This window comes from Micromys minutus (assembly GCF_963924665.1).
Source record: "Micromys minutus genome assembly, chromosome: 3".
In the NCBI taxonomy this organism is placed as follows: domain Eukaryota; kingdom Metazoa; phylum Chordata; class Mammalia; order Rodentia; family Muridae; genus Micromys; species Micromys minutus.
In genome coordinates this window covers 15797132-15869220 of record NC_137972.1, presented here as the reverse complement: position 1 = coordinate 15869220, position 72089 = coordinate 15797132, and the positions used below count along the sequence as shown (strand labels likewise).

Here is a 72089-nt window from a genome sequence, read left to right as displayed (position 1 = left end):
AAGAAAAGCAAGAAACAAAAGGAAGAAAACCACACAAACATAATTCTACCTTTAACAACAAAAAAACAGGAAACATCAATGACTGTTCCTCATTATCTTTCAATACAGTGGGCTCATTTCCACATTAAGAGCCACAGACTATCAGACTAGATAAATAAGCAGCACCCAGCAATTGCCTGCATACAGGAAACTCATCTCAGTGACAATGAAGTACACTACCTCACAGTAAAAAACTGAGAACAAATCTCTAACAAATGGTCATAAGAATAAAACCAGAATAGCCATCAGATATCAAATCAAATAAATTTCCAACCAATAGTTATAAAGAAAGATAAGAAAGCATACTTTTTACTCATAACAGAAAAAAATTTATCAAGGTAATGTGTGCACAGGATTAAACGAGTGATTGGAGTATCTCTGGATGAATGACTTTGCCTTCAGTCTCTGCTCCTTATGGTCTGTGTATTTCCTCCTCTGAATATTTTCTTCCCACTTCTAAGAAGGACTCAATCATCTACTCTTTGGTCTTCCAACTTGTTGAGCTTCCTATTTTCACTCTATCATTAAAAAAGCAGAGGGAGTGTCATGCCCCCCTGTGAGTGTGTATGTATCATCTTGAGGAAAAGTCATCCTTTCCCTATGTAAGCTCTTCATCATATCTATCTTCTTGTACCTTTTGCCTGACCTTCTTCAATTCCATAAAAGTGTGAAAGATATTAATACTTCATAAAAATATTATCACAGACATATGTGATCGAAGACCTACTAGCAAATATTAGTATTCATTGTAGTGGCTCACTGACATTCTTACAAAGCAGATGTTCAAAAAATCTGATTAATGGTAAATGCACTTGTACTCCAGCTTTATTCAGGGTAATAAATATGGATCCATGAGGCTTCTTCTATATGAAAATCACAACTTAAACCTATATCATTTATTCAAGATAGCTTTCACCCCATTGTGTGTTGTTGGCTCTTTTGTCAGAGATTAAGTGTACATAAGTGTGTGTGACAATAGACACCAAGCCACCAACCAAAGAGCATGGATAGGCCAGTCTTAGGTCAGTTTCACATATCAAGCAAAGGACAGATTGCCTTGCTGAGCCATAGTGAATCATGAGCATAGTCCTTTAAAAAAGGAAAAACCCTGAGAAAAAGATGCCAGAGGGTGGGTGATTCACCCTCTCCTTGTATAGAAGGGGTGGAATGGGAAACACTGGGAGAGAGATCAGCATCCACACATAAATTTGTAAAACAATTATAAAAATGCATGATCATAGCCAAGAAGTACTGGCTCTTAAATAGACATTGTTATAACACTCTAAAAATGCTGTCTCTAAACATATCACAACTGTTTAAAACATAAGGATCACTCTGTGTGGTATGTGGATGTTCACTAAAATGTGATCCATTTTATGGAAGTATGGAAAAGAAGTTTTAAAAACAATTCCTCTCATTTTGAGGTAAATATTAGACCATTTATTATTTCTCTTTACTTCATTAAAACTGACCAATCTCGTGTAACAATTTGTATCTTATTCTTTGTTGTAGCATTCACATGTAACCCTATGTGTATGGTGTAAGTATATGTATATGAATATGTATATCAATATATATGTGTGTATTGGTAATATATGTATATGTTTATCAGATTTGTGTTAATTTTGTCATTCAGCTTAATATTAACAGAGACATTATTTTTGCATAGTCATTGTTATGGATATCTCTTTAAAATCCACTTTCTACTTCCATATTAAAAGCATATTTATGCTTTCTATTAAAAACTAGTATTTTCTCTAATTTCTATAATAATGGTGACATAGTAATAAGAATTAACAATGTTTTATAAAAAATAAAATTTATAATTTTAAAACTTACTCTTCTGTACAGATACAAAATGGTTAAATACCAGAATAAAATTGAGCCTCTCTTAATGATAAAAGAGAGTAATAGTATTTGATAAGGAATTTTTTTTTACATCCTACTACTAATAGTAGTCCTCATGTGAGGTTTTGACCTTATGTGTTCAACATAGGACAGCCAGATTAAGAGGAATATTACTGTCCTGAAAAAATGTCACAAAGCATTAACTGGTAAGGACATCCATTTTCATTTACAACTTAAAGTTGAGAACTTATTTTAGACTATGATGTACTTCAAAAGTTGCCTCATAATCCATATAATTAAAAATTTTAGGCATGTGCACCCTCATTCCTACTTTTGAAATGTTCACAGCAGAATCCCCTAGGATCAACATTTATCTCTCTCCTCTAAGCAGTATCTCTCCCCAGGATTATAGCAACCTCCAAATGGGCATTATAACATGCATGCTTTCAAACAAATCTTTATACATTTTTTAGACTAGTTAGAGTTTCATTCACGATTTAATGTTGAATATTCTTTCTAAAATTCCACTAATGATTTCAGTAAAAGGGATCTTTGTTTCTTGAAAAACATGTAGAAATCATAAAAGAATATGATTTTAATTTTAATTTTCATACCATGTGTGGTAGATGAGACTGCTCCAGATTGTTGACAGCCAATGACTATGTTTTTTCTAATTTTCTAACAGAGGTATGAAATTTACAACTGCAGATGACTTCTTGAAGTGAGTATCAATTTTGGAATTCTGTGGAATCTCCAAAGAATATACAAATGCTAGAGCTCCAGTAGTGGTCAGGTGTTTGTCAGGTTGTGGGTTTGATCCTGATGGTGAATTTTTATCAAACAATCATTTGTAATGAGACTAGAATAATAAATTACATATACTGACATCTAAGATAAAACTTTCCTCATGTAACTTAAATCAAACTACCAGTAATCTAAGAATATTATTGACCCCTTTTAAAAACCACACTTTATTCAGGGATCAAGTGGCATGAACAAGAATGGAAAGAAAAGGAACATTCAACCTTTCCAAATGTTTGATTATAGTTAATTCATAACTAACTGTGAATTTTATATGTCTCTCCCTAAAGAAACAGATTTCCCTCAAATCCCCAATCTAATCACTTTCTCAGTATCAAATGTTGTCATTTTTCCCTGTTTTTATTTTTACTTATTTATATGAAAGCAAATTTTCCCCACATATATCACTATAATTATTTTTGTAATCTCTGTATGTAACTTTTACAATTTATAAAAAATAATTTGCAATTACTAATCAAAAGAAGAGTGGATGACACTGGCAAGTGTGTAGATCCTGAGACTTGCAGCTTCTGCTACCATTGCGAACCCTTTTGAAAACTTTATTCCAAGACTGAGAGATATTATGGAGGAGCAAGAGATATAGCATTAACAGCATTATGATCCAGAGCATCATGTGATAACACTCATACAAATGTGAGAATGAAGAAGAAATGCCTCAAGATTATTTGTTATATATGTTTTTTTGTCTACCAGAATAATAAAAGATATGTGTTTGTACATGATTGTCTGTGTGTATATGTGTGTATATGTGTACATATCAGATGTACATATGTATATGCATTATAGATATGCTTTATATTGTATACGTATAAAATACATATTTCTAAAAGTTATATAAAGAGTGTATACAATAATGAATATATATATATATATATATATATATATATATATATATACACACACACACTTTAGGACATACAGTGAGCAGTGAGTTATTATTTATGGAAAAATGCACTATGAAATGTAAATTTATTTGTAAATACTAACTAAATTTTAACTATTAAGAATTAATTTATATTTCCTTATCTAGGACTTGAAATGCTTAACTGAATGAAGGATATAATTCTATATCTCAATCTAGTCAAAATTATTTCCTGCAATGCTGATCCACACATGATTACTCATTTTGATAGTTACAGTAACTTTACAGACCAAGGGAAAGCAGAATTTTGTAACGTGAAATTGGGCTGTTTACTGAGTAAATTAATAGACTAAATTTAATGAGAGAGCTCTAAACTATATAGAATTGAAGGTGTTAAAGGGTTCCATTCATTCCATTTTTGTCTCAACGTAGACAATAGGCAGTAAGACATCACATCCAGCAGGAGACATCAATGTCCAGGAACTTGATAATAAATACAAGAGAAACAGACAGAAGAGAACAACATGATTGGGAGATATATAAATATATGCCATCTGGGCTGGGCAGCATATCTTCTTTTAGTTGTTTTTTACCCAGAAATGAAGTCAATCTGGATCAGGCTGTCATTCACCAATGGTATTTTAGATAACTTTAATCTAAGTTAGTAGCCCATTAAAATTCTACTTCTGTCAGGATTTGGCTCCTAAAAATAACATTAGAAATTACATTATTCTTCTAGAGAGTTTCACATAGTTCCATATTAAAGAAAGGAAAACTGCATGGCTTTGTCTAAGGTCCTGTCCATTTTGAAGGGGGCTGCCCCCGGATTGCTAGTTGTTTCTGCAAAATACTATCACTTATAATGCATTCAGTTGCATACAGTGGTCTTTCTTCAGCAATCTCCACACCATCAGTGTGAAAGGTATGTATTATCACAATAACAAGATTATGGTTCATGGGTTGGAGAGCACATAATGATCTGAATCTTACTGAAAGACTGGGGCAGCTAAAAGCATAGTTAGGGATATGATAGAAAACAATTGTATTAAAAAGCTATGGAGAATACGAAGCCTAACAAAAGAGAATTATGAAAGAATAAAGAAGTATTCTTCAATTGAGTATATGGCCATACATATTAAAAATAGACTCATGTGGATTTGGTTATGATAGTATTTTGAAAAAAATGACTATCATTAAAAAAAATCTTTATTTCTGAAAATCAGTGAAATTAACATTATTAATGGAAATATGACTTAATGGTGTGATGGAACATAATTTGGATTGATAATTATGACAATCTTGCAAAATTCTAAAGTCCTATACCTAAGGAAGGATTTATGTTTTGAGGCTCAGCTCTCTCTAGAGATCTTGAAAAAAAAAAGTCAATCCTGTGAATATTCCAGATAAATCTAGAAAAGATGAGTCACACAATTTACCTAAAACACAATTGGAAATAGAAAGAAGGCTTTTAAACTCTGTGGCAGAGATACCAACCCATATCCATTGCTGCCCTCATACAAATGCTGGGAGATGATGTGCCCACACTAAAAACTTCTACTCCAAATAGGGCTAAGGCATGAAGGTTTGCATAAAAGACACAACTCAATTATTCATGTTACCAGAAATGCTTTACTCAATCTCCAACTCTAACTAATCTTCAACTGACTCCAGCTCTCCAGTATATACACTTGTAAAGGTAGTTAAAAGGGCAGTTTGCAAATTTCCTAGCTTCTAGGTGGAGGCATTAGCCCCTGGGGTGAAGTCAGCATTCTGAGGTAATCAAAACCAGGAACAGGAAAGGATGTGGAGTAGTCTTGTGCCTGGGCATTAGTAATACAAAGGAATGTGTTTATCCCAAAGTAAAAGCATGCTAGCAGGCAGTTCAGCTAACACTTAGAAGATGGGGGTTGGGTATAACTCCCAAAAGGATGGAACTTAAGCTTCCATAAATTTACGAATGAGTAAGGAAATTGTGTTGTATTCAAAGTACTGAAATATATTCAAACCATAAGAAAAAAAAGTATAGAATTTCAATAGAGAAATACAATTGATAAACGTCATATTGAGTGAAATACTCTAGCCCAGAAGGTCAAATATTATGTTTGCTCTCTTCAGGGGTTCATGGTTTCAGAATGATTATGGCATTTAAGTTGGTATATGTGGAGTGAGCAGAAATCTAGAAAAAAGATGCATTTTGGTGGAACATGGCAGTCAGCTAAATAAAGATATTTGCAAAATAATATTGGGGAATACATATAATAATGTTTATTCATTCTTTGAGATGTTCATGAACATTTTGATCAATCTGAATGATTTCATGACAACCTCTTTGTAGTCATTATCCCCAAGTCCTCATTATATCTACTTAAAATATCACTTCATCATATTTTTTGCAATTATATATTCCACCAAGTCTAATTGATAATGTCTATATACTAGTGAAGGTGAAGCCATTCTCTGAAGAATAGGTACCTTACCAGTAGTCATACTTCCCAAGAAATTGAGTCTTCACATTCACAACTAGTCATCAACTGCCAATAGGTACTCAGCTAAGGATGGAACATTGTGAACTGCAACCATCCATTTTGACTATGTCAGTCTTCTCAAGTCTTCTTCAAGTGGTCACAGGTGGTATGCTTTTGGAGGACACTAATGGCTTTTAGGAATGGAGGAGTTAATGCTTTTAGTTATATTCATCCTAGAAAGTCCACCTGCCTCAAATATATAGTTTCAGACACATAGTCATATGACACTTGGATGAAACTCACTGAGTAACAAATATAGCCTAAAGATATTAACCTCAGGAAAGAATTTGTAGAGAGGAGCAATACTATCAAGTGGTTTGAGAAAATCCTAGGAGAACAATAAATGAGCATGATTACAGGATTATGAATGTGGATCAAAATATCAAGTAATCATTTAATTAGTTAAAATATACAATAAATAGCAACAATTATCCAGTTGCATGTGATTACTGTATGACTGTTTCTTGATTAAAAAAATAATAATAAGGCCATTTGTGAACAAAGCCCCATATATGTACCCTATGAGATGAAAGAAAAAGACATGAAAAGACTTTGAGGAACTGGTTGCACAAAAAAATAGGCCATTATGCTTGCACATGCAGACAAAAAGCTTGTGTGCAAATATCCTTCATTTACAGCACATTGTGTGTTGCTAAACTCCCTTGGCATCCATATTAAAATAATACTGAGGACAATACATTTAAGATGAAGAAAAAATTCTAAGTACATAACATCTTTAAATATATTTTCCATGAATTTATTATATGTGAGTTTTTATATATTGAAGTTACAGGGAGAAAAGAGACAGGTGTTCATAAAGGTCACCTCATTTGGTTCAATGATTTTTATATGAGCTTAATATTGCAATTGTTCTACTGAAGGCATTAAATACATACTAAGCTCTTGTATATTTTCAGTCTCAAATGTGCCTGACTTGGTCATAGGTGATATTTTTCTTTAATGATCCACTGACTTAATTCATACATGGTTGGTGTTGAGAAGGTCAAGGAAATGTCTTGGGATGAATGATATTGAAAGTATCAGCTGCTGTGTTCCTGAATTCAACAAATCAAGCACAAGCATGACTTCTAGCCCTAAGGTCACACTAAGAGGTACTTAGCTCACTGCGGGACAATAGACTGTGCTATTTTGCTGTGAAAACTACACTCGAGAACATATTTTCAGGCATCTTTTCTCTGTAGTTTTAATGGAAGGTTTAGGTTATGGCTACAGTGAGATGGCAAATAGAGAGAATAGAAGTAAGAAAGCTATTTCCGGTAAATATCATGAAAAGAAGGAAATAATTTTGGTTTCAGAAAAACCAGAATTGGTTGGTCAATGGCAAATACAGTTCCCCTAGAATACAAGTTAAATTACCCCAGAAATGTAACCATGACTCTGTATATACAGTATGGGTCATATTGATATTAGGATACATAGCCCATTAATGAGGAAGACTTTCTATATGATTCTCTACATTAAATTGGAAAACACATGATTGATATTAACCTGACTAATACATAATCAAGAAGCTCAAAAATCACTATAGGCTACAAAATTAATAAACTTATGTAGGTTTATCAGTTATGTAGCTCTCCAATGAGCCAGCACTAAAAGATTATAAACTCAGTTATAAAAATAACAAGAACATACACATAAGTTCTGTAGTGAGGTTCAATTGAGAGATAATCAAGAACTAAGAATACTAAGAAAAAAACAAAAGAAAAATCATGAAACATAACTTTGAAGACAGAATTATTTTATAAAAAATATATTTTGCACAGGTAATGATATTTAGAAGTAAAGATTCTGGTTACCAAGTCTTAAAATAAAATTTGAGACATTAATAAAGAAAAGTATAACATGCTTGACCAGCACATATTTTCGATAACTTAATCAGAACAAAAAGTAAAAAAGTTTTTTCCACTGTATAAAAAATGTCCAAGAAAAAGTTGAAAAACAAATACAGATGAATGAGTGTGAATAAATATATGGAGAAAGTTGAAATGAAGTTCTATCAGAAAATTCAGCATATGGTATGTTGAATGTTGTGCAGATAAGAGTCAAATACTGACAATGAAAGCAATGATATTTGTATGCAGGGGACCCATAAAGAAGAAGAAGAAAATGGCTAAAATGTGCAGCTCCATAATTTATGCTGAAGCAGTTTAAACATAAAATATTCAAATAGGAGATGCCTACAAACCATAAATATGTATAATGGAAAAATGACTCATCAATGAATTAAAAACTCATGATACAGACATTTATATATTCCATTTGTGTGGCCAGGCCATTTTTGGACAGAGTTCTATTCACATGCTTGAAAATTGTCCAACAATATAATGAAATACATAATCAGAAGACTGAGTGATAATCAAATACAAAATAAAATATATGAAGAAAGTGAATATTGAAATTAAGTGCTTCCAGAAAATGTAACATAAACTGTGTTAAATGTCATGCTAAGGGTAGAGCCTAATGCTGACATTAAAACAATGATAACTTTATGCAGTTGACCCACTGAGAGGAACAATAAAGTGCTGACATGTACAGCTCTGTAATGTAGGTAATTTAGTATAAATAGTTTAATGGTAAAAATTAAAAAGTATAGATGTGTATAGACTGTATATATATATATATATATACATACATATACATGTGTGTATGTGTGTGTGTGTGTGTGTGTGTGTGTGTGTGTGTGTGTACAAAATGGTCAAAAGTATAATCAATAAATAACATACCCATGATCCAAACACCTGAAGAAAGCATGTGAGTTGGTAGGCAATTTTAGGTGGGGATTTACTGATATAGTAGGACAAAGGTTTAACCAGATATTGATATTAGGTTAGGTCAACAAAAGAGTGGACAAACTTGATGAGGCTTAGCCAGCTAGGGATCCCAAGTATGGTGTCAAAACTCAAATTTTATATGAAAGCCCTCAACACCATCAGTTTAAATAACTGAAGTACATATAAGGACAAAAATACATGAAAAACCTGAAACTATCCTACTGATCAAAGGTATTAATCACCTTCTCTTTGGCTGTAGTTCATTGCTGATAGTATAAACACGTGAACATATGTTAATGCTACCACCACACACATTGGGATAGAGAGAGTCTCTTCAAATAGAATGAGATAATCAAATAATGGTAGTTCTATAACTGTAATATCTTGGCTATTCTCTTGCAGGAGATGCCTTTCCAATTTACTTTAATCATTGTTGTACCATTTAAAAATGAAAAACTGGCACATCTTCCTAAAAGATCTTTTTAAGAAATTGGCCAAGTATGGAGTCAGGGATGCAAGATTTTCTGTTTTGTTAAATGTAAAATAACACACTATGAAATTCAAAGGTGCCATTCTTCTGCTTAAACATATAAAAGCAGAGCCTTGTTTCTTTCAGCACAGACCTGGGAGACACTCCAGAGTCTCATACAAGATGCTGGCGGTCCTGTGCACAGTGCTATTGCTGACCCTGAGCTATGCTCAGGAACAAGGCGAAGGTATGAGAATATGGTTGTGGGAATTGTGACTTTTTAGAGGACAAGAGACAGAACTTAAGGAGAGGAGAGGGATGGAACAGAGGACAGGAAATGAGAGAAAAATGAGAAAATGGTGTTTTGGCTATGAAATGGATATAGTCTAAATTTTGAAGACATCATGGGATTTAAAATATACTACATATGACAGAACCCTTTCCATTCAGTGTATAAAGGGATGGGCACAGCAAGAAACCCATGTCACAGACAATCTAAGGATAGCAAAAGAAATAATAAAACTAAAATTAATACATAGAGAAAAAGAATTATCCTCCAAATTTGTATCTTTTCTACACTCATTTAATATTTCAAGATGTTATCACAGTGTCTTCCATCATTTATGCAAATTTTTATTCATTTTTTCATGAAGACAGGTATTGAGAAGATAAAAAATATTTAAATATAAAAAGATTCAAATTTCAAATTATAAGAGATAGAATGGTGGATGGAGAGTAAGACAGATGATAGAGTGATAGATAGATGGATAGATAGACAGATAGATTGATTGATAGATGATGATTTGTCAGTGTAACCAAAATGACAATTCAGGAAATAATGGAGAAGGCAAATCGTAGACTTTATATTGTGAATTAATGGTTAACAATCAGCATACAAATCCCATTGGATGCTACCAATAATAAATCAATGGTCAGGTCACAGACAGTGGCTAGAAATTTTTTAGAAAATGGCAGAGAGTGGATAAAATTTCTTGCCAGCTGTAGGATGCTAGGAGTTATTGGTGTTTACCGTTTGCTTACTATTTCAATTGCTATGTGTGTTCTCACACCAATAATATCACACAAAAACCAATTCATCTTTAATCTCATTATCTGCCTTTAGCAAGTCGTGTTCTGTTTTGTTTTGCTTTATTTATTTATTTATTTTAATTCTTCAAGGTATTTCTACATTTCTTTCTAACCCACAATGGGATTTCTACTTGTAAGAATTAATGAATGTAAATTGAACAGAGTTTCAGAAAAAATCCTTGAAATTTAACACTGTGGGTCTTCATTAGGTCATCAAATTGGATTAAGCTGGAGGACAGACTCAGTGAAAACTGGAGGAATTTACCCTTTATAAAATGCAAGTGTGGTTGCTATGAAATGAACTATAGATGCAGTGTCCTGGTTTGACTCTTCTGTGTTAACAGAAGTTCCTCAATGTCTTCATTAAACCCCTTATTGCCTCTTTTCACTTTATTTCAGCAGGAAAAGCACACAAAAAAGTTAGTGTTGCTTTTTTTCTATGAAAATATACTGCAAAAGGAAAGAATACATTGCGGTCATAGATTGTTAAATGTGCTGCATGTATTCATTTAATGTTTTGTGGTCGATCACATTAGAACTTGAATTATGAATGAATTTTAATGAGTTGATTTAGATTCACAAAAGTCTATTGTGTTGCAAAATACATATGGCAATAGAACCAAAATGTGTGACTGGGTTTGTAGTTTGATGGTTGTATGAGAAAACATCTGATTATTTTGGAAACAGTATTGTGTATAATGGCATCACATCTAAAGACCATGTGTAAACAAGAGTTTTCATGAAACTATGAGGAAGTTGCCATTGAAAGGGAGCTTCCTGGAAATAATGGTGTATGGAAAGGTCACTGAGATAAAGGTGAACAAAGTTGTATATAACTAAGTTCAACTATCATGTTTAATCATTCAGAATTTCAGAACCTAAACCAGCCTCCAAATCAGAGACCACCTCCTCAAGGATTTCGACCAAGACCACCTGCTAATGGGAACCAGCAAAGCCCACCCCCACAAGGAGGCCCACAGTTGAGACCACCTCAGCCTGGAAACCCACAAGGTCCACCCCCTCCTGGAGGACCACAGAATAGACCCCCTCAGGATGGAAACCCACAAGGCCCACCTTCTCCTGGAGGACCACAGAATAGACCCCCTCAGGCTGGAAACCCACAAGGCCCACCCCCTCCTGAAGGGCCACAGAATAGACCCCTCACACTGGAAACCCACAAGGCCCACCCCCTCCTGGAGCCCCACAGCTGAGACCCCCTCAAGCTGGAAAACCACAGGGTCCACCCCCTCCTGGAGCCCCACAGCAGAGACCCCCTCAAGCTGGAAAACCACAAGGTCCACCCCCTCCTGGAGCTCCACAGCAGAGACCCCTTCAGCCTGGAAACCCACAAGGCCCACCCCCTCCTGGAGCACCACAGAATAGACCCCCTCAAGCTGGAAACCCACAAGGCCCACCCCCTCCTGGGGGCCCAGAGCAGAGACCCCCTCAGGCTGGGAACCCCCAAGGTCCACCCCCTTCTGGAGTCCCACAGAATAGACCCCCTCAGTCTGGAAACCAACAAGGACCACCACAAGGTCCCCAATTTGGCAGACCATAGGGAACTTTTCAAGGTTTGGGTCCTCAGTCAGCCAGAATTCTATGATTAGTAAGACTCATATTTTACCTGTTTGGTGTCAGGGAACAGACCACTCTATTTTAATAAATATAAAATGTAAACAACTTAAGCATGTAGAAACAAAATTATCCTGGACCCAGTATCAAATATTTTTTATTAACTATTAACTCATCTATTAATGAGAGTATATATGGTTTTGAAAGAATATAACCTCCAAATTTTGAGGTTTTTTGTAATTATTACATATCTTTTATATTTCTGGCAGGAAGATCCATTTTCTTTCTAAGGACCTCTGCCTTTTTGTTAGAACTTATGTATTCATAATGATACACAGGTCTCATCCTGTTCTGTGTTCTTATTTTTTGGCTTATTTTTTGGGGGCCGGGCATGCTCTCCCTGTAACCTTCCTTCATTATATTTTATTTCAGAAAGTGAGTAAGACGATGGCTTCCTTGCAACAGTGGTCTACTGCTACAGCTGGAACTAATCTGTAGCTTGAGAACATTAATAAAATGTTCTGTGTGCAACTTCTTTTTGCTGTCTTTATTTCTGTGCATGTCAACCTGTAATTTCAGGTCCTAAAGCAATCTATGAGCTTCAGTACACTCTCATGGTTCCTTCTTGCAACTTCTTATTGTCCATAAGCCAAGTACCTGGGACAACTATTCTAATGCTTTCTCTCACCTTATTTCTACGACATAATGAGTTTTTCAGAAATAATTTATATCATTAAACAACAGTCATAGAATTTTGACAGACTTGAACACAGAACAAAGTTCAAAATGTAAAATACCCTGAATAATCTTGGAAAACATTAGACATATTAGAAACCCTGTCCACCTTGGTCTTGGCTAGCATGGCTTGCCCTTTTTTTCCATTCCTCCTAACTTTCTAAAAACTGTTATATTACATTCTTTAAGCTTTCCTTTTCAAGGTCTATACCCATATTTGCTACTTCCTTCAGTGGTTACTAAGGTCCACCTATCAAATGATTGAACCCATCAATCAAATGCTTCTTTGGTTTACCAATTAGCATGCCCAAATGATTTCTAACACTTTGTTCTAATTCATTCCATCATGGACATTTCCAATTCTTGTCTTAAAAATTATACCTTTAGGGTGATTCATAGCTGTTTCTCTACCTCAGTCAGACAGAAACCAAAATATATATTTTTCAAGTTATTAAAGGATGATCTATTTGTTGCAGTAAATATTTAAAAGATGGCTTATGCCTTACCGCCCCCCTGTGGTCACACTTTGAGGTTATCTCTCTAGTGTGGAACATGGACCACATCACTTGGCCCTCAAGCTACACACTCCACACAACTCCATCTGTCCTCTTGCTTCTGTACTGGGTTGACATGACCACTGAAATGTGTTATTTTATCCCATCACCCAGCACAAACCTTTCCCCCAATACTGGTAGCTTTTCATGGTAGGATTAGATCTTAAATTCTTTGTCCCAAAACAAACTACACAATAATATTAAATCCAGTTAACAAAGATACAAACTGTCTTTCTATAAGAGATAAAAAGAACTATAGAATTCTTTGAGAATATTCATGTGGTTCACTGCCATCAGGATTCGGGGCCTTTTGGTAGCCTGCTGAATGCTCAGAAAAGTCTTAGAAGTACTCTCCCACATGAGAAAGCAGGTAAGACCCTTATTATCCTACCCAAAGCCTATCCTGGTAGAGTCTGCCTGAAATTCGCAGGTGCAGGAAGAGTAGTGTTCTCTGGAAATGTGTGTGTTCCAGTCCAGAGAGTGAGAGAGAGCTTGGTCTTAGTCATCAGGCTCAGGGTCTGTCTAAGGACTTCTGAGCACCATGAAGAGCCACAGAAGTGCTCTTCTACTTGAGACCATGTGTGAGTCTGCCCCTTTCTGACCCTCCTGTGAGGAACTACAGAGAACTCTGTATCTCAGGGAACATGGTACTAACTTGGAACAGGTCCATTGAGGTTAAAGGGAGAGGTCAATCACTATCCTCAGAACTCAGTGCTTACGAGCAGAAGGCAGAGCACCCAAAATATTCTCAGAATAGTTTTCCAACATGAAGACATGGAGACAGAACTTGGACATTTCCATAAGATCTCACTGCCTGCTACAAAATTGCAGGCATGAGCAATTTCTTTGGGGAGCCTATGTGCCCTCAGACCCACGGGAGATACAAGCTCTGGTCAGAGACAAGACAGTCAAAGAACATCACAGATAATAAAATAGTAAGAGCCAAGCAAAAGAACCTAACAATGGAAACCAAGGCAACATCACAGCACACTTTTCCCACCACAGTAAGCAGCAGATATCCCAGCACACCAGAAAAACTAGATATGGACCAAATCCATACTCTATGGTGATGATGGAGTTCCTCTAGAATGGTATTAGTAACTATCTTAAGGATATACAGGTGAACCAACAGAACATGTGTAACCAACTAGAAATTCTTAAAGTGGAAACATCAAAACGATTTAAAGAGTCTCAGTAAATGTTAATAAAAAAGAGAAAGACTAAAACCCTAAAAAATAGAATAAGGGTTGCTCTGCTAACTTAAAATTCTCTAAATGGTAATGAGAAATAAAATTAAATCAGCAAATAAATTAACTGGACATGTAAAAATAAGAATAGAAACCAGACAAAATTTTTGATTTAGGGGAATGTTGCCATATATCCAAGGGGAAGAAAAGCTGTGTATACCATTATTAACTATCTGAGACACAGCACCAAGGAAACAGAACTAGAAGGTCTTTATTCGACCCCAGATTTGTAACAAACCACACCCAAATTCAGGTGTATATACACATAGATATAGATTGATCTTAACGTGAAACATTACCACACACTGGGGAGGTTGAGACACAGATTAATAGGGAAAAATAATGAAGATGAATCTGAAGAAAGAAAACCTATTTCCTGGTGGCAGTTATTGGCCGTAGTTAAATATGAACATAATTATTTTGTTCAGATTTACAAATTATTGCTGTCTTCATTGACAACTATTTATCTTTTGACATGTCAAAAATATATAATTTCCATATATTTATTTCATGTTAGTGGAAATAGTGGTTTTCTTTTAAAAATTAATTTTATTTGATATTCTCTGTGTTTACATTTCAAATGCTTTCCCTTTTACACCCTTCCCCTAAACCTTATCCCCCTACAATGGTTTTCATGTGTTTGCAAATTATTTCAATCACCCTCTCCAACACATTTCCTTGACATGCCCCTACACTGGTACAAGGAACTGTCACTGGACCAAAGGCCTCTTCTCCAACTTATGCAAGACAAAGATATACTCTGCTCTATATACACATGGAGCCATATTTTTTTTTCCATTAGTGATTTAGTGTTTGGTGCTTTAGACAATGGGAGTTGTGGTGGGCTTGGTTGGTTGATAATGTCTTTACTTCCATGAAGTTTCAAACTCATTCAGCTTCTTCAGGCTGTCTCTAGAATCTTCATTAAGGTCCCTGTGTTTAGTCAGATAGTTAGCTGCTAGATTTTTCAGCTGTATCTGAATGACTCTTTCAGAGACTCTGAAGAGGCATCCATCTCTGGTTGCTTGCAGTAAGCACTTTTTTGCATCAGTAACAATGTTTGAGTTGCTAGCTACCTATAGGTAAGATCTTCAGGTGTGGCAGCTTCTGATCACTTCTCCAATTTCTGCTCCTGTATTTGACCTTGTATTTTTTTCCATCAGTGTTTTGATCTCCCTTCTATGAAGTACTGAATTATTCACACAAGGATACACTTACCAGTACGTACATACCATATGTTTTATTTTGTGATTGTGTCAACTGACTCAGAAGGTTACTTTCTAGTTGTGTCCATTTGGAAGGAGTTTGAAGAGGTCATTGTTTCCAGAGCTGTGTAGCATGACACTGGGTAATTGTATCACAATTTCTGCATTCACTCTACTGTAGAAAAACATCTGCTGTGACCTGAGTTTTTGGTCTTGGCTATTCTGACTGGTGTGAGGTGGTATGAGGTGGTATGAGGTGGTTTGAGGTATGAGAAGTTTGCTTTGATCTGGATTTCTGAAATAACAAGGAAAGTTGAGCACATTTTTACTGATTTTCAGCCATTCAGTATTCTTCAGTTGAGAATTCTTAATTTTTAGGTTCATAGCACATTTTTTTTTGAAAAGGAATATTTGATTTTCTGATGTCTATCATTTTTTAAACATGAGGATGTAAACTATACCCTAAGAAAAGGAAGAAACAAATAGAATAAAACCTCACAAACATAATTCTACCTTTAACAACAAAATAACAGGAAACAACAATGACTATTCCTCATTATATCTCAAAATCAGTGGGCTCAATTCCAAAATCAAGACCCGCAGACCATCAGACTAGAAAAATAAGCAGGATCCAACAGTTGCCTGCATACAGGAAACGTATGTGACAAAAAAATACTACCTCACAGTTAAAAACTGAGAAAAAACTCCTAGCAAATGTTCCCAAGAATCAAGTTGGAATAGCCATCAGATATCAAACCAAATAAATTCACAACAAATAGTTATCAAGAAAGATAAGAACAGATACTTTTTACTCATCAGAGAAAAAAAATCTATGAAGGTAAACTGTGTACAGCGTAAAATCCTAGATTGGAGAATCTCTGGATGGATGACTTTGCCTTCAGTCTCTGCTCCTTATGGTCTGTGTATTTCCTCCTGTGAATATTTTATTCCCACTTCTAAGAATGACTCAACCATCTACTCTTTGGTCTTCCAACTTGTTGAGCTTCTTGTGTTCACTGTATCTTTGAAAAAGCAGAGGGACTGTCATGCCCCCCTGTGAGTGTGTATGTATCATCTTGAGGAAAATCATCCTTTCCCTATGTAAGCTCTTCTTAATATCTATCTGCTTGTTCCTTTTGCCTGACCTTCTTCCATGTCATAAAAGTGTGAAAGATATTAATACATAATACAAATATCAACATGGACATATGTGATCGAAGACCTACTAGCAAATATTAGTATTCATTATAGTGGCTCACTGATGTTCTTACAAAGCTGGTGTCCAAAAAATCTGATTGAGGATAAATGGATTCCCTTGGACCCTAACTTTATGCAGGGTAATTAATATGGTTCCATGAGGCTTCTTCTACATGCAAACCTCAAGTTAAACTTGCATTATTTATGCAAGATAGCTTTTACCCCATTGTGTGTTGTTGTCTCTTTTGTGGAAGATTAAGTGTACATAAGGGTGTTCGACAAAAGACACCAAGCCACCAACCAAAAAGCATGGATGGGCCAGTCTTAGGTCAGTGACGCATATGAAGCAGAGGACAGATTGCCTTGCTGGGCCACAGTCAATCATGAGCATAGTCCTTTATAGAACTGAAATCCCTGATATAAAGATGCCAGAGGGTGGGTGTTTTACCCTCACAGTGAGTAGAAGTGATGGAATGGGAAAGACTGGGAGAGGGATCAGCATCCATAATGTAAATATGTAAAACAGTTAATTTTAAAAATGCATATTCATAGTCAGGAAGTGCTGACTCATATAGACATTGTTACAACACTCTCAAAATGCTTTTTCTAAACATATCACTACTGTTTAAAACATATGGATCACTCTGTGTGGTATGTGGATGTTCACTAAAAAGTAATCTATTTTATGGAAGTATGGAAAAGAAGTTTTGAAAAGAATTCCTCTTATTTTGAGGTAGAAATTAGACCATTTATCATTTCTCTTTACTCCATTAAAATTGACCAATCTCCTGTTACAATTTGTAGCTTATTCTTTGTTGTAGCATTCACATGTATATAAAAATGTATATGTATGGTGTAAGTATATGTATATGAATATATATAGGTATATATATATATGTGTATATGTATATATGTGTGTGATTAATATATGCATATGTTTATCAGCTTTGTGTTTGAATTTTATCATTCAGCTTGGTATTTAATGAGACGTTATTCCTTGCATAGTCTTTGTTATACATATCTCTTTAAAATCCAATTTCCACTTCTATATAAAAGCGTATACATGCTTTCTATTAAAAACTAGTATTTTCTCTAATTTCTATAATAATGGTGACATAGTAATCAGAATAATCCATGTTTTATAGAAAAAAATTATTATTTATAACTTACTGTCTTGTACAGATACAAACTGATTAAAAACCAGAATAAAACTATGTCCTTATAAATGATAGCACAGAGTCCTAATATTTGATTAAGGATTATTTGAATTCCTACTTCCAATAATAGTATTTTTTGAACAACTTTATTTTAAAAAACAAAGAAAATGTACAAATTTTAAGCATTTTTGCATAAAAGTATATGGATATATTTTTGTCAGTGCTTGTTTTATTTCATTTCATTTTATTTTATTTTAAAGGTTTGATAGTGTGCATTAACATATTACTAGTTACAATCAGCATAAAGTACATATAAAACAAGATGTATCCTGGAATTAGTCAAAGTTTTCTTGGTGTGTAAGGATTTTTTTTTTTTCTTTCTTTTTCTCTTTTTTTTTTTTTTTTTTTTTTTTTTTTTTTTTTTTTTTTTGAACTTCATATATCTGTGAGTTGTTTCTGGGGTGTTCTAAGCTTTCTTTGGTTATTATTCAATTATCAGTGAGTGCATATCATGTCTGTTCTTTTGTGACTGGGTTATCTCACTCAGGATGATATTCTATAGATGCATCCATTTTGTTAGGAATATCATAAAGTCATTGTTTCTGAAAGCTGTGTAGTACTCAATTGTGTAAAATTACCACAATTTTTGAATCCATCCGTATACTGAAGGTCATTTTGGAACTTTCCAGCTTCTGGCTATTATAAATAGAGCTGAGATGAACATTGTGGTACATGTGTCTTTCTTGTATGTTAGAGCTTCTCTGGGGTGTATGCCCAGAAGTGGAATAACTGGGTCTTCAGATGGTATTATGTCCAATTTTCTGAGGAATCACCAGACTGATTTATAGTGGTTGTTCCAGTTTACAAACCCATCAACAGTGTTCCTCTTCCTCCACATCCTCTCCAACATTTGCTGTCATCATAATTTTTCATCTTGGCCAATCTGACTGGTGTGAGGTGGAATTTAAAGGTTGTTTTGATTTGCATTTCCCTGAAGGCTAATCATTCTAGCACCTCCTTAGATGCTTCACAACCATTTTATATCCCTCAATTGAGAAAATTTTGTTTACCTCTATACCCCATTTTATAGGGTTGTTTGGATATCTGGCGTCTAGCTTCTTGAGTTCTTCGTGTACCTTGGATATTAGGTCTCTATCTGATGTGAGGTTGGTAAAGATCTTTTCCAACAATGTTGGTTGTCATTTTGCTTTCTTGAGAGTATTCTTAGCATTACAGAGACTTTGAAATCTCATAAGTCCAATTTGCCAGTCTTTAACCTTAGAGGACAAGCAATTGGTGTTCTGTTCAGGAAATTTTCTCCTGTGACTATGTGTTCTAAGGATATTCCTACATTCTCATCTAATAGTTTCAGTGTACCTGGTTTAATGTAGAAGTCTTTGATCCACATGATACTTGAGCTTTATACAAGGAGATAAGAAAGGGTATATTATAATTCTTCTGCATGCTGAGAGACAGTTGAACCAACAAGATTTGTTGAATAGGCTGTCATTTTTCCATTGAATGTTTACAGATACTTTGTCAAAAATCAGGTGACCATATATATGCAGGCTCATTTCTGGATCTTCTATTCTATTCTATAGAATGACTTGCCTGTCACTGTACCAGTACCATGCAGTTTTTAGCACAATTACCTTGTAATATAGCTTGAGGTCAGGTATAGTGATTTCTGTAAATGTTTTCTTATTTTGGCAATGGAATTTGCTATTCTAGGTCTTTTGTTATTCCAGATGAAATTGCACACTGCACGTTTAAACTCTGTAAAGAAGTAGGATGGTATGTTTATGGGGATTGAATTGAATCTGTAGATTGTTTTTGCTAGGATGCCAAATTTTTACAATGTTGATCATTCCAATCCATTAACATGGGAGATCTTTCCATTTTCTGATAACTTCCTCTATTTCTTTCTTTAGAGGTTTGAAGTTCTTGTCATAAAGGTCCTTCACTTGCTTAGTTAGAGTCACACCAAGGTATTTTATATTTTTTGTGACTATTGTGAAGGGTATCTTTTTTCCTAATTTCATTCTTCACATGTTTGTTCGTTGAGTAGAGGAAGGCTACTGATTAGTTTGAGATAATTTCATATCCAGCCACTTTGCTGAACTTGTTTATCAGTTGTAGGAGTTCTCTTGTGGATTATTTGTAGTCACTTAAGTACACTATTATGCTATTTTCAAATAGTAATGTTTCTATTTCTTCTTTTTCAATTTGTATCCCTTTGATTTCCTTTTGCTGTTTAATTGCTCCTGTCAGGACTTCCAGTACTATGTTGAATCGGTAGAGGGAGAATGGGCAGCCTTGTTGAGTACCTGATTTTAGTGGGATTGTTTCATGTTTCCCACCATTAAGTTTGATGTTGGCTGTTGGTTTGCAGTATATTGCTTTTATTATGTTTGTGTATGGGCCTTGGATTCCTGTTCTTTCGAAGACTTTTCACATGAAGGGGAGTTGTTGTATTGTGCAAATGTTTTTCAGCATCTGTTGAGATAAACGTGATTTTTTTGAGTTTGTTTATATGGTGGATTACATTGATGGATGTCCATATAATAAAGCATTCCTGCATCCCAGGGATGAAGCCTACTTGATCATGGTGAATGATCATTTTGATGTTTTCTTGGATTCTGTTTGCAAGGATTGTGTTGAGTATTTTTACATCAATATTTGTCAGTGAGATTGGCCTGAAGTTCTCTTTTCTTGTAGGATCTTTGTGTGGTTTAGGAAGGAGGGTTATTGTAGCCTCAAAAAAAGAGTAAGGTAGTGTTCCATCTGATTCTATTTTTTGGAATAGTTTGTAGATGATTGGTATTTAGTCGTCAATAAATATCTGATAAAATCCTGCACTGAGGCCATCTGGACCTGGCAGTTTTGGTTGGGAAGCTTTTGATGACTGCTTCTATTTCTTGAGGTGTTATGAGATTATTTAGATGGATAACCTTATCCTAGTTAAACTTTAGTTTCTGGTATCTGTCTAGAAATTCATTCATTTCTTCAAGATTTTTCCAACTTTGTTGAGTATATTATTTTATATTAGGATCTGATGAATTCTTGAATTTCCTCAGTTTCAGTAATTATGTCTCCACTTTCTTTTCTGATTTGCTAATTTGGAAACTCTCTTTTTGCCAACTAGTTATTCTGGCTCAGGGTTTATCAATCTTGCTAATTTTCTCAAAGAACCAGCTCTTTGTTTTGTTGATTCTTTCAATGGTGCTTTTTTGTTTCTATTTGGTCTATTTCTGCCATAAATTTGATTATTTCTTGCCATCTACTCCTGTTGGGTGTACCTGCTTCCTTTTTTTCTAGACCTTCTAACTGTGCTGTCAAGTTACGAGTGTATGCTATCTCCAGTTTCGTTTTGGAAGCACTTAGAGCTATGAGCTTTTCTCTCAGTACTGCTTTCATTGCATCCTATAGGTAGGGGTGTGTTGTGTCTTGTTTTTAATTGAATTCTAGAAAATCCTTAATTTATTTATTTATTTATTCTTTGACCCTGCTATTATTTAATAGAGCATTGTTTAGTTTCCATGTGTATGTGAGCTTTTTGTTGTCTTGGTCGTTATTAAAGACCAATTTAGACCATGGTGATCTGAAAGGATGCATTGGAGTATTTCAATCTTCTTATATCTATTGAGGCTCGTATTGTGACCAATTAGGTGGTCAATTTTTCAGACGTTGCTATGAGGTGCTGAGAAGGTGTATTCTTTTGTTTAAGGATGATATATTCTATAGATATCTATTAGTTCTGGATGGTTCAAAACCTTTGCTAGTTTTACTGTGTCCTTGTTTAATTTCTGTTTCTATGATCTGATCATTGATGAGAGTGGATTATTGAGTTCTCCCACTATTATTGTGTGAGGTACATGTATTTTTTGAGCATTAGTAGGGTTTCTTTTATAAATATGGGTGCTTTAGCATTTGGAGAATATATGTTAAAGATTGAGAGTTGCTCCTGACAAATTTCCCCTGTAATGAGTAAAATGCGTCATTCCTTATATTTTTTGATATATCTGGCTGAAAATATACTTTATTCGATATTAGAATGGCCACTCCAGCTGGCTTCTTGGGCCATTTGCCTGGAAGGTTTTTCTCCTAACCTTTCACTCTGAGATAATATCTGTCATTGTCTCTGAGATGAGTTTTCTGTATGTGACAAAATGCTGGGTTTTGTTTAGGTATCCAGTCTGATAGCCTATGTCTTTTTATTGGGGAATTGAATCCATTTATGTTAAAAAAAATATTAAGGAATAGTTGTGGGTGTTTCCTGCTATTTTTGCTTTAGTAGGGAGAATTGTGCCTGTGTGTCTTTCTTCTTTTGGTTTTCTTGCTTAGGAATTTTTTTATTTTTTTTAAACTAGGATTTAGTTCCCCTCATTGTATTGGGTTTTCCACCTATAATTTGTTGTAGTGCTGGGTTTGTGGTCAGATATTGTGCAAATTTAGTTTTGGCTTGGAATATCTTAGGCTCTCCATCTATGGTGATTGAGAGTTTTGCTGGGTATAGCAGCTTAGGTTGACACTTGTGCTCTCTTATGGTCTCCATGATGTCTGTCCAGGATCTTCTAGATTTCATAGTCTCTATTGAGAAATCAGGTGTCATTCTGATTGGTCTGCCTTTATATATTGTGTGACCTTTTCCCCTTTCTGCTTTTAGTATTCTTTCTTTGATTTGGGCACTTGCTGTTTTGAATATTATGTGTCGGGAGGAATTTCTGTTCTGGTCCAACATGTTTAGTATTCTGTAGGCTTGATTTATGCTCATGGTCATCTCATTCTTAAGAGTAGGGAATTTTTCTTCTACAATTTTGTTGAAGATATGTACTGTTCCTCTTATTTGATATTCTTTGCCCTCTTTTATTCCTATTATCCTTAGGTTTAATCGTCTCATTGTGTCCTGGATCTCCTGGACATTTTGAGTTAGGACCTTTATGGTTTTTGCATCTTCTCTGAATGCTTTTTTCTATCATTTCAATGTTGTCTTTGGCCCCCGAGATTCTTTCTTCCATCTCTTATAGTCTGTGGGAAATGCTTGCATCTGTAAATCCGAATTATTTTTTTTTAGGTTTTTTTTTTACACCTTTATTTGAAAAAACAAAGATAAATGTACAGATTTTAAGCATTTTTTGCATAAAAGTATACAATACATTTTTGTCAGTACTTGATTTTCTTAAAGGTTTGATAGTGTGATTAAGATCTTATTAGTTACAATGAGCATAAAGTACATGTAAAACAAGATTTAACCTGGAAAGAGTCAAAGTTTTATTGGTGTGTAAAAATTTATTTATTTATTTATTTATTTATTTATTTATTTATTTTTTTTTTTTTTTTTTTACAATGAGCAAACACTACATGTAATACAGGGTGTAACCCAGAATTTGTCAATGTGTTCTTGGTGGATAAGGATTGATCAAAATTTTTGTTGTTGTTGTTGTTTTGTTTTGCTTTCTTTTTTTCTTGGACTTCACACAGTCTGTGACATATTTCTGGAGCAATGCGAGCCTCTGGGATTAGCATCTCACTATCAGTGACTGCATATTATGTCTGTTCTTTTGTGACTGGGTTATTTCACTCAGGATGATATTCTCTAGATGCAATCATTTTCTTGAGAATTTGGTTAAATCATTGTTTCTGATAGCTGAGTAGTACTGCATTGTGTAAATGTACCACAATTTTTGTATCCATTCATCTACTGAAGGATATCTGGGTTCTTTCCAGCTTCTGACTATTATAAATAGAGCTGCTATGAACATTGTGGTGCATGTACTTTGTTGTATATTAAAATGTCTCTGGGGTATATGCCCAGAAGTGGAATAGCTGGGTCTTCAGGTAGTACTATGTCCAATTTTCTGAGGTATTGCCAGACTGATTTCTAGAGTGGTTGTATCAGTTTACAACCCCACCAACAGTGGAGAAGTGTTCCTCTTTCAAGCAACCTCGCCAGCATCTGTTGTCATCTGAGTTTTGGATCTTGGCCAATCTGACTGGTGTGAGGTGGAACCTCAGAGTTGCTTTGATTTGCATTTCCCTGATGGCTAAGGATGTTGGCACTTCCTCATGTGTTTCTCAGCCATTTGATATTCCTCAATTTAGAACGTTTTGTTTAGCTCTGTACCCCATTTTTTAATAGGGTTGTTTCATTCTCTGGTGTTTAGCTTTTTAGTTCTTTGTATACCTTGGATATTAGGCCTCTATCTGATGTGGAGTTGATAAAGATCTTTTCCCATTCTGTTGGCTGACGTTTTGTTTTCTTGACAATATCCTTAGCCTTACAGAAACTTTGCAATCTCATTAAGTCCCATTTATTAATCTTTGACCTTAGAGCTTGAGCCATTGGTGTTTTTTCAGAAAATTTTCTCCTGTGCCTATGTGTTCTAAGTTTTTCTCTACTTTCTCATCTAATAGTTTCAGTGTATCTGGTTTAATGTGGAGATCTTTGATCCACTTACACTTTAGCTTTACACAGGGAGATAAGAAAGGGTCTATTTTCATTCTTCTGCAAGCTCAGTGCCAGTTGGAGAAGCACCATTTGTTGAATAGGCTGTCCTTTTTTCATTGAATGTTTACGGCTCTTTTTTCAAAAATCAGGTGACCATATACATGAGGGCTCATTTCTGAATCTTCTATTCTATTCCATTGATCCGCATGCCTATTTCTGTATCAGTACCATGCAGTTTTCAGCACAATTGTCTTGTAATACAGCTTGAGTTCAGGGATAGTGATTCCCGCAGATGTTTTCTTGTTGTTGAGGATGGATTTCACTCTTCAAGGTCTTCTGTTATTCCATATGAAATTTCACATTGATGTTTCCAACTCAATGAAGAACTGGGTTGGAATTTTGATAGGGATTGCATTGAATCTGTATATTGCTTTTGGTAGAATGGCAATTTTTAAAATGTTGATCCTTCTAATCTATAAACATGGGAGATCTTTCCAGTTTCTGAGATCTTCCTCGATTTCCTTCTTTAGAAGGTTGAAGCTCTTGTCATACAGGTCCTTCACTTGCTTAGTTAGAGTCACACCAAGGTATTTCATAGTTTTTGTGATGATTGTGAAGGGTACCTTTTCCCTAATTTCTGTCTCCACTTGTTTGTCCTTTGAGTATAGGAAGGCTACTGATTTGTTTGAGTTAATTTTGTATCCAGCCACTTTGCTGAACTTGTTTATCAGCTGTAGCAGTTCTCTGGTGGAATTTGTGCGGTCGCTTAAGTACACTATCATGTCATCTGCAAATATTGATATTTTTACCTCTTCCTTTCCGATTTGTATCCCCTTGATCTCCTTTTGCTGTCTAATTTCTCCAGCCAGGACTTCCAGTACTATGTTAAATAGGTAGCTGGAGATTGGGCAGCCTTGTCGAGTCCCTGATTTTAGTGGGATTGCTTCAAGTTTCCCACCATTAAGTTTGATGTTGGCTGTTGGTTTGCTGTATATTGCTTTTATTATGTTTAGGTATGGACCTTGGATTCCTGTTCTTTCCAGGACTTTTAACATGAAGGGGTGTTGAATTTTGTCAAATGCTTCCTCATAATCTAGTGATATGACCATGTGATTTTGTTCTTTGAGTTTCTTTATATGGTGGATTACATTGATGAATTTCCTTATATTAAACCATCCCTGCATCCCAGGGATGAAGCCTACTTGGTCATGGTGAATGGTCGTTTTGATGTGTTCTTGGATTCGGTTTGCAAGGATTTTGTTGAGTATTTTTGCATGAAAGGTCATCAGTGAGATTGGTCTGAAGTTCTCTTCCCTTATACGGTCTTTATGTGGTTTAGGTAGCCTCAAAAATGAGTTAGGTAGTATTCCATCTTATTCTATCTTGTGGAATAGTTTGGAGAGTATTGGTGTTATGTCCGCAATAATTGTATGATAAAATTCTGAACTGAACTTGTCTGGACCTGGACTTCTTTTGATTGGGAGGCTTTTGATGACTTCTTCTATTTCTTTAGGAGTTATGGGATTATTTAGATGGTTTACTTAGTCCTGGTTTAACTTTAAGATCTTGTATCTGTCTAGGAACTCCTCCATTTCTTCCAGATTTTCCAACTTTGTGGAGTATAGGTTTTTGTATTAGGATCTGATAATTTCTTGAATTTCCTCAGTTTCAGTTGTTATGTCTCACTTTCCTTTCTGATGTTGTTAATTTGTATACTCTCTCTTTGCCCTCTAGTTAGTCTGGCTAGGGGTTTTTCAATCTTGTTGTTTTTCTCAAAGAACCAGCTCTTGGTTTTGCTGATTTTTTCAATGGTTCTTTTTGTTTCTATTTGGTCTCTTTCTGCCCTAATTTTGATTATTTCTTGCAGTCTACTCTTCTTGGGTGTATCTGCTTCCTTTTGTTCTAGTGCTTTTAGCTGTTCTGTCAAGTTGCTGATGTATGCTCTCTCAACTTTCTTCTTGGAAGCACTTAGGGCTATGAGTTTCTCTCTCAGTACTGCTTTCATTGCATCCCATTGGTATGGGTATATTGTGTTTTCGTTTTCATTGAATTCTAGAAAATTCTTAATTTCTTTCTTTATTTCTTCTTTGACCCAGCTATTTTTTAACAGAGCGTTGTCTAGTTTCCATTTGTATGTGGGCTTTTTGTTGTCTTTGTTGTTGTGAAAGACCAGCCATAAACCATGGTGATCGGAGAGGATGCATGGGAGTATTTCAATCTTCTTATTTCAATTAAGGATCATTCTGTGTCCAATTATGTGGTCAATTTTTCGAGAAGGTGCCATGGGGTGATGAGAAGAAGTTGTATTCTTTTACTTTAGGATGAGATATCTATTAATTCTAGTTGGTTCAAAGTCTGTGCTAGTTTTACAGTGTCCTTGCTCAGTTTCTGTTTCCATGATCTGTCCATTGGTGAGAGTGGGGTATTAAAGTCTCCCACTATTTTTGTGTGGAGTGAAATGTATTTTTTGTGCTTTGGTAGGGTTTCTTTTATGAATGTGGGTGCTTTTGTATTTGGAGCATATATGTTAAGAATTGAGAGTTCCTCCTGACAGATTTCCCCGGTAATGAGTAAAAAGTGTCCTTCCTTTGCTTTTGATAACTTTTGGTTGGAAATTTACTTTATTCGATATTAGAATAGCCACTTCAGCTTGCTTCTTGGGGCTGTTTGCTTGGAAGTTTTTTCCCACCCTTTTACTCTGAGATAGTGTCTGTCTTTGTCTCTGAGATGAGATTCCTGTATGCAGCCAAATGCTGGATTTTGTTTATGTATCCAGTCTGATAGCCTATGTCTCTTTATTGGGGAGTTGCATCCATTTATGTAAATAGATATCAAGGAATAGTTGTTTCTGTTTCCTGCTATTATTGCTTTTGTGGGTTGAATTGTGTCTGTGTCTTTTTCTTCTATTGGTTTTCTTGCTTAGGAGTTTTCTTGTTTTTATTAGGATGTATTTCCCCTCATTGTATTGGGTTTTCCACCTATAATTCGCTGTAGTGCTGGGTTTGTGGTCAGATATTGTGTAAATTTAGATTTGTCTTGAAATATCTTCATCTCTCCATCTATGGTGATTGACAGTTTTTTTGGGTATAGCAGCTTGGGCTGGCACTCGTGCTCTCTTAGGGTGTGCATGATGTCTGTCCAGACTCTTCTAGCTTTCATAGTCTCTGTTGAGAAATCGGGTGTGATTCTGATTGGTCTGCCTTTATATGTTACCTGACCTTTTTCCCTTACTGCTTTTAGTATTCTTTCTTTGCTTTGGGCACTTGGTATTTTGACTATTATGTGCCGGGTGGTATTTCTTTTCTGGTCCAACCTATTTCAAGTTCTGAAGGCTTCTTTTATGCTCATGGTCATCTTATTCTCAAGGGTTGGGAAGTTTTCTTCTACGATTTTGTTGAAGATATTTTCTGTGCCTCTTAGTTGATACTCTTCTCCCTCTTCTATTCCTATGCTCCTTAGCTTCAGTCTTCTCATTGTGTCCTGGATTTCCTGGACATTTTGGGTTAGGAGCTTTTTGTTTTTTGCATCTTCTCTGGCTGTTTTGTCTATGTTTAAAATGTTGTCTTCGGCCCCCGAGATTCTCTCTTCCATCTCTTGTAGTCTATTGGAAATGCTTGCTTCTGTGACTTCTGATTTCTTTTTTAGGTGTTCTACCTCTAGGGTTATCTCTATTAGTGTTTTTTTTTTTTTTTTTTTTTTTTTTTTTTTTTTTTTTTTTTTGTCAATTTTCGTTTTAAATTTCTTCTTCCATTCCATCATCTATTTGGTTCTGTTTTCCTCTAGTTCTTTGAGTTCTTTGAGTGTTTTTTTTTTTTTTTTTTTTTTTTTTGTTTCCTCTTTAAAAGCTTCTGATTCTTTTTGCTTTTCCTCCCGTTCTTGTTTAAGTATGTCTATCAGCATCTTGAGGTATGATTTCAGGTCTGCATCTTCTTTTTCTAGAGTGTTTGGCATTCCAATGTTTGCTGTTATGGGAGAGATGGGTTCTGGTATTGCCAGGTTGTCTTGGTTTCCTTGGAATATACTCTTTCGATTTCCTCTTGCCATCTTGTTGTCAGTGATATGTTCTTGTCTTTCCCTTGTATCTGGTCTGTGTCCCTGGATCTCCACTGGTCCAGGTGGCAGATGGGCCGAGCCCTGTTCTGTGCCCCAATGTCACCGGGTGGAAACAGAGGTTCCAATGCTGTGTCCCTGGTCCCTGGATCAGGCAGAGCGGGTGCCTTTTTTAGATTTTCTACCTCTATGGTTGTCTCTTTTAGTGTTTTCTTTATTGTGTCCGTTTCTGTTTCTAATTCCTTCTTCCATTCCTTCATCTCTTTGGTTCTGTTTTCCTCTTGTTCTTTGAGTTCTTTGAGTGTTTTTCTTGTTTCTTCTTTAAAAACTTTTTATTCTTTATGCTTTTCCTGCAGATCCTGTTCAAGCATATGTATCACCATCTTCAGGTATGATTTCAGGTCTGAGTCTTCTTTTTCTGGAGTGTTTGGCATCCTGCTATTTGCTGTTATGGGCGAGCGGGGTTCTCCTGTTGCCAGGTTATCTTGGTTTCCCTGGGATCCGTTCTTTCACACTCCTCTTTCCATCTTGTTTTTTGTGCTTATACATGGTCTTGATGTCATTGATTGGTTCTCGCCTCTCCCTTGTACCTGGCCTGTGTTCCTGGATCTCCTGCACTGCGGCTACTTGTAATGCCTTCTCACCAGGTTTGTGTCCCTGGATCTCCTCTGTTCCTGGTTGCAGGTGGTCTGAGCACCTGTTCAGCTCCTGAAGGCCTCTGGCTGGGAACAGCCCAATGCAAGGTTACTGTTTTCCTAAACCAAGCTGGGGGGGGGTGCACTTTCCAGGCTCAGAAGAGGTCTTTGCACCCTGACTATTCAGAATGCCTTCTCACCAGGCCTGTGTCCTGGATCTCTGCTGTTCCTGGTGGCAGATGGTCTGAGTTCCCGTTCTACACTCAAAGGCCTCCAGCTGGGAACACCCCAATGCTGGGTTACTGATTCTCTGAACTAAGCAGGTGGGGAGCACACTTTCTGCACACTGGGCAGAGATCTTTCTTCACTCTGGCTACTTGGAATGCCTTCTCACCAGGCCTGGGTCCCTGGATCTCAAAGTCTACATTATGAGGTAATTAAAAGCAGGAACAGGAAAAGATGTGGAGTAGACATCTGTGTGGACTTTGTATTACAAAGGAATGTGTGTTTACCCCAAAGTTAAAGCATGCTAGCAGGCAATTCAGCTAACATTTAGAAGATGGAAATTGGACATAACTCCCAACAGTGTGGAAGTTAAGCTCCCATAAAATTTTGAATGAGTAATGAAATTGTGTGTGCACAGGCCTGAAATGGATTCAAACTTAAAGAACTAAAAGTATGGAATTCCAATGGAGAAAGACAATTGATAAATGTCATATTGAGAGAAATACCCTAGCCCAGGGGTTAAATATTATGTTTGCCCTCTTTAGGAGTCAATTGCTCCAAAATGATTAAGTTGGTATTTGTGGAGTGAACAGCAAACTTGAAAAAAGATGTATTTTAGTGGAACATGTCAGTCAGCTAAATAAAGATATCTGCAAAATAGAATTGGGGAATACATATAATAATGTTTATTCATTCTTTGAGATGTTCATTAACATTTTGATCAGTCTGGATGATTTTCATGAGAACATCCTTGTAGTCATTATCACCAAATCCTCATTATAACTACTTAAAAATATCACATCATCATATTTTTGTAATTATATATTCCACCAAGTCAAACTGGAAATGTCTATATATTAGTGAATGTGAGACCATTCACTGAAGAATAAGCAGCTTACCAGTAGTCATATGTTCCAAAAATATGAGTCTTCCCATTCACAAGTATTCATCAACTGCCAATTGGTACTCAGCTAAGGATGGGGCATTGTGAACTTTAACCATTCATTTTGACTATGTCAGTCTTCTCAAGTCTTCTTCAAGTGGACACAGGTGGTATGCTTTTGGAGGACACTAATGGATGTTAGGCAAGTAGGAGTTAATGCTTTTAGTTATATTTATCCTAGAAAGCCCAACTGCCTCCAATACACAGTTTCACACACATAGTCACATGACATTTGGATGAAACTCACTGAGTAACAAATATAGCCTAATGATATTAACCTCAGGAAGGGATTTTAGAGAGGAGAAATACTATGAAGTTGTTTGAGGAAATCCTTGGAGAACAATAAGTGAGCATGATTACAGGATAATGAACATGGATCATAATATCAAGTAATCATTTAATTAGTTAAAATATACAATAAATAACAACAATTATCCAGTCGCATGTGATGACTGTTTCTTGATAAAAATAAAAAGAAGGCCATTTGAGAACAAAGCCACATATATGCACCCCATGAGATGAAAGAAAAAGACATGAAGAGAAAAGTCTCTAAGAAACTGTGTGCACACAGTCCATTATGCTTTCACATGCAGACAAAAAGTTTGTGTGCAAATATACATCATTAACAGGATATGATCTGTTGCTAAACTCCCTTGGCATCCATATTGAAATAGTACTGAAGAGAATACATTTAAGATGAAAAAAATTCTAAGTACATTACACCTTTAAATATATTTCTCATGAATGTATTATATGTGATTTTATATATTTTGAAGTGGCAGGGAGAGAATGAACAGGTGTTCACAAAGGTCACCTAACATGGTTCAATGATTTTTATATGAGCTTAATGTTGCTATTGTTCTACAGTAGGCATTAAACACATACTCAGCTCTTGGATATTTTCAGTCTCAAATGTGCCTGACTTGGTCATAGGTGATATTTTTCTTTAATGACCCACTCACCTAATTCATATATAGCTGGTGTTGAGAAGGTCAGGGAAATGTCTTGAGATGAATGATATTTGGAAGTATCAGCTGCTCTGTTCATGAACTGAACAAATCAAGGACAAGCATGACTTCTAGCACAAAGGTCACACTCAGAGGTACTTAGCTCACTGTTGGACAATAGACTATGCTACTTGGCTGTGACAAACTACACAGGAAAACATATTTTCAGACTCCTTTTCTCTGAAGTTTTTAATGGAAGTTTCAGGCTATGACTAAAGTGATTTGGCATATAGAGAGAATAGAAGTAAGAAAGCTGTTTCCTGTAAATATCATGAAAAGAGGGAAATAACTTTGGTTGCAGCAAAATCAGAATTAGTTGGTCAATGGAAAATACAGTTCCCAGAATAATAGTTTAATTACTGCCAAAATGTAATCATGACTCATATCCAGTATGGATCACATTGATTTTTGCATAAATAGCCCATTAATGAGGAAGACTTTCTACATGATTCTCTACATTTAATTGGAAAACATGTGACTGACATTAACCTTACTAACACATTATCAAGAAGCTCAAAAATATCACTTTGGCTACAAAATTAATAAACTTGTTTAGGTTTATTAGTTATGTAGTTCTCCAATAAGCCAGCACTGAAAGATTATAAACTCAGTTATAAAAATAACAAGAACATACAAATAAATTATGCAGAGATGTTCAATTGAGAGATAATCAAGAACTATGAATACAAAGAAAAAATAAAGAAAAATCATGCAACATAACCTTTAAGACAGGATTTTTTATAAAAAATATATTAAGCACATAAAATAAACTTTTAGAAATAATGCTTCCGGTTACCAAGTCTTTATTATTTATTTATTTATTTATTTATTTATTTATTTATTTATTTATTTATTATGAGTACACTGTAGCTGTCTTCAGACACACCGAAAAAGGGCATCAGATCTCACTAGGGATGGTTGTGAACCACCATGTGTCTGCTGAGAAATGAACTCAGAACCTCTGGAAGAACAGTCAGTGCTCTTAACCATTGAGCCATCTCTCCAGCCCTGACCAAGTCTTAAAATATAATTTGAGACATAAATAAAGCATAACTTGCTTAACCAGCAGATATTCTCTATAACTTAATTTGAAGAAAAAAAAAGTTTTCTCCAGTGTATAAGAAATGTCCAACAAAAAGTAGAAAAACAAAAACAGATGAATGAGTGTGAATGAAGAAAATTTAAATGAAGTCCTATAAGAAAGTTCAGCATACATTATAATGTATGTTATGGAAATAAGAGTCAAATACTGATAATGAAAGCAATGATCTTTGCATGCAGGTGACCCATGGAAAAGAAGAAGAAAATGTCTACAATGTGCAGCTCCCTAATTTATGCTTAGTCAGGTTAAACATAAAATGCAGAAAAAGGAGATGTTTATGAACCATAAATATGTATAAGAAAGAAATGACTCATCAATGAATAAAATACTCATGATACTGACTTTTATAAATCCTGTTTGTGTGGCCAGGTCATTTTTGGGTGGAGTTCTCTTCAAGTGCTTGAAAATTTTCCAAGAATAAAATGAAATAAATAATCAGAAGTCTGAGTGCTAATCAAGGAAAAAAATAAAACATATTAAGAAAGCAATGTTGAAATTAAGTCCTATCAGAAAATGTAACATAAACTGTGTTGAATGCCATGCTAAGGTCAGAGCCTAATATTGATATTAAAACAATGATAACTGTATGCAGTTGACACATTGAGAGGAACAATAATACTGCATTAATATTAATTATTATTAAAATGTGCAGTAAGAATATGTGCAGCTCCATATTTCATCCTTAAATAGGTTAAGGAAAAAATTAGAAAGTAGAGTTCTGTATAGACTATATATATATTTACGAACCAATGTTACTGATATTAGCATAGGTCAAGGAAACAGTGGAAAAACTTGATGAGGCTTAGCCAGCTAGGGACCCCAAATATGGTGTCAAATTCAAATTTGTATATGAAAGCCCTCAACACCATCAGTTTAAATAACTGAAGTACATATAGGGACAAACATACATGAAAACTTGAAGCTATACTACTAATCAGAGATATTATAAACCTTCAATTTGTCTGTAGCTCATTGCTAACAGTAAAAACACATGAGCATAAATTAATGCTACCCCCAGACACATAGGGATAGAGAAAGTCTCTTCAAATAGAATGAGATAACCAAATAATGATAGTTCTATAACTTTAATATCTTGGCTATTCTCTTGCAGGAGATGTCTTTCCAGTTTACTCTAATCACGGTCATACCACTGAGAGATGGGAAACTGGCACATTTTCCTTAAAAGATCTTGCTGGGAAATTGGCCCAGTATGGAGTCAGGGATGCAAGATTTCCTGTTTTGTTAAATGTGAAATAACACGCTATAAAATTCAAAGGTGCCATTCTTCTGCGTAAACATATAAAAGCAGAGCCTTGTTTCTTTCAGCAGAGACTTGAGAGACACTCCAGAGTCTCATACAAGATGCTGGCGGTCCTGTGCACAGTGCTATTGCTGACCCTGAGCTATGCTCAGGAACAAGGCGAAGGTATGAGAATATGGTTGTGGGAATTGTGACTCTTTTTAAAAAACAAGAGACAGCACTTAAGGGGAGGAGAGAGATGAAACAGAGGAGAGGAAATGAGAGAAAAATGAGAAAATGTTGTTTTGGTTTAAAATAATGGCTATATACTAAGTTTTGATGATATCATGTTATTTATATTTTACTACATTTGACAGTACCCTTTCCATACAGTGTGTAAAGGGAAGAGTACAGCAAGAAACCCATGTCACAGACAATCTAAGGATGGCAAAGAAATAATAAAACTGAATATATTACACAGAAAAAAATCATCCAAATTTTCATCTTTTATACACTTTTAATATTCCAATGTGTTATCACAGTGTGTTCCATCATTTATCCAAATATTTATACATTTTTTCAACATTAAGACAAAATTAGAGAAGATAAAAAATATTTAAATATGTAAGATATACAAATTTCAAATTATAAGAGAAAGAATTGTAGATTGAGAGTAATACAGATGATAGAGTTATTGATAGATGGATGAATAGAAAAATAGATGGATAGATAGATAGATAGATAGATCGACAGATAGATAGATATTGTTTGTCAGTGTAATAAAAAAGATAATTCAGGAAATAATGGAGAAAGCCAATAGTAGACTTTATATTGTGAGTTAATGGTTAACAATCAGAATACAAATCACATTATGCTATGAGTAATAAACCAATGGCCCAGTTACAGACAGTGGCTAGAAACTTCATTAGAAAATGGCAGATATAGACTAAAATTTCTTGCCACCTGTAGAATGCTAGGAGTTTTGGGGGTTTACCCTTTGCTTTCTTTTTGAATATCTATGTGTGTACTCACACCAATAATATCAAGCAAAAACCAATGCATCTTTAATCTCATTATCTGCCTTTAGCGAGGAGTGTTTTGTTTTGTTTTGTTTTGTTTTGTTTTTGAATTCTCCAAGGTATTTCTACATTTCTTTCTAACCCACAATGGGATTTCTACTTGTAAGAATTAATGAAAGTAAATTGAACAAAATTTCTGAGAGAAATTCTGGAAATTTGACACTGTGGGTCTCTATTAGGACAAAAAAATTGGAGTAAGCAGGAGGACAGCTTCAATGAAAACAGGGGGAATTTACCTTTTCTACAATGCGAGTGTGGTTGCTATGAAATGAACTTTCGATGCAGTGTCCTGGTTTTGACTCTTCTGAGTTAACAAAAGTTACTCAGTATCTTCATTCAACCCCTTACTGTCTCTGTTTCAGTTTATTTCAGCAGGAAAAGCAAACAAAAAGTTAGTGTTGCTTTTTTCTGTGACTATATACAGCAAAAGGAAAAAATGCATTGAGGTCATAGATTGTAAACTGTGCTGCATTTATTCATTTCATATTGTGTGGTCAGTCACATTTGAACTTGAATTATGAATGAGTTTTAATGAGTTGATTAAGATTCACAAAAGTCTGTTGTGTTGCAAAATAGACATGGCAATTGAACCAAAATGAGTGACTGGGTTTGTAGTTTGATGTTTGTCTGAGGAAACATCTGATTATTCTGGTAACTAAATTTTGTATAATGGCATCCCTTCCAAAGACCATGTGTAAACAAAAGTTTTCATGAAACTTTGAGGAAGGTGGCCATTGACTGGGAGATTTCTGGAATGATGGTGTATGGAAATGTCACTGAGATAAAAGTTAACAAAGTTGTGTATAACTAGGTTTAACTATCATGTTTAAATATTCAGAATTTCAGAACCTAAACCAGCCTCCAAATCATAGACCACCTCCTCAAGGATTTCGACCAAGACCACCTGCTCATGGGAACCAGCAAGGCCCACCTCTTCCAGGAGGCCCACAGTTGAGACCACCTCAGCCTGGAAACCCACAAGGCCCACCCCCTCCTGGAGGACCACAGAATAGACCCCCTCAGGCTGGAAACCCACAAGGTCCACCCCCTCCTGGAGCCCCACAGCAGGGACCCCCTCTATCTGGAAACCCACAAGGCCCACCCCCTCCAGGAGGCCCACAGAATAGACCCCCTCAGGCTGGAAACCCACAAGGCCCACCCCCTCCTGGAGGCCCACAGCAGAGACCCCCTCAGGCTGGAAACCCACAAGGCCCACCCCCTCCTGGAGGCCCACAGCAGAGACCCCCTCAGGCTGGAAACCCACAAGGCCCACCCCCTCCTGGAGGCCCACAGAATAGACCCCCTCAGGCTGGAAACCCACAAGGCCCACCCCCTCCTGGAGGCCCACAGCAGAGACCCCCTCAGCCTGGAAACCCACAAGGCCCACCCCCTCCTGGAGGCCCACAGCAGAGACCCCCTCAGGCTGGAAACCCACAAGGCCCACCCCCTCCTGGAGGCCCACAGCAGAGACCCCCTCAGGCTGGAAACCCACAAGGCCCACCCCCTCCTGGAGGCCCACAGCAGAGACCCCCTCAGGCTGGAAACCCACAAGGCCCACCCCCTCCTGGAGGCCCACAGCAGAGACCCCCTCAGCCTGGAAACCCACAAGGCCCACCCCCTCCTGGAGGCCCACAGAATAGACCCCCTCAGGCTGGAAACCCACAAGGCCCACCCCCTCCTGGAGGCCCACAGCAGAGACCCCCTCAGCCTGGAAACCCACAAGGCCCACCCCCTCCTGGAGGCCCACAGCAGAGACCCCCTCAGGCTGGAAATCCTCAAGGCCCACCCCCTCCTGGAGGCCCACAGCAGAGACCCCCTCAGCCTGGAAACCCACAAGGCCCACCCCCTCCTGGAGGCCCACAGAATAGACCCCCTCAGCCTGGAAACCAACAAGGCCCACCACAAGGTCCCCAATTTGGCAGACCACAGGGACCTTTCCAGGGCTTGGGTCCTCAGTAAGCCAGAATTCTAATAGAGGTAAGACTCATATTTTCTACCTGTTTGGTATCACGTAAAAGACCACTTCATTTTAAATAGTTTAGAACTTAAACAACTTCAATATGTAGAAATCAAATTATCCTGAACCCAGTATCAAATGTTTTTTATTAATTAATAACTCATATATTCATGAGAGCATATATGGTTTTGAAAGAATATATACTCCAAATTTTGTTTTCTGTAATTATTGTATATCTTACACATTTCTGGCAAGAAGATATATTTTCTTGGTAATATCTTCTACCTTTTTTTTGGGGGACTTATGAATTCATAGTGATACACAGATCTCATCCTGATCTGTGTTCTTTTTTTGACTTCTATTCTTGTGTTCTTATTCTTTGGTTCATTTGAGGGTGTGGGCTGGACTTGCTCTCCCTGTAACCTTCCTTCACTATATTTTATTTTAGAAAGTGAGTAAGAAGATGGCTTCCTTGCAACAATGGTCTACTGCCACAACTGGAACTAATCTGTAGCTTCAGAACATTAATAAAATGATCAGTGTGCAACTTCTTTTTGCTGTCTTTATTTCTGTGTGTCTCAACCTGTAATTTTAGTTCTGAAAGCAATCTATAAGCTTCAGTACACTGTCATAATTTCTTCTTGCATCTTCTTATTGTCCATAAGCCAGATACGTGGCACAGCTATTCTAATGCTTTCCCTTTCATGATCTCTACAACATACTGAGTTTTTTAAAAAAAATAATTTACATCATTAAACAACAGTCACAGAATTTTGACAGACTTGAACATAGAATAAAGTACAAACTGTAAAATACCCTGAATAATCTTGCAAAGCATTAGACAGATTGGTAACACTGTCCAGCTTGGTCTTGGCTAGCATGGTTTGCGCTTCTCTTCCATTCCTTCCAACTTTCTAAAAACTGTAATTTTACATTCCTAAAGTTTTCCCCTTCAAGGTATATTCCAAAATTTAGCTACTTTCTTCTGTGATTACCAAGGTCCACCTATCAAATTAATGAAATCCAGCAATGAAAAGCTCCTTTGGTTCACCTATTAACATGCCCATACAATTTCTATCACTTTGTTCTAGCTCATACTATCATGGACCTCTCCAAATCTTGTCTTAAAAATTAAACCTTTAGGATCATTTATTGCTGTTTCTCTGCCTCAGTCAGGGAGAAACAAAAATATATTTTCTTCCCAAGTTATTAAAGGATGATCTATCTGTTGCAGTAAATATATAAAAGATGGCTTATGCTTTTATCATCCCACCTTTGTGGTCTCACTTTGTGGATATCTCTCTAATGTGGAGCATAGACCACATCACTTGGCCCAGTAGCTACACACTCCAAACAACTCCATCTGTCATGTGCTTGGTTGACATGACCAAACATGTGTATTATTTTATCCCATTGCCCAGCACAATTCTTTCTCCAAATACTAGTAGCTTTTAATGGTAGGTTTAGATCTTATATTCTTTATCCAAAAATACACGACACAATAATATTAAAACCAATAAACAAAGATACAAACTGTCTTTCTCTAAGAGATAAAAAGAACTATGGAATCCTTTGAGGATATTTATGTGGTTCATTGCTATCAGGATTCAGGGCCTTATGGCAGCCTGCTGAATGCTCTGAAAAGTCTTAGAAGTACTCTCCCATGTGAGAAAGCAGCTAAGACCCTTTCCTACCCAAAGCCTACCCTGGTAGAGTCTGCCTGAATCTCTCAGGTGCAGGAAGAGTAGGGTTCTCTGGGAATGTTTGTGTTCCTGTCCAGAGAGTGAGAGAGAGCTTGGTCGTAGCCATCAGGTTAAGGGTCTGTCTAAGGACTTCTGAGGACCATGAAGAACCACAGAAGTGCTCTTCTACTTGAGACCATGTGTGAGCACGGCCCTTACTGACTCTCACGGGAGGGACCACAGAAAACTCTGTAGCTCAGGGAACATGGTACAAACATGGAACAGGTCCATTTAGGTCGAAAGGAGTGGTGGATCACCATCCTCAGGACTCATTGCTTACTAGCAGACTATGGAGCACCCAATGGAGCCTCAGTATTTTTTTTCCAAATTGAGGACATGCAGACAGAGCTTGGTATCTTCCATAAGACCTCAGTGCTTGTTACCAAAAGACACAATGGAGATATTTCTTTGGGGATCCCATGCCCCCTTAAACCCAAAGAAGAGACAAACTCTGGTCAGAGACAACACAGTCAAAGAACATCACAAATAATAAGAGAGTAAGAGCCATCAAAAGAACCTAACCATGGAAACCAAGACTGCTGGTAAAACCACTGCAAAATTTTCTACAACAGTAAGAAGCAGATATCCCAGCAGCACACCAGAGAAACAAGATATGGACTTAATTTCATACTCTATGGTGATGATTGAGTTCCTCTAGAAAGGTATTAGTAACTATGTTAAGGAGATACAGGTGAACCAGCAGAACATATGTACACAAGTATAAATTCATAAAGTGGCAACATCAAAATGACTTAAAGATCCTCAGGAAATGTTAATAAAAAAGAGAAAAATAAAACCCCTAAAAAATAGAATAAGACTTGCTCTTCTTTTTTTAATATTTTTTTTCAAACTTTATTTTAAAAACAAAACTAAAAGAAAAAAAATTTAACATTTTTGAATAAATGTATACAAATACATTTTTGTCAGTGCTTAGCTTTTTTTTTTTTTTTTTTTTTTTAAGGTTTGATACTCTGCATTAAGGTCTTACTAGTTACAATGGGCAAAAAGTACATGTAAACAGGATGTAACCCAGAATTAGTCAACGTTTTCTTGGTGTGTAAGGATTGAGAATGTTTTATTTTTGTTTGTTTTGTTTTCTTTTCTTTTTTTCTTGAACTTCACACATTCTGTGAGTTGTTTCTGGTGCAGTCCGAGGCTCTGGGGTTAGCAACCCACTATCAGTGATTGCATATTATGTCTGTTCTTTTGTGACTGGGTTATCTCACTCAGGATGATATTCTCTAGATGCAACCATTTCCTTCAGAATTTGGTTAAGTCATTGTTTCTGATTGCTGAGTTGTATTCCATTGTGTAAATGTACCACAATTTTTGTATCCATTCATCTACTGAAGGACATCTGGGTTCAGCTGTGATGGGAGAGCTGGGTTCTGGCGTTGCTAGGTTATCTTTGTTTCCCTGGGATATGTTCTTTCACTCTCCTCTTGCCATCTTGTTTTCTGTTTTTATATATGGTCTTGATGTCATTGATTGTTTCTCGCCTCTCCCTTGTACCTTGCCTGTGTCTCTGGATCTCCTGCTGTCCAGCTACTTGGAATGCCTTCTCATCAGGTGTGTGTCCCTGGATCTCTGCTGTTCCTGGTGACGGATGGTCCAAGTACCTGTTCTGCACCTGAAGGCCTCCAGCTGGGAACAAACCAATGCCAGGTTATTGGTTCCCTGAACCAAGCGGGGGGGGGGGACATACTTTCCCAGCTCAGCAGAGATCTCTGCACTCCAGCTACTGGGGAACGCCTTCTCACCAGGCCTGTGTCCTAGTATCTCTGCTTTTCCTGGTGGCAGATGGTCTGAGCTCCCATTCTGCACTCAAAGGCTTTTGGCTAGGAATAGCCCAATGCTGGTTACTGGTTCCCAAATCAAGCAGGGGTGGTGTACTTTCCTTCTCTCCATAGAGATCTTTATGCACCCAGGCTACTTGGAACACCTTCTCACCAGGCATGTATCCCTGGATCTTAAAGTCTTTATTCTGAGGTAATCAAAAGCAGGAACAGAAAATGATGTGGAGTAGTCTTGTGCCTGGCCTTAGTATCATAAAACAATGTGTTTTTACCCCAAAGTAAAAGCATGCTAGCAAGCAATTCAGCTAAAATTTAGAAGATGGTGGTTGGGCATAACTCCAAACAAGATGGAAGTTAAGCTTCCATAAAACTTTAAATGAGTAATGAAATTGTGTGTGTGCACAGGACTGAAATGAATTCAAACCTAAAAAATTAAAATTATGGAATTACAATAGAGAAATACAATTGATAAGTGTCATATTGAGAGAAATACCGCAGCCAAGGGTATTAAATATGTTTTTTGCCTTTAGGAGTTCATTTCTTCTAAATGATTATGGCATTTAAGTTGGTATATGTGAAGTGAGCAGTAAACTTGAAAAAAGATGTAATTTAGTGAAACACATGCAATCATCTAAATAAAGATATTTGCAAAATAAAATTGGGGAATACATATAATAATGTTTATTCATTCTTTGAGATGTTCATGAACATTTTGATCAATCTGGTTGATTTTCATGACAACTTCCTTGTAGTCATTATCACCAAATCCTCATTATATCTACTTAAAAATATCACGTCATCATATTTTTGTAATTATATATTCCACCACATCAAACTGGAAATGTCTATATACTAGTGAATGTAAGACCATTCTCTGAAGAATAGGTACCTTACCAGTAGTCTTACTTCCCATGAAATTGATTCTTCACATTCACAAATAGTCATTAACTGCCAATAGGTACTCAGCTAAGGATGGGGCATTGTGAACTGCAACCATCCATTTTGACTAGGTCAGACTTGGCAAGTCTTCTTCAAGTGGCCATAGAAGGTATGCTTTTGGAGGACACTAATGGATGTTAGGTAAGGAGGAGTTAATCTTTTTAGTTATATTCATCACAGAAAGCCCACCTGTATCCAATACATAGTCTCAGACACATAGTCATATAACATTTGGATAAAACTCACTGTGTAACGAATATAGCCTAACGATATTAATGTCAGGAAGGGATTTGTAGAGAGGAGCAATACTATTTAGTGGTTTGAGGAAATCCTTGGAGAAAAATAAGTGAGCATAATTCTAGGCATTGTGTATGTGGATATAAATATCAAGTAATCATTTAATTAGTTAAGATATACTATAAATAGCAACAATTATTTAACTACATGGGATGACTGTCTCTTGATAAAAAGAAGGCCATTTGTGAACAAAGCCCCATATATGCACCCCATGAGATGAAAGAAAAAGACATGAAGAGAAAAGTCTTTGAGGAACTGAGTGCACACAGTCCATTATGCTTGCACATGCAGACAAAAAGCTTGCATGCAAATATACTTCATTTACAGATCATGGTGAGTTGCTAAACTCCCTTAGTGTCCATAATGAAATAATACCGAATAGAATACATTTAGGATGAATAAAAAATTCTAAGTACATAACACCTTTCAATATATTTCCCATGAATTCATTTTATGTGATTTTATATATTTTGAAGTGACAGGGAGAAAAGGGACAGGTGTTCACAAAGGTCACCTCACTTGGTTCAGTGATTTTTAAATGAGTTTAATGTTGCTATTGTTCTACTTAGGGCATAAACACAAACTCAGCTCTTGTATATTTTTCTGTCTCAAATGTGCCTGACTTGGTAATAGCTGATATTTTTCTTTAATGTTCCACTAACCTAATTCATATATGGCTTGTGTTGAGAAGGTCAAGAAAATGTCTTGAGATGAATGATATTTGGAAGTATCGACTTCTGTATTCCTGAATTCAATTCTACAAGCTGTTATATTACATTCCTAAAGCTTTCCCATTCAAGGTCTATTCCCATATTTAGTCACTTCCTTTGTGGTTACGAAGAACCACCTATCAAATTATTGAAATCCAAAAACCCACTACACAATAATATTAAATCGAATAAACAAACATACAAGCTGACTTTCTATAAGAGATAAAAAAAAACTTTAAAATCCTTTAAGAATATCTATGCCATTCACTGCCATCAGGATTCAGGGCCTTTAGGCAGCCTGCTGAATGCTCAGAAAACGCTTAGAAGCACTCTCCCACATGAGAAAGCAGGTAAGGCCCTTAATACCCTACTCAAAACCTATGCTGGTAGAATCTGCCTGAAACTCTCATGTGCAGGAGAGTAGTGTTCTCAGGGAATGTGTGTGTTCCAGTCCAGGGAGTGAGAGACAGAGAACTTGGTCTTAGCCATCATGCTCAGGATCTTCCCAAGGACTTCTGAGCACCATGAAGAGCCTCAGAAGTGCTCTCCCACCTGACACCATATGTGAGTCTGCCCTTTACTGACTCTCATGGGAGAGACCACAGGAAATTCTGTAGCTCAGGGAACATGGTCCTCTTTTGGAAAAGGTCTATTTAGGTCAAAGGGAAAGGTGGATCATCATCCTCATAACTCAGTGCTTACCAGCAGACTGTGGAACACCCAAAAGAGCCTCAGAATAGTTTTCCAACCTGAGGACATAAAGACAGAGTTGGTCACATCCATAAGATCTCACTGCCTGCTACCAAAGAGCACACAGGAGCAATAGGTACTCAGCTAAGGATGGGGCATTGTGAACTGGAACCATCTATTTTGACTAGGTCAGTCTTGGCAAGTCTTCTTCAAGTGGCTACAGGTGGTATGCTTTGGGGGACACTAATAGATTTTAATGGAGGAGTTAATGATTTTAGTTATATTCATCCTAGAAAGCCCACCTGCCTCCAATATATAGTTTCAGACATATAGCCACATGACATTTGGATGAAACTCACTGTGTAACAGATAGCCTTCCTCAGGAAGGAATTTTTTCAGCAAGAAGCAACCCTATCAAGTGGTTTCAGGAAATCCTTGGAGAACAAAAAGTGAGCATTTTTACAGGATTATGAACATGGATCAAAATACCAAGTAATCATTTAATTAGTTAAAATATACAATAAATAGCAACAATTATCCAGCCGCATGTGATAACTGTTTCTTGACTTAAAAAATAATAATAAGGCCATTTGAGAAAAAAGCCCCATATATGCAACCCATGAGATGAAAAAAGACACGAAGAGAAATGTCTCTGAGCAACTGGTTGAACATAGTCTATTATGCTTGCACAAGTAGACAAAAAGTTTGAGTGTAAATATACTTTGTTTACAGCACATGGTGTGTTGCTAAACTCCCTTGGCATCCATAATCAAATAATACTGAGGAAAATACTTTTAAGATTAAGAAAAAATTCTAAGTACATAACACCTTTAAATATATTTCCCATGTGTTTATTATATGTGAGTTTATATATTTTGAAGTGACAAGGACAGAATTGGCAGTTGTTCACAAAAGTCACCTCATATGAATTAATAGTTTTTCTACTGAAGGCATTAAACACACACTAAGCTCTTGTATATTTTCAGTCTCAAATGTGCCTGACTTGGTCATACGTGATATTTTTCTTTAATGATCCACTCACCTAATTCATATATAGCTGGTGTTGAGAAGGTCAGGGAAATGTCTTGAGATGAATGATATTTGGAAGTATCAGCTGCTGTGTTCCTGAACTGAACAAATCAAGGACAAGCATGACTTCTAGCCTTAAGGTCACACTCAGAGGTACTTAGCTCACTGTAGGACAATAGACTATGCTCCTTGGCTGTGACAAACTACACAGGTGAACATATCTTCATGCTTCTTTTCTTTGTAGTTTTAATGGAAGTTTCAGGCTCTGGCTACAGTGAGTTGGCAAATAGAGAGAATAGAAGTAAGAAAGCTGTTTCCTGTAAATATCATGGAAAGAGGAAAATAAGTTTAGTTTCAGCAAAACCAGAATTGGTTGGTCAATGGTAAATACAGTTCACCTAGAATACAGACTTAATTACCTCAGAAATGTAACCATGACTCTGTATATCCAGTATGGATCACATTGATTTTAGTATTTATAGCCATTTAATGAGGAAGACATTCTACAAGATTCTCTACACTAAGTTGGAAAACACATGACTGACACAGAATCAAGAAGCTGAAAAAAATCACTATAGGCTACAAAATTAATAAACTTATTTAGGTTTTTCATCTATGTAGCTCTAAAATGAGCCAACACACTAAGATTATAAACTAAGTTATAAGGATAACAAGAACCTATACATAAATTCTGCAGGGATATTCAGTTGAGAGATAATCAATAACTAAGAATACAAAGAAAAAAAAACAAAAAAATCATGAAACATAACCATGAAGACAGAATTTTTTATAAAAAAATATATTAAGCACAGGAAATAATATTTTAGAAGTAGGGCTTCTGGTTACCAATTCTTTTTTTTTTATAATTAGCAAAAATATTTTATTCTCTATGTTTTAAACTGCCCCCATATATGACACCAGTATGGTCATACTCACGATGCCATACATTATATTAGGTGTAAATCAGGCACTAGAGATATTGCCAGCTGTAGGATACTTGTCCAAGGTGTGAGCTCTGTGGTTCAATGCACAATTCCCTCCCAAAGGCAAAGCAAATACAAATACAGTAAGTTGATTTCACTGGCTTCTTACTGACTTTCTGTCATTGGATATGACAGCATTGCACTGGGTCTCAATTCCCTGTACTTCATCTGACAAAATGTGAACTGGTGTGCTTCTGGACTTGAAGAAAGAAGGAAGCTGCTCTGGGGAAAGAAACAGAAAACTCTGTTCAAGCAATGGCTGGTGTTAGAATAGCATCAGATGAGATGGGTACATTTTTTTTATTGATGAAAATTAGGAGCTGGGTTCTTTTACAAGAGACACACTTAATTTAAAAAGTCCCATTAATAACCAATGTTTGAAAAACCCAGAAACATTTTTTAAGTTCCTGATTAATATTACTACCTAAATAAAATAGTTTAATTATGGTTATATGGGCACGTTCACTTTTGAAAAATCTTCTGAGATGAGCACTATGAAGTGCATATTTTTCAGTGATATATGATGCATAAAAACATTTACCCCAAAGCAGTTGAGTTCCTTAACTAGCTGGTTGACTACAATGAGTTCTGGGTACCCACTGAAATTCAGATTTTTCTTTTTTTATCTTTAAGCAGTTTTTTTTTTTTTTTTTAAGGTTTGATACTCTGCAATAAGATCTTACTAGTTACAATGAGCAAAATGTACATGCAAAACAGGATGTATACCGGAAATAATCAATGTTTTCTTAGTGTGTAAGGATTGAGCATAATGTGTTTTATTCTTGAACTTTATACAGTTTGTGAGTTGTTTCTGGGGCAGGCCAAGCCTCTGGGGTGAGCATCCCATTATCAGTGACTGCATATTATGTCTGTTCTTTTGAGACTAGGTTATCTCACTCAGGATGATATTTTCTAGATACAACTATTTTCTTGAGATTTTGGTTAAGTCATTGTTTCTGATAGCTGAGTGGTAATCCATTGTGCAAATGTACCACAATTTTTGTATCCATTCATCTACTGAAGGACATCTGGGTTCTTTCCAGCTTCTGGCTATTATAAATAGAGCTGCTATGAACATTGTGATGCATTAATCTTTGTTATATATTGGAGAGTCTCTGGGGTATATGCCCAGAAGTGGAATAGCTGGATATTCAGGTAGTACTATGTCCAAATTTTTGAGAAATCACCAGACTGATTTCCAGAGTGGTAGTTTCAGTTTACAATCCCACCAACAGTGGAGAAGTGTTTCTCTTTCCCCAATATCTCACCAGCATCTGCTGTCATCTGAGTTTTGGATCTTGGCCAATCTGACTGGCATGAGGTGGAATCTCAGAGTTGTTTTGATTTGCATTTCCCTGATGAGTAAGGATATTTAGCACTTCCTTAGATGTTTCACAGCCATTTCGTATTCCTCAATTGAGAACATTTTGTTTAGCTCTGTACCCCATTTTTTAATAGGGTTGTTTGATTCTCTGGTGTCTAGCTTTTTGAGTTCTTTGTATACCTTGGGTACTAGGGCTCTATCTGATGTGGAGTTGGTAAAGAACTTTTCCCATTCTGTTGGCTGCCGTTTTGTCTTCTTGACAATGTCCTTAGCCTTACAGAAACTTTGCAATCTCATTAAGTCCCATTTGTTAATCTTTGACCTTAGAGCTTGAGCCATTGGCATTTTGTTCAGAAAGTTTTCTCCTGTGCCTATGTGTTCTAAGATTTTCTCTAATTTCTCATCTAATAGTTTCAGTGTATCTGGTTTAATGTGGAGATCTTTGATTCACTTACACTTGAGTTTTGTACAAAGAGATAAGAAAGGGTCTATTTTCATTCTTCTGCATGCTGAGTGCCAGTTGGACCAACACCATTTGTTGAATAGGTTGTCCTTTATCCATTGGATGTTTACTGCTTCTTTGTCAAAAATCAGGTGACCATATACGTGAGGGCTTATTTCTGGGTCTTCCATTCTATTCCATTGATCCACATCCCTATTTCTGTACCAGTACCATGCAGTTTTCAGCATAATTGCTTTGTAATATAGCTTGAGGTCAGGGATAGTGATTCCTGCAGATGTTTTCTTGTTGAGTATGGATTTTGCTATTCTAGGTCTTTTGTTATTACAGATGAAATTGCACATTGATATTTCCAACTCAATGAAGAACTGGGTTGGAATTTTGATAGGGATTGCATTGAATCTGTAGATTGCTTTTGGTAAGATTGCCATTTTTAAAATGTTGATACTTCCAATCTATGAGCATGGGAGATCTTTGCATTTTCTGAGATCTTTTCAATTTCCTTCTTTAGAGGTTTGAAGTTCTTGTCATACAGGTCCTTCACTTGCTTAGTTAGAGTCACACCAAAGTATTTCATAGTTTTTGTGACTATTGTGAAGGGTATCTTTTTCCTAATTTTTTTCTCCACATCTTTGTCCTTTGAATATACGAAGGCTACTGATTTGTTTGAGTTAATTTTGTATCCAGCCACTTTGCTGAACTTGTTTATCAGTTGTAGGAGTTCTCTGGTGGAATTTGTGGGGTCACTTAAGTACACTATCATGTCATCTGTAAAAAGTGATGTTTTTACTTCTTCCTTTCTGATTTTTAACCCTTTGATTTCTTTTTGCTGTCTAATTTCTTCTGCAAGGACTTCAAGTACTATGTTGAATAGGTAGGGGGAGAGTGGGCAACCATTTCGAGTCCATAATTTTAGTGGGATTGCTTCAAGTTTTTCACCATTAAGTTTGATGTTGACTGTTGGTTTGCTGTATATTGCTTTTATTATGTTTAGGTATGGACCTTGGATTCCTGTTTTTTCCAAGACTTTTAACATGAAGGGGTGCTCAATTTTGTCAAATACTTTCTCAGCATCTAGTGATATGACCATGTGATTTTGTTCTTTGAGTTTTTTTATATGGTGGATTACATTGATGGATTTCCTTATATTAAACCATCCTTGAATCCCAGGGATGAAGCCTACATGGTCATGTTGACTGATCATTTTGATGTGTTCTTGGATTCGTTTTGCCTGGTTTCCAAGTCTTAAAGTAATATTTGAGACATAAGTAATGAAGAGTATAACATGCTTGACCAACACATATTTTTGATAACTTACTCTGAACAAAAAGTAAAAAAAAAGTTTTCTCCAGTGTATATAAAATGTCCAAGAAAAATTCAAAATACAAAAACAGATGAATGAGTATCAATAAATAATTGGAAAAAAATGAAATGAACTTCTATTTGAAAATTCAGCATACAGTTTGTTGAATGTTATTTGGGATATGAGTCAAATACTGACAATGAAACAATGTTATTTGAAAGTAGGGAATCCATGGGGAAGAGGAAGATATTAGGTGAAATGTGCAGCTCCATAATTTATGCTTAAGCAGGTAAAACATAAAATGCAATAATAGGAGAGGTTTATGAACTATAAATATGTGAAAGAGAGAAATTGCTGATAGTATAAACAAGTGAGCATATATTAATGCTATCACCATGCACATCGTGATAGAGAGAGTCTCTTCAATAGAATGAGATAATCAAATAATGATAGTTCTATAACTTTAATATATTGGCTATTCTCTTGCTGGAGATATCTCTCCAGTTTACTCTAATCACGGTCATACCATTTAGAAATGAGAAACTGGCACATTTTCCTTAAAAGATCTTGCTGGGAAATTGGCCCAGTCTGGAGTCAGGGATGCAAGATTTCCTGCTTTGTTAAATGTGAAGTAACAGCTAGGAAATTCAAAGGTGCCATTCTTCTGCTTAAACATATAAAAGCAGAGCCTTGTTTCTTTCAGCACAGACTTGAGAGACACTCCAGAGTCTCATACAAGATGCTGGCGGTCCTGTGCACTGTGCTATTGCTGACCCTGAGCTATGCTCAGGAACAAGGCGAAGGTATGAGAATATGGTTGTGGGAATTGTGACTTTTTAGAGGACAAGAGACAGAACTTAAGGGGAGGAGAGGGATTGAACAGAGGACAGGAAATGAGAGAAAAATGAGAAAATGGTGTTTTGGCTTAAAGAATGGATATAGTCTTAGTTTTGAAGACATCATGGTATTTAAAATATACGACACATGACAGGACCTCTTCCATACAGTGTATAAAGGGATGGGCACAGCAAGAAAACCATGTCACAGACAATCTAAGGATGGCAAAAGAAATAATAAAACTGATAATAATAAACAGAGTAAAAGAAATATCCTCCAAATTTGCACCTCTTGTACATTCATTTAAAATTCCAATGTGTTATTACAGTGTGTTCCATCATTTATTTAAATGTTTATTCATTTTGTTCTCCATTAAGAAAGCAAAGGAGAAGATAAAAACATTTAAATATGGAAGAGACACAGATTTTATACCATAAGAGATAGAATGGTAAATGGAGAGTAAGACAGATGATAGAGTTTTCGATAGATGGATAGATAGATAGACAGCTAGCTAGCTAGCTAGCTAGCTAGATAGATAGATAGATAGCTGGGTAGATAGATAGATAGATAGTTAGATAGATAGATATGATTTGTCAGTTTAACCAAAAAGACTATTCTGGAAATAATGGAGAAGACCAATAGGAGAATTTATATTGTGAGTTAATGGTTAACAATCAGCATACAAGTCACATTGGATGCTACCAATAATAAATCAATGGTCAGGTCAAAAACGATGGTGAGAAATTTCTTAGACAATGTCAGACGGTAGCTAAAATTTCTTGCCACCTGTAGGATGCTAGAAGTTTTTGGGTCTACCCTTTTCTTTCCTTTTCATTAGTTACCTGCATACTCACCCCAATAATACAAAGTAAAAACCAATACATCTTTAACCTCATTATCTGCCTTAAGAAAGTGGTGTTTTGTTTTGTTTTTTGAATTCTCCAAGGTATTTCTCCATGTCTTTCTAACCCACAATGGGATTTCTCCTTGTAAGAATTAATAAATGTAAATTGAACAAAGTTTCAGAAAAAAATCATTGAACTTAAAGACTGTGGATCTTTATTAGGTTGACATATTGGAATAACCAGGAGGACAGCTTCAATGAATACAGTAGGAATTTACCCTTTCTACAATGCAAGCATGGTTGCTATGAAATGAACTTTAGATGCAGTGTCCTGGTTTTGACTCCTCTGTGTTAACAGAAGCTTCTCAATGTATTCATTCAACCCCTTATTGCCTCTGTTTCAGTTTATTTCAGCAGAAAAAAAAACACAAAAAAGTTAGTGTTACTTTTTTATGTGACTATATACTGCAAAAGGAAAGACTACATTGTGGTTATAGATTGTTAACAGTGCTGCATTTATTCATTTAATATTGTGTGGTCAGTCACATTTGAACTTGAATTATAAAAGAATTTTAGTGACTTAATTTAGATTCCCAAAAGGTTGTTGTGTTGCAAAATACAAATGGCAATAGAACCAAAATGTGTGACTGGGTTTGTAGCTTGATGATTGTCTGAGAAAACATCTGATTATTCTGAAAACTATATTATGTATAGTGGCATCCCATCCAAAGACCATGTGTTAACAAAAGTTTTCATGAAACAATAAGGAAGGAGGCCATTGAATGGGAGCTTCCTGGTAATGATGGTGTACGGAAATGTCACTAAAATAAAGGTGAACAAGGTTGTCTATAACTAAGTTCAACTATCATCTATAATTATGCAGAATTTCAGAACCTAAACCAGCCACCAAATCAGAGACCACCTCCTCAAGGATTTCAACCAAGACCACCAGCTAATGGGAACCAGCAAGGCCCACCCTCACCAGGAGGCCCACAGTTGAGACCACCTCAGCCTGGAAACCCACAAGGCCCACCCCCTCCTGGAGGACCACAGAATAGTCCTTCTCAGGGTGGAAACCCACAAGGCCCACCCCCTCCTGGAGGACCACAGAATAGACCCCCTCAGGCTGGAAACCCACAAGGCCCACCCCCTCCTGGCGGTCCTCAGCAGAGACCCCCTCCATCTGGAAACCCACAGGGCCCACCCCCTCCTGGAGGCCCACAGCAGAGACCCCCTCAGGCTGGAAACCCTCAAGGTCCACCTCCTCCTGGAGGCCCACAACAGCGACCCCCTCAGGCTGGAAAACCACAAGGCCCACCCCCTCCTGGAGGCCCACAGCCTAGACCCCCTCAGGCTGGAAACCCACAAGGCCCACCCCCTCCTGGAGGCCCACAGAATAGACCCCCTCAGCCTGGAAACCAACAAGGCCCACCACAAGGTCCCCAATTTGGCAGACCACAGGGACCTTTCCAGGGCTTGGGTCCTCAGTAAGCCAGAATTCTATGACAGGTAAGATTCATATTTTCTACCTGTTTCCTGGCAGAGAACAGACCCCTCTATTTTTAAGAGAATGGAATATAAACAACTTAAGTATGTAGAAATAAAATTATTCTGGTCCAAGTTTCACATGTTTTTAATTAATATTAACCCATTTATTCATGATAGTATACATGGATTTGGAAGAATATATCCTTCGAATTTTGTTTTCTGTAATTGTTGCATATTTTATATATTTCTGGCACGAAGATCCATTTTCTTTCTAAGTTGCTCTGCCTCTTTGTTAGAACTTATGAATCAATAATATTACAGAGGTCTCATCCTGATCTGTGTTCTTTTTTTTTTTTTTTTTTGACTTCTATCAGCATGTTCTTATTTTTATTTTCATTTTTTTGGGGGGCTGGGCATACTCTCCCTGTAACCTTCCTTCATTATATTTTATTACAGAAAGTGAGTAAGAAGATGGCTTCCTTGCAACAATGGTCTACTGCCACAGCTGGACCTAATCTGTAGCTTCAGAACATTAATAAAATTATCAGTGTGATACCTGGCACAACTATTATAATGCTTTTTCTTGCCTCATCTCTATGATATAATGAGTTTTTAAAAAATCATTTACATCATTAAACAACAGTCATAGAATTTTGACAGACTTTAACACAGAACAAAGTACAAACTGTAAAATACCCTGAATAATCTTGGAAAGCATTAGGCTGATTGGCAACTCTTTCCACCTTGGTCTAGGCTAGCATGGCTTACCTTTCTCTTCCATTTCTTCTAACATTCTATAAACTGTTATATTACATTCCTAAAGCTTTCCCCTCAAGGTATATTTCCATATTTAGCCACTTCCTTCTGTTTTACCAAGGTCCACCTGTCAAATTATTGAAATCTAGCAGTCAAAAGCTCCTTTGGTTCACCATTTAGCATGCCCAAACAATTTTTATCACTTTGATCCAGCTCATTCTATCATGGACATCTCCAATTCTTGTCTTAAAAATTATACCTTTAGGGTCATTTATTGCTGTTTCTCTGCCGCAGTCAGAAAGAAACCAAAATACATTTTCTTCTCAAGTTATTAAAGGATGATCTATCTGTTGCAGTAAATATTAAAAGATAGCTTATACATTTACCGCCCCCCTGTGGTCTCACATTTTGGATGTCTCTCTATTGTGGAGCATGGACCACATCCCTTGGCCCTCAATCTACACACTCCACACAACACCATTTCTCCTCTTGTTTCTGTGCTCGGTTGACATGACCACGCATGTGTGTTATTTTAACCCATTACCAGCACAAATCTTTCTCCAAATACTGGTAGCTTTTCATGGAAGTTTTAGATCTAAATTCTTTATCCAAAAAACCCACTACATGATAATATTAAATTCAATACACAAAGATACAAACTGACTTTCTATAAGAGATAAAGAGAACTAGAGTGTCCTTTGAGAATATTCATGTGGTTCAATGCCATCAGGAATCTGGGACATTTGGCAGCCTGTTGAAAACTCAGGAAACACTTAGAAGTACTCTGCCACATGAGAAAGCAGGTAAGACCATTACTACCCTATGCAAAAAAACTATCCTTGTAAAGTCACCCTAAAACTCTCAGGTGCAGGAAGAGTACTGTTCTCAGGGAATGTGTGTGTTCCAGTCCAGGGAGTGAGAGACAGAGAACTTGGTCTTAGCCATCATGCTCAGGATCTTCCCAAGGACTTCTGAGAACCATGAAGAGCCTCAGAAGTGCTCTCCCACCTGACACCATATGTGAGTCTGCCCTTTACTGACTCTCCTGGGAGAGACCACAGGAAATTCTGTAGCTCAGGGAACATGGTCCTCTTTTGGAAAAGGTCTATTTAGGTCAAAGGGAAAGGTGGATCACCATCCTCATAACTCAGTGCTTACCAGCAGACTGTGGAACACCCAAAAGAGCCTCAGAATAGTTTTCCAACCTGAGGACATAAAGACAGAGTTGGTCACATCCATAAGATCTCACTGCCTGCTACCAAAGATCACACAGGAGCAATTTTTTTGGGGAGCCCATGAGCCCTCAGACCCAAGGGAGAGACAAGATATGGTCAGAGACAAGAAAGTCAAAGAACATCACAGAAAATCAAATAGTAAGAGCCAAGCAAAAGTACCTAACAATGGAAACCAAGACAACAGGGTAATATCACAGCACAGTTTTCCCACCACAGTAAGAAGCAGATATCCCAGCACACTAGAAAAACTAGATATGGACTTAATGCCATATTCTATGGTGAGGATGGAATTCCTCTATAAAGGTATTAGTAACTATCTTAAGGATATACAGGTGAACCAGGAGAACATGTGTAACCAAGATGAAATTCTTAAATTGGAAACATCAAAATGATTTAAAAAGCCTCAGAAAATGTTAGTAAAAGAGAGAGAAAAATAAAACTTCTAAAAATAGAATAAGGTTTACTCTGCTAACTTAAAATTCTCTAAATGGTAATGAAAAATGAAATTAAATCAGCAAATAAACTACCTGGACACGTAAACATAAGAATAAAAATCAGTCAAAATTTTTGATGTAGGGCAATGTAGCGATATTACAAAGGGGAAGAAAAGCTGTGTATACCAATATTAACTATCTGAGACACATCACCAAGGAAAACGAACTTGAGAGTTTCCTTTCGACCCCAGATTTGTAACAAACCACACCCAAACTCAGGTGTATTCACACATAGAAATAGATTGATCTTAAGGTGAGACATCACCACACATTGGACAAGTAGACTCACAGATAAATAGTAAAAAATGAAGATGGTTCTGAAGAAAGCAGACCTATATCCTGGTGGTCATAATTGGCTATAGTTAAATATGATTATAATTATCTTGTTCAGATTTACAAATTATTGTAATCTTCATTGACAACAATTTATTTTATGATATATCAAAAATACTGAGTTTTCCATATATTTATTTAATGTTACAGGAAATAGTTGTTTTTTTTAATTAATTTTATTGGATATTTTCTTTGTTTACTTTTCAGATGCTTTTCCTATTTCACCCTTCCCCTAAACCCTATACCTTACAATGGTTCTCATGTGTTTGCACATTAACCCAATCACCCTCTCTAACTTAGTTCATTGACATTCCCCTACACTGGGAAAATGAACTGTAACTGGACCAAAGGCCTCTTCTCCAACTGATGCAACACAAAGTTATACTCTGGTCTACATACAACTGGAGCCATAGGTTTCTCCATTGGTGATTCAGTGTTTGGTGTTTTAGACCATGGGAGTTGTGGTAGGCTTGGATGGTTGATAATGTTATTTCCATGAAGTTGCAAACTCGTTCAGCTTCTTCAGGCTTTCTTAAAACTTTCATTCTTGTCAATGTGATCAGTCAGATAGTTAGCTGCTAGATTCATCAGCTGTATCTGAGGAAACATCCATCTCTAGTTGCTTCCAGTAAACACTTCTTCGCATCAGTATCAGTGTTTGGGTAGGGTGGCTACCTATAACGTAGATCCCCAGGAAAGGCAGTCTTGGATCACTTCTCCAATCCCTGCCCCTATGTTGACCTTTTATTCCCTTCCATCAGTGTTTTCTTCTCCCTTCTAAGAAGTACTGAGGCAACCACACAAGGATACACTTACCAGTAGGTGCATACCATATGTGTTCTTTTGTGATTGAGTCACCTCACTCAGAAGGATAGTTTCTAGTTCCATCATTTTAGAAAGTTTAAAGAAGTCATTGTTTCCAGAGCTGTGTAGCATGACACTGGGTAATTGTACCACAGTTTCTGCATTCATTCCACTGTTGAAGAACATCTGCTGTCATCTGAGTTTTTGGTCTTGTCCATTCTGACTTTTGTGAGGGGGTATGAGGTGGTTTGAAGTGGTTTGAGGTGTAACAAGGTTGTTTTGAACTGCATTTCTGTGATAACAAGGAAGGTGGAGCATTTCTTTACTGCTTCTCAGCCATTCAGTATTCTTCAGTTGAGAATTATTATTTTTTAGGATTGCACTACAGTTTTTAAAGGATTATTTGATTTTCTGGTGTCTAACTTTTACTTAAACATAAGGATGGAAACTATACCCTAAGAAAAGCAGGAAACAAAATGAAGAAAACCACACAAACATAACTCTACCTTTAACAACAAAAATAATAGGAAACAATAATGACTATTCCTCATTATCTCTCAAAATCAGTGGGCTCAATTCCCCAATTAAGAGCCACAGACTATCAGACTAGATAAATAAGCAGCACCCAGCAATTGACTTCATACAGGAAACTCATCTCAGTGACAATGAAAGACACTACCTCACAGTAAAAATCTGAGAAAAAAGTCCAAGCAAATGTTCCCAAGAATCAAGCTGGAATATCCATCAGATATCATATCAAATAAATTTCCAACCAATAGTTATCATGAAAGATAAGAAAGAATACTTTTTACTCATCATAGAAAAAAAAAATCAAGGTAAACTGTGTATAGGATAAAACCATATATTGGGGTATCTCTGGATGGATGACTTTTCTTCACTCTCTGCTCTTTATGATCTTTGTATTTCCTCCTGTGAATATTTTCTTTCTACTTCTAAGAAGGACTCAACCATCTACTCTTTGGTCTTCCAACTTGTTGAGCTTTCTGTGTTCATTGTATCTTTGAAAAAGCAGAGGGAGTGTCATGCCCCCTGTGAGTGTGTATGTATCATCTTGAGGAAAAGTCATCCTTTCCCTATGTAAATTCTTCTTAATATCTATCTGTTTGTACCTTCTGTCTGACCTTCTCCAATGTCATAAAAGTGTGAAAGATATTACTATATCATACAAATATCAACATGGACACATGTGATCGAAGACCTACTAGCAAATATTAGTATTCATTATAGTGGCTCACTGACATTCTTACAGGAAGGTGACCAAAAATCTAATTGAGGATAAATGGACTCCTTTGGACTTGAGCTTTATGCAGGGAAATATATATGGATCCATAAGGCTTCTTCTACAGGCCAACCACAAGTTAAACCTGTATCATGTATTCAGGATAGTTTTTACCCCATTGTGTGTTGTTGGGTCTTTTGTCAAAGATTAAGTGTACATAAGTGTGTGGGACAATAGGCACCAAGCCACCAACCAAAGACCATGGATGGGCCAGTCTTAAGTCAGTGACTCAAAGGAAGCAGAGGACGGATTGCCTTGCTGGGCCACAGTGAATCATGATCAAGGTCCTTTATAGAACTGAAACCACTGAGAAAAAGCTACCGGGGGGGTTTCACCCTCTCAGTGAGCAGAAGGGATGGAATGGGAAACACTAGGAGAGAGATTAGCAACCATAACGTGAATATGTAAAACAATTTATTTTAAAAATGCATATTCATAGCTAGGTAGTGCTGGCTCTTAAATAGACATTGTTATAACTGTTTCAAAAATGCTTTTTCTAAACATTATCACTACATTTTAAAACATAAGGATCACTCTGTGTGGTTTATAGAAAGTCACTGAAAAGTGATTGATTTTATGGAAGTATGGAAAAAAATTGAAAACAATTCCTCTCCTTGTGAGATAAAAATTAGACCATTTATCATTTCTCTTTACTCCATTAAAATTTACCAGTCTCGTGTAACAATTTGTAATTTATTTTTGTTGTTGCATTCACATGTATATGTAAGTATATGTGCATGGTAGAAGTATATGTATATGAATAAGTATATGTATATAAATATGTGTGTGATTAATATATGTATGTATGTATTTATCAGGTTTGTGTTAGATTTATATCATTCAGCTTGGTATTAACTGAGACATTATTTTTTTTTCCATAATCACTGTTATACATATCTCTTTAAATCCACTTTCCACTTCTATATTAAAAGCATGTTTATGGTTTCTATTAAAAACTAGTATTTTCTCTAATTTTGGAATCCTGTGGAATCTTCAAAGAACATAGAAATGGTATAGCTCCATAGTGGTTAGGTGTTTGTCAGGTTGTGGGTTTGATCCTAATGATGAATTAGTTTTCTAACAGTCATTTGTAATGATACTAGAATTATAAGTTACATATACTGACATCTAAGATAAAATCTTCCCATGTAACTTAAATCTAACTACCAGTAATCTAAGAATATTATTGACCCCTTTAAAAAACCACACTTTATTCAGAGATCAAGAGGCATGAACAAGAATGGAAAGAAAAGGAACATTCAAACTTTCCAAATGTTTGATTACAGTTAACTCATAACTAGCTGTGAATTATATACGTCTCTCCCTAAAGAAACAGATTTCCCTCAAATACCCAATCTCATCACTTTCTCAGTATCAAATGTTGTCATTTTTCCCTGTTTTTATTTTACATACTGATATGAAAGCAATTTTTCCCACATATATCACTATAAGTATTTTTGTAATCTCTGTATGTAACTTTTACAATATATACCAAATAATTTGCAATCAATAATCAAAAGAAGAGTTAATGACACTGGCAAGTGTGTAGATCCTGAGACCTGCACCTTCTGCTACCATTGCGAACCTTTATGCAAGCTTTATTCTAAGACTGAGAGATCTTATGGGAGGAGCAAGAGATATAGCACTAACAGCATTATGATCCAGAGCATCATGTGATAACACTCATACAAATGTGAGAATGAAGAAGAAATGCCTCAAGATTATTTCTTACATATGTTTTTTATCTATCAGAATAATAAAACATATGTGTTTGTATATGATTGTCTGTGTGTATATGTGTGTATATGTGTACACATCAGATATACATTTGTATATGCATTATAGATATGAATTATATATTGTATAAATATAAAGTACATATTTCTATAAGTAATATAAAGAGTATATACAATATATATATTGGATTTATGGAAAAATTATACTATGAAATATAAATATATTTGTAAATACTGTGTAAATTTTAACTTTTAAGTATTCATTTATATTTCTTCAATTAGGTTTTAAATGATTAACTGTATGAATGATATGATTATATTTTTCAATCTAGTCAAAAAGTTTCCTGCGATGTTTATCCACACATGATTACTAGTTTTGATAGTTACAGTCACTTCAGAGACTAAGGGAAAGCAGAATCTTATAATGTTAAAGAAGACTGTTCACTGAGAAAAGGAATAGACTATATTTCAATGAGAGAGTTCTTGACTATGTAGAAACCATGGTGTTAAGGGGTTCTATTAAGTTCCATAGTTTCTCAACTCAGACAATTGACTTTAAGCCATCACCTCTGGAAGAAGGCCTCAATGTCCAGAAACATGACAGTAAGTACTCTACAAATGAAACAGACTGAAGAAAACATTATGATAGGGAGATATATGAATATATGTCATCTGGGCTGGGAATCACCTCATTGTTTAGTTGTTTCCTACCCAGAAATGCAAACAATCTGGAGCAGGCTGGCACTCACCAATGATATTTTAGATAAACTAATCCTAAGTTAGTAGTCCATCAAAATTGTACTACTGTCAGGATTTGGCTCCTACAAATCACATTAGGATTTACATTATCCTTCTAGAGAGTTTCACATAGTTCCATACAAAAATGCCTGCTTTGCCCTATCAAATGTCTTGTCCATTTTGATGGAGCTGCACCCAGATTGCTGTTTTTTTCTGCAAAATACAATCACTTATAATGAATACAATTTGATACTGAGTCTTCCTTCAGCGATCTCCACATCAAAGAGTATAAGAGGTATGTATTTTCACAATAACAAGAGAACATTTAGTGGCTTGGAGGGCAATAGAAATCTGAAACTTACTGAAAAACTGCTTGTGGCAGGTCAAAACATTGTTAGGGACATGATAGAAAACAATTGTATCACAAAGCTATGGAGAATACTAAACCTAGCCAAAGAGAAATATGAAACAATGAAGAAGTATTCTGCAAATAAGTATATGGCCACACATACTAAAAATAGACTCATATGGATTTAGTAATGAAAGCATTTAGAAAAAATAACTATCCTGAAATATATCATTATTTCTTAAAATTGGTGAAACAAAGATTATTAAGGAAAATATGACTGAATGGTATGATGGAACATAATTTGGGTTGATAATTTTGGCAATTTCACACATTTCTAAAGTCCCATACCTGAGACAGGATCTGTGTATGGAGGTTCAGCTCTCTCCAGAGATCTTTAAAAAAATGTGAATATCTGTGAAGATTCCTGATAAAGCTTGAAAAGACCTAGTCACACAATTTACCTAAAACACTTTTGGAAATAAAAGGAAGGCCTTTAAACTTCATGACAGAGATACCAACCCATAGCCATTGCTCCCATCTTACAAGTGCTGGGAGAAGATGTGGTCCCCACACCCTAAATAGTGACTTCCAATTGGGCAAAGGCATGAGGGTTTGGAAAAAAATACACAGCTCAATTATTCTTGTTAACAGAAATGCTTTATTCCATCTCCAATTCTAACTGAACTCCAACTGACTCCAGCTCTCCATTATATACACTTGCAAAGGTAGTTACAAAAGCAGTGTGCTAATTCTCTAGCTGCTTGGTGGAGTGAAGTCTATATTCTGAGGTAGTCAAAAGCAGGTACAGAAACAGGTGTGAAGTAGGCTTGTGACCTGGCACTATTATTACATAGAAATATGTGTTTATCCTAAAGTGAAGGCATGCTAGCAGGCAATTCAGCTAACTCTTAGCAGATGGGGGTTGGGCATATCTCCCAACACGATGGAAGTCAAGTGTCCATAAAATTTTGAATGAGTAATGAAATTGTGGTGAGTGCACAAAACTGAAATGTATTTAGACCTAAAGAACGCAAAGTATGAAATTTCAATAGAGATATACAACTGAAAAAAGTCAATCGGTGTAAAATACCCAGGCCAGAGGGTCAAATATTATGTGTGCTCACTTCTGGAGTTCATGGTCTCAAAAATGATTGTTGCATTTATGTTGGTATACGTGGAGTGAGCAGAAAGCAAGAAAAATATGTTAGTGTTGTGGGACACAGCAGTCAGCTAAATAAAGACACTTTTAAAATAAACTTGGTGAATAGATAAAATAATGTTTATTCATCCTGTGACAAGTTCATGACCATTTTGATCAATCAGGTTGATTTTCATGACAACTTCTTGTAGTCATTATCCTCAGATCCTAATTATGTCTAGTTACAAATATCGCTTCATCATATTTTTATAATTTTATATTCCACCATGACTAATTGGTAATGTCTACATGCTAGTGGATATAAGGCCATTCTCTGATGAATAGGTTTCTTACAAGTAGTCACACTTCCCAAGAAAGTGAGTCTCCACATACAAATGTAGTCATCAGCTGTGAACTAAACCATCCATTTTGACTAGGTCAGTCTTGGAAAGACTTCTTCAAGTAGCCACAGGTGGTATGCTTTCTGGGGACACTAATGGATATTAGGCAAGGAGGAGTTATTTCTTTATGTTGTATGCATCCCAGAAAGCCCACCTGCCTCCAATGTATACTTTCAGACATAGTCATATATCATATAGATTTTAAAGGCCCCTGCATAGAGGATACTGCCCCTCAAGTCTCCAGAAAACAAGACCCCCCAAGAATTCACTAAATATCATCCTTGCTGCAATTACATGAGGTTTATTGATGAACCAGTGCACTGGGATTGAGACTCAAATCCCATGTAGGTTTAGAGGAGTCTGACTGTGAGTGGCTGGAAGAAGGGGTTTTTAAAGAAAAAAACCCACAACCAATGGGGGAGGGAGTATGTCATTGAAAAATGCCAAAAATGCCAGTCAAGATCTTGTGGGGAATACTGGATTTCAAGATTGTTTATGAGGTGTTATTTAACTTTTATGTTTCTATGATCAGTCAGTTTCTGAAACAGAGTCACCCTGACATTAAGGCCATAAATTCTTTATGGTAAGCAAGTTCCTGGAATAGAAGAATAAAATTGCAGAACTGGCCAGCACATTTTTGGCTCTACTCTACCTGCTAGAGATCTTCTACTTTACTTGTTAGGGGGTCAGGCTTTATCTTGGTCTTTCATTCTCCACTTCTTCTAGTGCCTAGTTCTAATCCTAACACTAGATCTCAGTATCTTCAGAATATTGATTTTCTTGACATCATAAAGTGCTATATTCCTGGCACAATATAAAAATCTGTACAGCACTCATTCTTTTTCTAACAGAAGCTACTAAGTTATTAAAAATGCAGGGTCTAAATATAAGAAGCAAAAGCAAAATTAAAAGAGGCCCCACTAATGAGAAGATTAAAGTGGTGAGCCATGGGGATCTGTTAAACCAGGTTCAGTATGCGGGCAGTGAGCTCAACAGGTTATATGGGTTAAGTACCATGAGATGGAGTTCATCTAACCCCCCCATTTTTTAACCTCTTAGTGATATTGAACTGCCTGGCAGTCCTTGGTTTCCATGTTTCTGCACCAGTAGGAGAGGCATGTTTCAAGCTGTTTAACACTTACCAGAACCCCATGTTGGAGTAGCCAGATGATGTATGTCTTTATACTATATCGTGCCTCCTTTGCCATGGGGTACTGACACACTGCTAGCCTGAACTTTTAGCTCCACATGAGCTGGAGCTGTTTCTTAGTCTCCCCCATTGCTTTGGAATTTTCCCCGGCCTGTGGATATGCCTGCAGCCACCAGTCAGTCTGATATGAGGCAGGCTGTTTAGAGTTTGTAGCCATCCTTCAACTGAATTATTTGAACCTGCACAGGCTCCCCTTTTGGTACTCTAACCTGTGGTCCTTCAGAGTGGAAGTTAATCTTTGCCCCATCTTAGTCAGGAGGTCTCTTCCCAACAGGGGGAAGGGATGGTCTGGCATTACTATGAATGAGTGGTATATCCGGCCCCCTTTGAGAGCCACAGATTTTTGGGTAGTCCATAAATATTGTTTGGTTTCAGTAGACACTTTAACCCAAGAATATTATGGTCAAATCTTTGGGGCCACAGGTCTGCAGGTTCTGTTGTTGGGGTCATTTTTTCTTCTTCTTAGGGCAATCTTTGGCCCACTAGCATTTTTCTTTACAGTAAACTCATTGATCTTTGTCAAGAGGCTCCCTCCTAGTGCCAGACTTGATTCCTAACTCTCTGTCCCCTCACTACTGTGGCCAAAATCCTACAAATTCATTTCTTGTCTACTATGCCTCCAGTCTTCCCTTTCCTATGTTTGATGCTTATGAAACACTTTCTTTGCTTCCTTTACAAAATCCTGCAAGGTATAGTTTTGCAACCCCTTTAGCCATTGTAAATTTTTCTTAGTATCTGATGCTGACTGCTCTATAATGGCCATAGACATAGCTGTCTGCTGACCCTCAGAGGTTGGGCAAAGGCAGTATAACACCTGTAAGCCTTCATTAAATGTTCAAGAAACACAGGTGGCAGTTCAACAGGTCCCTGTAGAACCTCTTTGACATTGGCCAAATTAGTGTGGAACCTAGCAGCCCCTCTGAGACCTGCTGCTAAAAGAGCCTGGCGATAGCCTGTCAGCTGCTCCTTACCTACTGCAATATTGAAGTCCCAAGCATGTCAGTAAGGGGTAACCTGGCATCTATTTTTTTTCCCGGAATGTTGGTTGGTGCCCCATTTTCTCCTTGGACATTTTTCTGGACCTCCAACAGGATCATCTCTTTCTTGTTCGTAATAAAGAGGACCTGAAAAAGCTGCTGGCAATCAATCCAGGTAGGCTGGTTGGAAAACATCAAAGTCTTGACCAATGCCATCATCCTGGCTGTGTTTTCTTAAAAGGACGGTGGATTCGTTTTCCAATTATAAAGGTCTTCGGAGAAAAATGGCCAATACTGAAGGGGCTGAAGAAGCTGAAAGTTGGGTCAGTTGACCGGGGACCCAATGGCATGTAGTGGCAGTGCTACAGTCGAGACATGTCCTGCCAGAATCTGCCCTCTTTGTCTTCCAGCCCTAGTGGCTGGTCTGCGCCTGGCATGGTGGGTGGAGCGCTTGGCCCTTTGAGAGGCTTCTAAATCTTGAGTTAGATTTTAGGAGAAGCTGAAGGCTGGTTCTCAGGCAAACTCTCAGGCTTTGGAGCTTCGGGCTTCTGTTTGTACTCTGACTCAGAGAGCCATGGCTCAGGAGCCTGGTTTCCCTATGCACACCCAGGGTTTGATCCACGGTGGGGATTCTGAACCAGACAGTAATGTAAGTCAAAGGTGTTCTCTGGAAATCAAATGTCAGCCACTCTGAAAAGCAAAAATCTGTCATAGTCCTTTTTAAATCTTAACTGGAAAATTGTGTGCTCTATTGCTAACTTTAATCTTAGGATCTAATGTCAAACTCAGAGAAGTTGTCACAGTCTGTCTCACTGTCATAGTCACAAGTAACACAAAACAGAAACCTATGACATATAGATAAAAGCTAACAGATCCCTATCTCCAACTACACATAGAAACCCTCTCTAGAAATAAGACAGCCGGGAGGTTGTGTATCTTCTCAAGTCCATGAGAACTACCATATCCTCACCAGCTCCAGACAAGAATCTCCCAGGGTTCTGGGGGTTTGTCCTGACATCCCAGGATGACACTCAGGGAAATGCAGTTGGGGAGTACGCTGGCATGTCTACCAATACTCGCACTCTCAGCCTCTACCCAAGACTTGAGTCTTCATCTATTACTGAGATGCAAACAACTGCTAAACCATAACAACTCCTGAGCAACTGCACAGCCAAAAGTAGAGAACTAGAATTTATCCAGCACAGAATTACAAAGACACAGACAATATCTCACCTCCAAGCAGGTCTTCAGAGACTAAGATGGTCGCAAATTCCAGACAAGCCAACAAATGATAGGCTTCCACAGAAAGGAGACCCTCATTCAAGTCTCGGTATAACACGATCACACAAGAACTCTCGAGAGACCCTTCTTTCTGCAGTTACATGAGGTTTACTGATGAATCCTTGCACTAGTGTTAACACTCATATCCCAGGCAGGGGTAGAAAAGTCTGACCTGGAGTGTCTGAGCAAAGGAGTTTTTAAAGGAATTAAGATGATCAAGGGAGGAGGGAGTACATCATTGGAAAACGCCAAAAAAAAAAAAAAAAAAAAAAAAAAAAAAAAAAAAAAAAAAAAAAAAGAATCACGAAAGGAACACCCTGTTTCTCATAATTATTTATGAGGTTTTATTTAACTTTTATGTATTTGTGGTCAATTTCTAAAACAGTCACCCTGACCTTAAGGCCATAAATTCTTTATGGTCATCAAGTTCCTGGAATAGAAGAATATTACAAAACTGACAATCCTACAATTTGGCTCTACTCTACGTGCTAGGGGTCTTCTACTTTAGCTGTTAGGGGGTCTGACTTTATCCTGGTCTTTCAGATGAAACTCACTGTGTAACAAATATAGGCTAAAAATTTTAACCTCAGGAAGGGTCTTGTAGAGAGGATGAATACGTTGAAGTGGTTTGAGGAAATCATGGGAGAAAAATAAATTACCAGGATTACAGCCATTATGTACATGAACTAAAATATCAAAAATCATTTAATTCGTTAAAATATATAATAAAGAAGCAAAAATTATCCAGTGCCATGTGATGACACTGTCTTGAAAAGGAAAGGCCATTTGAGAACAAAGACCCAGGGGCACAGAACAGGGATCTGCACATCTGCCACCTGAACAAGCAGTTCCCAAGGTTAAGGCCTGGTGAGAAGAAGATCTGATCAGCCAGAAGGCGAACAGATCTCTGTTGAGTGCTCAAGGAAAGCACGACACCTGCCCTGCCTGATCCAGGGACCAAAAACCCAGCATTGTGACTTCTGTTACCACCCTGCGGCTTTGGGGCACAGAACAGGGCTTGGGCCATCTGCCACCTGGACCAGCAGTTTCCAAAGTTTAAGGCCTGGTGAGAAGGAGATCAGAGCAGCCAGGGGACAGAGAGATCACTGCCGAGTGCGCACTGAAATCGTGTCCCTGCCCTGCCTGACCCAGGTACCAAGAACCCAGCATTAGGACCTCTGTTCCCACACAGCGGCTTTGGGGCACAGAACAGGACTCGAACCATCTGCCACCTCGACCAGTACAGATCCAGGGACACAGACCAGATACAAGGGAAAGACAAGAACATATCACTGACAACAAGATGGCAAGAGGAAAGCGAAAGATCATATACTAAAGAAACCAAGACAACCTGGCAACACCAGTACCCAGCTCTCCCATCAAGCAAACAGCAAAAAGCCAAACACTCCAAAAAAGAAAACGCAGACCTAAAATCATACCTCAAGAAGATAATAGAGATTCTTAAACAAAAACGGGAGGAAAAGCAAAAAGAATCAGAAGCTTTTAAAGAGGAAACAAGAAAAACACTCAAAGAACTAGAGGAAAACAGAACCAAATAGATGAAGGAATGGAAGAAGGAATTTAAAATGGAAATTGACACAATAAAAAAAATACTAAAAGAGATAACCCTAGAGGTAGAACACCTAAAAAAGAAATCAGGAGTGACAGAAGGAAGCATTTCCAATAGACTACAAGAGATGGAAGAGAGAATCTCAGGGGCCGAAGACAACATTGTAAACATAGACAAAACAGACAGAGAAGATGCAAAAACCAAGAGCTCCTAATCCAAAATGTCCAGGAGATCCAGGGCACAATGAGAAGACCAAACCTAAGGCTAATAGGAATAGAAAAGGGAGAAGAGTATCAACTAAGAGGCACAGTAAATATCTTCAACAAAATTGAAGAAAAAAATTTCCTTACCATTAAGAATGAGATGACCACGAGCATAAAAGAAGTCTTCAGAACTCCAAATAGGTTGTACGAGAAAAGAAATTTCTTCTGACAAACAATAGTCAAAACACCAAGTGCCCAAAGCAAAGAAAGAATACTAAAAGCAGTAAGGGAAAAGGTCAGGTAACATATAAAGGCAGACCAATCAGAATCACACTTGATTTCTCAACAGAGACTATGAAAGCTAGAAGAGCCTGGACAGATATCCTGAAGACCCGAAGAGAGCACAAGTGCCAGCCCAAGCTGCTATACACAGAAAAACTATCAATCACCATAGATGGAGAGATGAAGATATTTCAAGACAAACCTAAATTTACACAATATCTGACCACAAACCCAGCACTACAATGAATTATAGGTGGAAAACCTAATGCAATGAGAGAACAACATCCTAGTAAAACCAAGAAAACTCCTAAGCAAGAAAACCAAAAGAAGAAAGAGACGCAGACACAACTCAACCTACAAAACCAATAATAGCAGGAAACAGCAATAACTATTCCTTCATATCTATTAACATAAATGGGCTCAATTCCCAAATTAAAAAAAATATAGGTTATCAGACTGGATACATAAACAAAATCCAATATTTTGATGCATACATAAAAATCATCTCAGAAACAATGACAGACACTATATCAGAGTAAAAGGTTGGGAAAAATAATACTTACAAGCAAAGAGCCCCTAATAGCAAGCTGGAGTGTCTATTCTAATATCTAATAAAGTAAATTTCAAACCAAAAGTTATCAAAAAAGATAAGGAAGGACACTTTTTACTCATTACATGGGAAATCTGTCAGGAGGAACTCTCAATCCTTAACATATATGCTTCAAATACAAAAGCACCCACATTCATAAAAGAAACCCCGCTAAAGCTCAAAAATACATTTTATCTCACACAATAATAGTGAGAGACTTTAATACCCATTCTCCCCAATGGACAGATCATGGAAACAGAAGCTGAACAAGGACACTGTAAAACTAGCAGAGACTATAAACCAACTGGAATTAATAGATATCTACAGAACATATCATCCTAAAGTAAAAGAATATACCTTCTCCGCAACCCATGGCACCTTCTCGAAATTGACCACATAACTGGACACAGAAGGAGCCTCAATCGATATAAGAAGATTGAAATCCTCCCATGCATCCTCTCAGATCACCATGGACTAAGGCTGGTCTTTAACAACAACAAAGACAACAAAAAAACCTACATACACACGGAAACTAAACAATGCTATGTTAACCGATAGCAGAGTCAAAGAAGAAATAAAAAAAGAAATGAAGGATTTTTTAGAATTCAGTGAAAACAAAAACACAACATACCCAAGCCTATGGTATGTAATGAAAGCAGTACTGAGAGGAAAACTCATAGCCCTGAGCGTTTCCAAAAATAAACTGGAGAGAGCATACATCTGCAACTTGACAGCACTGCTAAAAGCTCAAGAACAAAAGGAAGCAAATACATCCAAGAGGAGTAGACGGTAAGAAATAATCAAAATTAGGGCATAAATAGACCAAATAGAAAAAAAAAGAACCATCAAAATAATCAACAAAACCAAAAGTTGGTTCTTTGAGAAAATCAACAAGATTGATAAACCCCTTGCCCGACTAAAGAGAGGGCAAAGAGAGAGTATACAAATTAACAAAATCAGGAAGAAAAGTGGAGACATAACAACTGAAATTGAGGAAATTCAGAAATCGTCAGATCTTACTACAAAAGCCTATACTCCACAAAGTTGGAAAATCTGAAGAAAATGGATGAAATCCTAGACAGATAAAAGATCCTAAAATTAAACCAGGAGCAGGTAAAACTTCTAAATAATCACATAACACCTAAAGAAATAGGAGTCATCAAAAGACTCCCAACCAAAAATGCCCAGGTCCAGACGGGTTTAGTGCAGAATTTTATCATACAATTATTGTGGACATAACACCAATACTCTCCAAAAAAATTCCAGAAGTTAGAATCAGATGGAATACAATATAACTCATTTTTTGAGGCTGCAATAACCCTCTTTCCTAAACCACACAAAGACCCTATAAGAAAAGAGAACTTCAGAACAATCTAACTTATGAACACTGATGCAAAAATACTCAACAAAATCCTTGCAAACTGAATCCAACAAGACATCAAAACGTTCATTCACCACGACAAAGTAGGCTTCATAACTGGGATGCAGGGATGGTTTAATATAAGGAAATATGTCAATGTAATCCACAATATAAACAAAAACAAAGAACATAACCACATGATCATCTCACGAGATGCTGAGTAAGTATTTGACAAAATTCAACACCCCTTCATGTTAAAAAGTCCTGGAACGAACAGGAATCCAAAGTCCATACCTAAACATAATAAAAGCAATATACAGCAAACCAACAGCCAACATCTAACTTAATGGCGAGAAACTTGAAGCAATCCCACTAAAATCAGGGACTTGACAAGGCTGCCCACTCTCCCCGTAACTATTCTACATAGTACTGGAAGTCCTGGCTGGAGAATTTAGATAGCAAAAGGAGATCAAAGAGGATACAAATCGGAAAGGAAGAATTAAAAACATCACTCTTTGAAGATGACATGACAGTGTACTTAAGTGACCCCACAAATTCCACCAGAGAACTCCTACAGCTGAAAAACAATTTCTGCAAACTGGCTGGATAAAAAATTAACTGAAAAAAACCAGTAGCCTTCCTATATTCAAAGTACAAACATGTGAATAAAGAAATTACGGAAAAAAATATCCTTCACAATAATTACAAAAACTATTAAATACCTTGGAGTGACTCTAACTAAGCAAGTGAAGGACCTATGTGACAAGAATTTCAAAACTCTAAAGAAGAAAATCGAAGAATATTTCATAAAATAGAGAGATCTCCCATGCTCATGAATTGGAAGGTTCAAAATTTTAAAAATGGCCATCCTACCAAAATCAACCTAGATATCCAATGCAATCCCCATCAAAATTCCAACCCAGTTCTTCATTGAGTGGGAAAGATCAATGTGCAATTTCATCTGGAATAACAAAAGACCTATAATAGAGAAATCCATCCTCAACAACAAGAAAACATCTGCAGGAATCACTATCCCTGAACTCAAGCTATATTACAAGGCAATTGTGCTGAAAACTGCATGGTACTGGTACAGAAATAGGCATGTGGATCAATGGATTAGCATAGAAGATCCAGAAATGACCCCTCACATATATGGTTACCTGATTTTTGACAAAGGAGCTGTATACATTCAATGGAAAAAGGACAGCCTATTCAACAGATGGTGTTGGTCCAACTGGCACTCAGCATGCAGAAGAATTAAAATAGACACTTTCTTATCTCTTTGTACAAATTGACTCATATATATTTTACTCAAGTGTAAGTGGATCAAAGATCACCACATTTAACCAGATACAATGAAACTATTAGATGAGAAAGTAGAAAAAACCTTAGAAAACATAGGCACAAAAGAAAATTTTATGAATAAAATGCCAATGGCTCTAGCTCTAAGGTCAAAGATTAACAAATGGGACTTAATGAGATTGCAAAGTTTCTGTAAGGCTAAGGACATTGTCAAAAAAAAAAAAAAAAAAAAACGGCAGCCAACAGAATGGGAAAAGATCTTTACCAACTCCACATCAGATAGAGATCTAATATCCAAGGTATACAATAACTCAATAAGCTAGACACCAGAAAATCAAACAACCGTATTAAAAAATGGGGTACAGAGCTAAACAAAACGTTCTCAATTGAGGAATATTGAATGGCTGAGAAACATCTAAGGAAGTGCTCGACATCCTTCAGCCATCAGGAAAATGCAAATCAAAAACACCCTTAGATTCCACCTCACACCAGTCAGATTGGCCAAGATCAAAAACTCAGATGACAGCAGATGCTGGCAAGGTTGTGGAGAAAGAGGAACACTGCTCCACTGTTGGTGGGGTTGTAAACTGATACAACCACTCTGGAAATCAGTCTGGCGATTATTCAGAATATTGGACATAGTACTACCTGAAGATCCAGCTATTCCACTTCTGGGCATATACCCCAGAGACACTATAATATACAACAACAATACATGCACCACAGTGGTCATAGCAGCTCTATTTGTAATAGCCAGAAGCTGGAAAGAACCCAGATGTCCTTCAGAAGATGAATGGATACAAAAATTGTGGTACATTTACACAATGGAGTACTACTCAGTTATCAGAAACAATGACTTGACCAAATTCTTAAGATATGGTTGTATCTAGAGAATATCATCCTGAGTGAGATAACCCAGTCACAAAAGAACAGACATAATATGCAGTCACTGATAGTGGGATGCTAACCCCATAGGCTCGGACTGCCACAGAAACAAATCATAGACTGTGTGAAGTTCAAGAAAAAAACAAAACAAACAAAATCTTTATGCTCAATCCTTACACACCAAGAAAATGTTGACTAATTCCGGGTTACATCCTGCTTTACATGTACTTTTTGCTCATTGTAACTAGTAAGACCTTAATGCAGAGTATCAAACCTTAAAAATAAGAAAAAAATATCCAAGCACTTACACAATTGTATTTGTATACATTTATTCAAAAATATTTAATTTTTTTCTTTTATCTTTGTTTTTTAAAATAAAGTTAAAAAAAAGAAAAAAAAAGAGAGTGAAGGCTCATATATGCACTCTATGAGATGAAAGAAAAAGAAATGAAGAGACATGTCTATGAGGAACTGTGTGCACACAGTCCATTATTCTTGCATATGCAAACAAATAGCATGTGTGTAAATATGCTTCGTTTACAGCACATGCTTTGTTGCTGATATTTTTTGGCATTTATATTGAACTAATACAGAGGAGAATAAATTTAGGTTGAAAAAATTATTCTAAGTACATAACATCTTTAAAGTAATTAGTCATGAATTAATTATATGTGAATTTTTATATTTGGAAGTGACAGATAGAGAATGGGCAGGTGTTCACTTATGTAACTTCACATGGTTCAATGGTTATTATATGAGCTAAATGTTGTTATTTTTCTACTGATGTCATAAAATTCACACTCAGACCTTGTATATTTTCAGACCTCACATGTGCCTGACTTCGTCAAAGATGATATTTTTCTTTAATAATACATTAAACTATTTCACATATGACTTGTGTTGGGAAGGTCAAGGAAATGTCTTGAGATGAGTGATATTTGGTAGAATCAGCTGCTGTGTTCCTGGATTCAACAAATTAAGGACAAGCATGACTTCTAGTGCAAAGGTCACACTCAGAGGCACTTAGGTTATGGCTAAATACTAGACTATGCTCCTTTGCTGTGAAAAACTAAACAGGAGATGATATCTTCAGGCTCCTTTTCTCTGTAGTTCTTAATGGAAGTTACAGGCTATGGCTACTGTGAGTTGACAAATAGAGAAAATAGAAGTAAGAAAACTGATTCATGTAAATATTACAAGAGGGAAATCAGTTTGGTTTTAACAGAACCAAAATTGCTTGGTCAATTGCAAATACAGTTCCCCAAGAGTACAATTTTAAATACCACAGAAATGTAATCATGACTTGGTCATATACTAAGGGTCACATAGATTTTTGCATACATAGCCCATAAAGAGGGAGACATTCTACATGATTGTCTACACTAAGTTGGAAAACACATGACTGACATTCACCTGAATAACACAGATTTTAGTAGCTCAAAAAAATTATAAGCTACAAAACTAATATGCTTATTCAGGTTTATCAATTATGTAGCTCTCAAACAAGCCAGCACCAAAACATTATAAACTCTGTTATAAAGAAAAAAATATACACATAAATTCTGCAGGGATGTTCAATTGAGAGGTGTTCAAGAACTAAGAATACAAAGAAAAAATTTAAAAAATCATGAGACATAACCTTAAAGGCTGGGTTTTTTTAATAAAAATATACATTATTCACAGGAAATAATCTTTTTGAAGTAGACCTTCTGTTTACCAAAACTTAAAACAAAATTTGAGACATAAATAAAGAAAAATAAAACATGCTTGATCAACACATATTTTCTATATATTAATCTGAACAAAAAGTTAAATAGTTCTGTCTAGTGTATGCAAAATATCCATGAAAAAGTTGAAATACAAAAACAGATGAATGAGTGTGAATATATATATATATGGAGAAAT

General features: G+C 36.5%; 3 protein-coding genes across 3 annotated transcripts in view; all 3 read left to right on the top strand.

The window, feature by feature from the left end:
- LOC308418388 (uncharacterized protein) overlaps positions 1 to 12004 on the top strand; it is a gene marked incomplete at both ends in the record, with an annotated part of 20978 nt that extends 8974 nt beyond the window's left edge. Inside the window, 3 exon segments of the mRNA XM_080913743.1 lie at positions 4444 to 4493; positions 11314 to 11603; positions 11606 to 12004. Coding sequence (XP_080769869.1) covers positions 4444 to 4493; positions 11314 to 11603; positions 11606 to 12004 — 739 coding nt within the window.
- Positions 12005 to 35664: 23660 nt separating this feature from the next.
- Positions 35665 to 36801, top strand: LOC308418387 (uncharacterized protein; the record flags this gene model as incomplete). The annotated part of the gene is made up of 1 exon (XM_080913742.1): positions 35665 to 36801. One exon carries the CDS (start codon positions 35665 to 35667, stop codon positions 36799 to 36801), a length of 1137 nt encoding a protein of 378 aa, XP_080769868.1.
- Positions 36802 to 48811: 12010 nt separating this feature from the next.
- LOC308418386 (uncharacterized protein) lies at positions 48812 to 51244 on the top strand (the record flags this gene model as incomplete). The annotated part of the gene is made up of 2 exons (XM_080913741.1): positions 48812 to 48875; positions 50637 to 51244. 2 exons carry the CDS (start codon positions 48812 to 48814, stop codon positions 51242 to 51244), a joined length of 672 nt encoding a protein of 223 aa, XP_080769867.1.
- Positions 51245 to 72089: the final 20845 nt, after the last annotated feature.